The sequence below is a fragment of the Dryas octopetala genome, chromosome 6 (genome assembly GCF_963921425.1).
Source record: "Dryas octopetala chromosome 6, drDryOcto1.1, whole genome shotgun sequence".
NCBI classification, from domain to species: Eukaryota; Viridiplantae; Streptophyta; class Magnoliopsida; order Rosales; family Rosaceae; genus Dryas; species Dryas octopetala.
Window position 1 is genome coordinate 17,528,578 of NC_141371.1, and position 50,862 is coordinate 17,579,439.

At 36.5% G+C, this 50,862-nt stretch overlaps 4 protein-coding genes and 3 pseudogenes across 5 annotated transcripts; 2 read left to right on the top strand and 5 right to left on the bottom strand.

Annotated features, from left to right (window-relative positions):
- Nucleotides 1–5,794: 5,794 nt before the first annotated feature.
- Nucleotides 5,795–7,902, bottom strand: LOC147282943 (uncharacterized). Its single transcript, XM_086248316.1, has 4 exons — nt 7,663–7,902; nt 7,429–7,524; nt 6,720–7,038; nt 5,795–6,480 (listed from the first exon to the last, which is right to left on the bottom strand). Exons 1-4 carry the CDS (start codon nt 7,900–7,902, stop codon nt 5,795–5,797), a joined length of 1,341 nt encoding a protein of 446 aa, XP_086104442.1.
- Nucleotides 7,903–14,672: 6,770 nt separating this feature from the next.
- Nucleotides 14,673–15,608, bottom strand: LOC147282944 (serine/threonine-protein kinase ZRK1-like; annotated as a pseudogene).
- A 13,533-nt stretch (nt 15,609–29,141) lies between these two features.
- On the top strand, nt 29,142–32,488 carry LOC147282945 (phosphatidylglycerophosphate phosphatase PTPMT1-like). The gene is made up of 6 exons (XM_086248700.1): nt 29,142–29,922; nt 30,189–30,311; nt 30,694–30,787; nt 31,135–31,217; nt 31,289–31,378; nt 31,923–32,488. Exons 1-6 carry the CDS (start codon nt 29,716–29,718, stop codon nt 32,310–32,312), a joined length of 987 nt encoding a protein of 328 aa, XP_086104826.1. The 5' UTR covers nt 29,142–29,715; the 3' UTR covers nt 32,313–32,488.
- A 567-nt stretch (nt 32,489–33,055) lies between these two features.
- Nucleotides 33,056–36,098, bottom strand: LOC147282947 (uncharacterized; annotated as a pseudogene). Its single transcript, XR_015122927.1, has 6 exons — nt 35,966–36,098; nt 35,291–35,457; nt 35,133–35,171; nt 34,649–34,771; nt 34,425–34,517; nt 33,056–33,649 (listed from the first exon to the last, which is right to left on the bottom strand). The product of XR_015122927.1 is annotated as an uncharacterized LOC147282947 (transcript).
- Nucleotides 33,056–38,600, bottom strand: LOC147282946 (integrator complex subunit). The gene is made up of 5 exons (XM_086246957.1): nt 35,291–38,600; nt 35,133–35,171; nt 34,649–34,771; nt 34,425–34,517; nt 33,056–33,649 (listed from the first exon to the last, which is right to left on the bottom strand). The coding sequence occupies exon 1, from the start codon at nt 38,521–38,523 to the stop codon at nt 36,394–36,396; it is 2,130 nt and encodes a 709-aa protein (XP_086103083.1). The 5' UTR covers nt 38,524–38,600; the 3' UTR covers nt 33,056–33,649; nt 34,425–34,517; nt 34,649–34,771; nt 35,133–35,171; nt 35,291–36,393.
- Nucleotides 38,601–40,114: 1,514 nt separating this feature from the next.
- Nucleotides 40,115–42,017, top strand: LOC147282948 (blue copper protein 1a pseudogene; annotated as a pseudogene).
- Nucleotides 42,018–43,049: 1,032 nt separating this feature from the next.
- On the bottom strand, nt 43,050–45,677 carry LOC147282949 (uncharacterized). Its single transcript, XM_086248318.1, has 2 exons — nt 45,563–45,677; nt 43,050–43,402 (listed from the first exon to the last, which is right to left on the bottom strand). Exons 1-2 carry the CDS (start codon nt 45,675–45,677, stop codon nt 43,050–43,052), a joined length of 468 nt encoding a protein of 155 aa, XP_086104444.1.
- Between the last annotated feature and the right edge of the window lie 5,185 nt (nt 45,678–50,862).

Consider the following 50,862-nt stretch of genomic DNA (forward strand, 5'->3'; position numbering starts at 1 on the left):
AGAAAATGCAAGCAACTTAGCCTCTAACAACAAACAATACAAATGGTTTTACACTCATAGCCGCTAGCAGGCCAGTACTCTTACTGATCCATATGTATTTTGACATTATATTTTTAGGTTTGTGTTTAATGATGCTACCTCTTGGCCGGGGTTATCTTCTCCCCTTCTAGCTAGTTGGTGTTTTCTGTGGTGAGCTATGAATATAAATTAGCCACAAAATCCTGTCTTTTATAATGTTGCAATCATATTTCGTTAAACTTGGAGAAATTATTAGGACGATTAATAAACATATTTGCACAAATGTTCAGTTCTAGTGAATATAAAGATACACTCACTCTCAACTTCCTCATATTTAGTTTTGATAGTTGGAAAAAAAAAAAATTGAAATTTGGTACCTAAAATCAATAGACCTTTTTTTTGTCTAGCCTTTCATAGCTGCTCAATTGAGTGATTTTGCTTAATTATTTCAACACTGGGATCCAATGCAATAGCAAATGATCATTCATCCATCAAATTCATTAAATACGTCAACTAATTATTATCTTAATAATATTTCTGCTTGCAATATTGAAAAACTTGAAAGTTCAAATCTCCCTTCCTAAGTAATTTATTTTCTGTTCTTCTGGCAGAACAAATGTGGAGGATGTGGTTTCCCTGATTCAACCTCGGGTTACTAGATCTATAAATCATTGTCTTTTACAACCTTATTCCATAGATGAGATTGAATGAGCCTTAACGAGTATGCCTCCTTTGAAGGTGCATGCCTGGTGCTGATGGAATGCCTGCACTTTTTTATCAGAATTAATATGGAGTGTGGTTGGAAATTCGGTTGTGGATGGTTGTCTTGCAGTTCTGAATGATGGTGCTAGTGTTCGGGACCTTAATCATACAATAATTGCCCTTATTCCCAAAACTCCAAGCCCTGAGTTAGTTTCTCAATTCCGATTGATTGCGCTCTGCAATGTGATCTACAAAATAATTCAAAAGCAATGTGTCAATTGGCTTCATAATATTTTAGCTTCTATATATTATTTCTAAGGTGCAAAGTGCTTTTGTCCCTAAGCGTTTAATTCAGGACAATGTAATTGTTGCATTTGAGACTTGTCATGCCGGCCATGCGGGAGAGTATGAGTGTCAAAGCTTGTAAACCCTACACTACATCCACGATGCTTACTCCTACATTTGTTTTGTTCTTTGTTTATTGGATATATGTTTTTATAAGTATATATGAAGCACGGTATAAATGTAAACTTGGACGAGGATCGAGTAGAGCAGCATTGTAAGACTTGTCAACTTCTTGAATTCAATTAGTGATTTCATTTAATTTTTTCTCATGTTGGGAACATTTAAAATGATTTTTTCTCCATTGTTTGGAGATGGTTTTGAACTATCTACTTTGATATTACGTGTTGCATAGTTTTGGAACCTTTATTTTATTCTTGCTATGTATTTCGAATTTATTTAATTCTACATACGGCTTCCTCTCAAGGGACCCTGCTAGATTTGAAAATCACAAAACTTTTCTCAGTGTAAAACATAGTGGAAATAATTTTATGTCGGATCCTTAAATCATCAAAATAACTTCTTCAAACTTTTCCTTTTAAATCCTTCAAAACATTTATGACTCAGCTGTACATGATATAGTTATAAACATGCAAATTCATAACAAATCATTCATACATAATGGTCAATTCATATACAGTGCTACTACGGCTAGCCATAATCAAAACATACGGCTACGCAGGGGGGAGCTTTTGTCCTTGGCCAACTAGGCCAACCCCAATTCACACAAACTATTATCATTTACTTACAAAGAAACGATATTAGAAAGGACCTTGAAGGACCTTGGGAGGAGGACGAATCAGATTCGGACAATATTCAAATTTAATAGCAATTCTAAAGTAAAGCTTGAGGAGAACTTGAGAAAATCATTGGTTGTTGAGAAGCGGTGAGGTATTCTACCCTTTATTTGCACTTACATTAATTTATTACATATTTGTCTTTCGGTCTTATATCTTATATATGTATGTACGTGGTGTTTAAAAATCTTCTTCACATTTAAGTTGACCATGACAACAGCAAACTATGTTTATTCCAATGATTAATATAAGTAAACAAACACATTAATGTATACATTTGGGAATGTTTGGAGATGCGCGTACAATTACAGGGATGAAATGGTTATAAATGGTCTAATGTCTTTCAACCTATATGAATTTTGAGTTTGTTATACTTGCTTTTATTTAGGCCTTACTTGATTAATTTGTTGCACTTTCCTGGTAAAACAACTTCTGTAAGGATGAAACTCATAAAACAGATATGTGGAAGACATAGTGTTTCCAAAGGTAATTCTCATTATGAGATTTATAATTGCATATATAGATTTTGGTTTGTTTACATAGATTTGCTAAAGTGCATAAATACATATAGTCATTCATATTGTAATAACTATATATATTTACTAAATCTCCACTTTGATTCAATAGTAACATTGGTTGTTTTCAAGAAAAAAAAAAAAAAAAGGCAAGGAAGGAATATGGGAAGCATAAATCGAAGCATGCACCCATAGCTTACAATAGTCAAACCACAATGAATAAATTAAAGTTATGGAGTTTTGTGGAATTTGTTATGTTCTATACATGTTTTCTTAAGATTCTTGAAACTGTTACTTTTTGTTTCTTAAAGTTGGTCGGGTGTTGCAAACATGGAGGAATATTAAAAAAAGAATAATTAATGGTGCTTCCTGCCAGTTTGTGTCGAAGGGTTTGATTGTTGTAGCACGGACCACAGGTTACAACGTCTTTGTTGTAGCTAAGTTGACAATAACCCTCAAAAGCAAAGTTTTGTACAAGTCCAGAGGGTGATTTCGGATCAAGAAAAGGAGCTAATGTTTTTGGGCTTTTTGAGTGTGTACTTTTTAATTTGTACAGGCCTATAATTTTTAGTGCAGAGATTTTTTTATTTTTTTCCTTTATGTTGTCATGTCAAGCATGTGTATGTAAATCAAGGTGATGGCCATTTTTGATGTATAAAAAGGAGAGAGAGGAGGGGGGGGGGGAGAGAGAGAGAGAGAGAGAGAGAGAGAGAGAGAGAGAGAGAGAGAGAGAGAGAGAGACCAAATGCTCATAAACCAGCAAAACATAGCATGTGTATTGATGATGTAATTCTTCTCAGTTTCGTTGATATAAGTGTGTATGAGAGAATCTAATGATATATGCAATAGAACAATAATAATTAAGAGCCAAGTTAACATAATCTCTATATCTATACAATAATTTAAGCCCAAGATATCAAAACAATAATAAGAGCCAAGTGAAAATAGAGAAAAGGTGAAAGAAGATTCAAAGTAAAGCCAATATTTTTTCGTCTTTACACCATCATATTAATATCTCTCTTGAAGGCTTTTTTTTTTTTTTTTTTTTCTCTTTTGAAAAATTTCATAAAGAGATGTTAGGCGTGCTAAAATATTGAAAATAACGAAAAGCCTTTTCACAAGGAGAAGAGCGAGAGTACCAATTTTGAGAGATACTTAATTTGTCAAATGAATTCAACATATGCGCAATAAAAAAAAGCCAATTAACACTGAGAGACAAGTAGATAAGTTGATTAGTTGAGTCTGTTGAAATCTGCCCAAAGTGACAAAACCCCAGTTGAACAATTAAAAACATCAATTTAGTTCTTATAAAGAAAATCTTTAATATTCTTATATAAATAATAGAGCAATGAAAAAAAAAAAAAAAAAAACAGGTAGACAAGTTGATTAGTTGAGTCTGTTGAGATATGGATGACTGGTCTGATTTGAGTGTGGAACGCGTTTTGATTACAGGCATTAAATATGCTAAAAGTTACTTGCTCCACACACTGTAATGTTATTTGTAGTTGATGTTTTGTCTTTAACACTTCGAATGGACTAATTAAAGTGAGGTCGGTATGCCTATGAAGACATAAATAGAGCATCTATGAACTGTTATAGCTAGCTTAGGAAACTCGTTGGGAAGTACCTTGCCTTCTTCGCGTTCTCTCCGGCCACCCTACATTTATTTAATTTTTTTTAATATGAATTTTATATATCTTCCTACCTCCATTAATCCCATAAGAAAAATGCTAAATGTACCAACTCTTTCTCCCAACTTCTTGTTTTCCTATCTATGTATCACATGATTTCCACATGCAACGCATCTTTGGATTAATAAAAAAATGATGTTGTTGTTGTAGAGTGAACAGAAAAGGTTTAGGTTTAGGGTTTTCAATATGATTTCTGCTTAATTGAATAAGACCACAAAGTGTGGTTTATATACATGGGCCTATAACTAAAATACAGGAATTAATAAATCACCTAATTAATTCTAATAATTACACAATAATCACATGTGTTGACTCACACCAACACTTCCCCTCAAGTTGGTGCATATATATCGCACATGCCCAACTTGTCTAGTGAGTCCAAAAACACCCTATTTGCTACGGCCTTGGTCAACACATCTGCAAGCTGATCTTCGGACTTCACAAATGGAAAGTTAATAATCTTCGCTTCAAGTTTCTCTTTGATGAAGTGTCGATCAATCTCAATGTGCTTTGTTCTATCATGCTGAACAGGATTATGTGCTATATCAATAGCAGATTTGTTATCACAAAACAAGTCCATAGGTTTGGTAGGTGAACACCCTAAATCAGTCAATAAATGTCTCAACCACAAAAGTTCGACTACTCCAAGTGCCATACCTCTGTATTCAGCCTCTGCACTCGACCTAGATACAACTGATTGCTTCTTACTTCTCCAGGTCACCAAATTTCCTCCTACAAAGGTAAAGTAGCCTGAGGTAGACCTTCTATCATCTGCTGAACCACCCCAGTCTGCATCAGAAAAACCTTCAACATTTACATGACCATGATTAGCAAACAACAATCCTTTACCAGGTGCAGATTTTAAATACTGTAAAATTCGCTCCACAGCATCCATATGGGGTTTGCACGGGGCATGCATAAACTGGCTTACTACACTAACCGCATAAGCAATGTCAGGTCTAGTGTGAGACAAATATATCAATCTTCCAACAAGTCTCTGATATCGCCCCTTATCTGCAGGCAAGGCCCCCAAACACTCAAAAAGTCTATGATTTTGTTCCATAGGAGTGACAGCTGGCTTACACCCAAGCATACCAGTTTCAGACAACAAGTCTAAAACATATTTCCTTTGAGATAGGAATATGCCATGTTTAGACCGAGCCACTTCTATCCCAAGAAAGAACTTCAAGTCCCCCAGCTGTTTCATTTCAAACTCTTGAGACAAGTACCTCTGCAAATTAGATATTTCCTCATAATCATCTCCGGTCAGAACCATATCATCAACGTAAATGATAAGAGCAGTAATCTTCTTCCCCCGTTTCTTTAGGAACAAAGTATGATCAAAATTACTCTGCCGATAACCATAGTTCTTCATTGCACGGGTGAATCTCCCAAACCAGGCTCTCGGAGATTGTTTAAGACCATATAAAGACTTTTTCAGTTTACATACCAATCTTGTATTATCAAACTCTGGTATACCTGGAGGAGGATCCATGTATACTTCTTCAGTCAAATCACCATGGAGAAAGGCATTCTTTACATCAAACTGAAGGAGTGGCCAATCTTTGTTAGCAGCCAAAGACAACAGAACCCGTACTGTGTTTAACTTGGCCACTGGAGCAAACGTCTCCAAGTAGTCTATGCCATAAGACTGTGTATAACCCTTTGCTACCAACCTTGCCTTATACCTTTCAACTGACCCATCAGCTTTGTGTTTGACTGCAAACACTCATCTGCATCCAACTGTCTTCTTCCCCTTAGGTAGAGAGACCAACTCCCAGGTTGAATTCTTTTGTAATGCTGCCATTTCTTCAGCCATAGCTTTGGTCCATCTAGAATCTGTAAGAGTATCCTGCAATCTACTAGGAATAGAAATAGAAGATAATTGCAGAACATCCGATTCATATGACTTTGAAAGCCTAATAGACGACACATGATTATTAATTGAGTACCTAACTTTGGCATTTGGATCTGGCTCATATTTAGCTGGTGGTTGTCCTCGGTTAGACCGAGGAGGAAGTGTAAATTTAGAAACATTAGAAATAAGATCTGAACCAGAATGTGAATCAAGAGTATTGTCGGTTACCTCAATGGACGAAGAAGATTGATTCAATGGAGTAGGAGAGATAGCGGTACTATCATGGAGTGGTGATTCCTCAGGCTCAGAATTCGTGGGTTCTTGTCCTACCATATTCTCAGTATCATCTTCAGTAATTTCCGCATCCTCAGTATCATCGGCAGTAATTTCCGCAGTCTCAGTCTCATCCGCAGGCTCAGACACTGGGTCAGACACTGGGTGATCAGTAATCTGTTCTGACCCTTCCTCACTACTACTCTCATAACCAAACTGATCAAAGAACAACATATCATCTCGATTCTGCACTTCACTATTTTGCACTTCACTAGAAACCTCCCCTGAAGGGTAGAATCCAGTGGACGTGGAGAATAAAAAAGTTGATGTTCATGAAAAGTGACATCCATAGAAACATAGAAGCGCTGAGTAGAGGGATGATAGCACCGATACCCCTTCTGGGATGGACCATAACCAACAAATACACACTCTAAGGTCCGAGAAGCAAGCTTGGATTGCTGATGAGAATGTAAATGCACAAAAACAACACACCCAAAAACCCGGGGTTCCAAATGAAGGATACCTGGTAGAGAGACAAAATCCGAGAGAACATCCAGAGGTCGCCGAAAGTCAAGGACACTAGATGGGGTCCGATTAATTAGATAAACGGCAGAACTCAAGGCATCACCCCAGAACTGAGATGGCACGTGACCCCCCAGAAGAAGGGACCGAGTGACTTCCAATAAATGTCGATTTTTGCGTTCAGCAACTCCATTCTGTTGTGGAGAATGAGCGCAAGAAGTTTGATGAAGAATCCCCGTAGAAGCAAAATACTGAGTCAACTCTGTATTAACGAACTCACCGCCATTATCAGAGCGCAAAACTTTAATAGGACAGGCAAACTGGGTGAGGACCATATGATGAAAAAGACGAAAAACAGCACACACATCACTTTTATGTTTCAGAAGATAAACCCAAGTCATTCTAGTACAATCATCAATAAATGTCACAAACCATTTCATTCCTTTATGTGTACCACACGGGGTCGGACCCCAAACATCTGAGTGGACCAAAGCAAAAGGAACATCCATACGTGTAGCACTAGGAGGAAACACTGAACGATGACTTTTGGCCAACACACAAACTTCACAATTAAAATTGGAAATGTTCAATCCCAGAAATAAAGAGGGAAATAAGCGCCGAAGATAACTAAAGGACGGATGACCAAGTCGGCGATGCCACAACCAAATCTTCTTCTTATTTTCGGAGGAACCATCACTAACTAGACTCACAATGCCACGACCATCCGAAGCGGAAACCCCAATATCCAGATAGTACAATCCACCACTCATTCTACCACTGCCAATCTTCTCCTTGATACGAATATCCTGGAAAACACAATGGGTAGGAAAGAATGTGGCGACACAATTATGAGTTTTGGTTAGTTGACTAACAGAAATAAGGTTACAATTTAAGGAAGGAACAAACAACACATTATGTAGAGACAAATCAGATGAAAAGGATACCGTGCCGCCCCCTAGAACAGGAGATGACACACCATTGGCATTAACAATAAATGGTTTAGGACAGACAGATGAAAGATGACTGAAAACATAACGATCAGAAGTCATATGATCCGTAGCACCTGTATCAATTATCCATGCACCATTACCAGTACAAGCAGAAGTACTCAAAGCAGAGTTAGAGATACCTGACTTGACAACAAAGCTGGAGGAACTAACAGAGTTCACCCTGGAATGCAGCATTTTTTTTTTTTTTTCACTAAAAGCCTTTTTATTCAAAATAGCTCCATTAAGACCCTTAACATGGGTATTGACAAGCAACCCGTCCAAGCTGGTGAAAAATCAACCAAACTAGAATTAATAGAGCAGTGGAATAAAAACCATACTTGGGTCACCGAGAGAGAGAGAGAGAGAGAGAGAGAGAGAGAGAGAGAGAGAGAGAAGACGGTGCAGTGGGTCAGCGCACAAGGCGGAGGCGGGGCGTCTCTCGGTGCAGTGGGTCGGCGCACAGAGAAGCAGACGGCGTCCTCTCGGTGCAGTGGGTCGGCGCACGCGCGGCGTCTCTTGGTGCAGTGGGTCGGCGCACAAGGGATCGGTCGGCACACAGAGAAGCAGACGGCGTCAGCGTCGGCGTCGGCGTCGCTGTGGTGGGTCGATATCGCTGAGCAGCAGGGGAGCAGCGTTGGCGTCACAGGTTCAGGCGGAGGTGCTGCGTACGGTCAGCGCAAACGGTGTGGCAGAGGTGTGCGCCCAGTCGCCGGCGTGTTGAGAAGAGGTGTCGGCGTCGGGTCTGAAGGAGCAGAGGCGTCGGCGTCGGGTCTGAAGGAGCAGAGGTCGGCAAGGTTGGCAGGGGAGCAGAGATGTAGATGATGATGCCGAGATTAAGGTGCAGTGAAAAGCAACAATTTTATGGAAAACTTGTTACCCAAATTAATCACGTAGTGCAGCGGAACCCAACAATTTTGTGGAAAATTGTTAACCAAATTAATCCCGAACAATCTACAAGGCAGTCGGATAGAGAACCATGCTCTGATACCATGAACAGAAAAGGTTTAGGTTTAGGGTTTTCAATATGATTTCTGCTTAATTGAATAAGACCACAAAGTGTGGTTTATATACATGGGCCTATAACTAAAATACAGGAATTAATAAATCACCTAATTAATTCTAATAATTACACAATAATCACATGTGTTGACTCACACCAACATAGAGTCCAACGTAAGCATACGTTGGGAAAAAAACGTAAGCATGTGGTATTTTGAAACTAGTACTTGAACTAACAGAATGTTTTCTGCGATTTACCTTTAATGAAAGCTTCTCGGTTCCACAAAATGTGGCTTGGAAGGCTTTTCTTTGTCTGTTTGCTTGAATCTTTGTGGTACACTTATATACCTTAGATTGCAGCATGGTAGTTGGTTTGAATTGGGCTCATTGCGTGCAGAGTTTTTAACTTTTGGGTCTAATTAGGGTAACAGCAGCCTCCCTATTGCTTTTCCTTTCCTAATTTCTAATTTTCCTATCATTGATAGTCTGCTAATTTCTAATGTTGCTGTAATCCACAAGTTAGTAACATGCCCGAGTTCCTTCTGTTGAGGTTCTTGAGTATCTCCTTAGCCCTTAGGCATCCACACTTGTTCAGTGGCATAGCAGAGTTCACTGTTGGAATAAGCAAGTCAATACTCCATCACGTGGGTTCACATGAGTTGGTGGCTGTCTTCATTAAACAGCCCACAATTGCTTTTTACTTTGTCATGGTTTCATACTAGTTTGCATAGTATGTATTGGTGGCTGATTTTCTTCATCTGCCCCCCCTCTATGTTTTAGCTAGCTGCACCTAGATAGGCTAGATATGATAGCTCTACTTCTATTTATTGTGTTCAGTAGACTTTCTACAACTAGGATTAAGTATGACTTTTATGATGAAAGCTCCCTATATAAGGGATATGTGTTGTAAGTTTCGATCAAGGCAATCAGACTTGATCATTGAGTCTAGGTAATAAAATAATTTGTTCTCTCTCTCTTTTAGTATTTGTGAGAGTGTGTGAGAGGTGGATAAAGTTTGTAAACTTTTCACCCATATATCTTGGTATTACTTTGTAAAGTATATACCAACAAAGTGGTATCAGAGCCTTAATTGCTTAACAACAGTCTAGAGGCATGTCTTCTAACATGGCGCAGATGCAAGTCCCAATATTGAAGAAGGAGAACTACGAGAAATGGTGTATTCAATTCAAAGCTCTCTTTGGATCCCAAGATCTTTGGGAGATAGTCTGCAATGGTTATGTAGAACCTACTGTAGAGGAAGAAGTGACTTACACTGCCGAGCAAAGAAACACTCTCAGAGAACAAAGGAAGAAAGACAAGAAGGCTCTGTATCTAATCTATCAAGGATTAGACGATTCAACCTTCGAGAAAGTCACTGAAGCAACGACAAGAAAGGAAGTGTGGGAAATTCTCAAAAACATATTCAAAGGTGTTGATCGTGTTATGAGAATACGGCTTCAGTCATTAAGGGCTGACTTCGAATCTGCCCGTATGAATGAAGGAGAAGGTGTCTCCGACTACTATTCACGATTAATTTCAATTGTGAATCAAATGAAGCGGAATGGAGAGAAAGTTGATGATGTTCGTGTCATGGAGAAAATTCTCCGATCCCTCACACAAAACTTTGAGCATGTGGTGACGGCGATTGAAGAATCAAAAGACTTGGAGGAGATAAGTGCAGAGGAGCTGCTAGGCTCTCTTCGGGTCCATGAGCAACGCATGCAGAAACATGCAGGATCCACATCACTCAACCAAGCTTTGGAGTCAAAGCTAAATCTTGATAAACCACAAGGAAGTAGTGGTGCATCAAGTTCACACCGTGGAGGTTCTCGCGGACGAGGCAGAGGCCGAGGACGAGGGCGTGGTAACGCAGAGAGTCGTGAGGAAAGAAGAAAGAAAGTTAAGTGCTATAATTGCAGCCAATTTGGACATTATGCCTCAGAATGTCAAAAGGAGAAAAGGAAAGACCAAGTCAACCTTGCAGAGTCTTCCAACAATGATGATTCTACTCTCCTGTTGGTTCACAATGAAAGTGGTGGACAAGGAGATGCTTGGTACCTTGACTCAGGTGCTAGCAATCATATGTGTGGAAAAAGAGAATTTTTTGTTGAACTCAATGAAGGAGTTCGTGGTGATGTTAGCCTTGGAGATTCTTCAAAGCTATCTGTTGAAGGAAAGGGAAGAATAAAAATCTTCCAAAAAGATGGCAAAGAAGAATACATCTCCGATGTTTATTATATTCCAAGCATGAAAAGCAATATTCTCAGTATTGGACAGTTACTCCAAAAGGGGTATATTGTTATTATGGAGAATAATTCTCCCTTCCTCAAAAATGCAATTGGGAGACTAATTGCAAAGGTTCCAATGACGAGGAATCGCATGTTCCCGTTGAATCTGAATACTAAGAAGGAGAAATGCTTCCTTGGGCTCATTGAAAACGAGTCATGGAAATGGCATTTTCGCTTTGGCCATCTTCATTTCAATGGTCTAAAGCTCTTATCGACGGGTGAAATGGTGCATGGTCTACCACAAATTGAGGCACCTAATCATGTTTGTGAAGGATGTGTGCTAGGAAAGCAATCAAGGATTTCTTTTCCTAGTGGCAAGGCATGGAGAGCAAAGGAACCACTACAGTTGGTGCACACAGATATTTGTGGACCATTGGAGCCTATCTCATTTGGTGGAAATAGGTATTTTATTACCTTCATAGATGATTACAGTAGAAAGGTGTGGGTATATTTTCTCAAAGAAAAATCTTCAGCTTTTACTGTATTCAAGAATTTTAAAGCTCGCACTGAAGTTGAGAGTAAGTGCAAGTTGGTGACTATCAGATCGGATCGAGGGGGTGAGTACACCTCAAATGCATTTCAAGAATTTTGCAGACAAAATGGTATAAAGCATCAACTGACAGCAGCTTATACCCCACAACAAAATGGGATAGCCGAAAGAAAAAATCGCACTATCCTTGAAATGACAAGATCTATGCTTAAAGAGAAAGAATTGCCCAAGCAATTCTGGGCAGAGGCCGTAGCATGTTTAGTGTATTTGCTGAATAGATGTCCAACCAAGAGTGTCAAGAACATGACACCTCAAGAAGCTTGGAGTGGGTACAAACCCAATGTTGCACATCTACGGATTTTTGGGTGTGTAGCATATGCTCAAATTCCAGAAGCAAAAAGAAGGAAGCTTGATGATCGTGGAGAAAAATGTATCTTTTTGGGATACAGTGAGGAGTCAAAGGCGTACAAGCTCTATAATCCAGTAACAAAGAAGTTGGTGGTTAGTAGAGATGTTATCTTCAGTGAGGAAGAAACATGGAACTGGAACAACAAGGAGGAGGCGAACACTGAAGTACAAGTTGAAGATGAAGTTCAAGAAACTCCAGAACCAATTAATCAAATTGCACAACCAAGCGATCGGTCTACTCCTCTGTCTTCGCGTTTGAGTTCTGGCTCTGGTTCTACAACTCCTCCGAATCCGTCATCTTCAACCCATTCTTCATCATCCAGTCACAACAGCAACTCTTTAACCCCCATTAGGATGAGAAGTCTCACAGAAATCTATGAGCAAGAAGGAGGAGATATAAATCTCTTCTGTTTGTATGCATATCATGAGCCATTAAGTTATCAAGAAGCTGAGAAAGAAGATTGTTGGAAGTTAGCAATGGAAGAAGAAATCCATGCAATTCAGAAGAATGATACATGGATGCTCACTACTTTGCCACCAAAACAGAAGGCTATTGGTGTCAAATGGGTGTACAAAATCAAACGCACTGCAGATGGTAGTGTTGATCGGTACAAGGCAAGGCTTGTAGCTAAAGGCTACAAACAGAAATATGGAATAGACTATGAAGAAGTCTTTGCACCTGTCGCTCGACTTGATACAGTGGGGTTGTTGATCTCACTTGCAGCTCATCATAGTTGGAAGATTTACCAACTTGATGTCAAGTCAGCTTTCCTCAATGGTGTTCTTGAGGAGGAAGTCTATGTTGAGCAACCTGAATGTTTTAAAAGAAAAGGTGAAGAACACAAGGTGTATCGTTTGAAGAAGGCTTTGTACGGCCTAAAACAAGCCTCAAGAGCCTGGAATTCACGTATTGATGGCTATCTTCAAGAAAATGGATTTATTCAATGTCCATATGAGTATTCAGTCTACATGAAGATTTGTGATAAAGGAGAAATTTTAATCCTTTGTCTTTACGTAGATGATTTGATATTTACTGGTAGTAGTGAAACCATGTTTGAAGAATTCAAGCAGTCCATGTTCAAAGAATTTGAAATGACTGACAATGGTTTGATGTCCTATTTTCTTGGCATAGAGGTGAAGCAAGAAAGCGATGGAATTTTCATTTCTCAAAAGAAGTACATGAGAGAGATCCTTGAGAAATTCCAGATGGACAGTTGTAATTCTGTCAATACTCCAGTTGCTACGGGTCTCAAGCTATCAAAAGAAGGAGAAGGAAAATTGGTGGACTCTACCTTGTTTAAGAGTCTAGTTGGAAGCTTGAGATACTTGACTATGACAAGACCTGACATTGTTTATGGAGTTGGGCTCGTGAGCAGGTATATGGAGACACCCAAAGAATCACATTGGCTAGCCGCAAAGAGGATTCTAAGGTATATTAAAGGTACTCTCAATTTTGGCCTTTTTTATGCTTATGGTGAAGATGCAAATTTAATTGGCTATTCAGATAGTGATTGGGGAGGTGATAGAGATGAAGGAAAAAGCACTACAGGGTATGTGTTTTATCTTGGTTCAACAGCTTTCTCTTGGACATCCAAGAAGCAGGCAATTGTAGCATTGTCATCATGTGAGGCCGAGTATGTGGCCGCTTCCTCAACAGTTTGTGAGGGAATTTGGTTGAGAAATCTGTTGAAGTCATTAAATCACCTACAAGAAGAATCCACTGTAATTCATGTGGACAACAAATCTGCAATCAAACTTGCCAAGAATCCAGTACAACATGGAAGGACCAAACATATTGATATCAGATTCCATTTTCTTAGGGACCACGTGAAGCAGAAAACATTTGAGCTGATGTATTGTCACACCACAGAACAGGTGGCTGACATCTTCACAAAACCACTTCCATTCGAATCATTCAGAAGGCCACGTGAAATGCTTGGAATGAAGGATTATTGATTTGAGGGGGTGAATGTTGGAATAAGCAAGTCAATACTCCATCACGTGGGTTCACATGAGTTGGTGGCTGTCTTCATTAAACAGCCCACAATTGCTTTTTACTTTGTCATGGTTTCATACTAGTTTGCATAGTATGTATTGGTGGCTGATTTTCTTCATCTGCCCCTCCTCTATGTTTTAGCTAGCTGCACCTAGATAGGCTAGATATGATAGCTCTACTTCTATTTATTGTGTTCAGTAGACTTTCTACAACTAGCATTAAGTATGACTTTTGTGATGAAAGCTCCCTATATAAGGGATATGTGTTGTAAGTTTCGATCAAGGCAATCAGACTTGATCATTGAGTCTAGGTAATAAAATAATTTGTTCTCTCTCTCTTTTAGTATTTGTGAGAGTGTGTGAGAGGTGGATAAAGTTTGTAAACTTTTCACCCATATATCTTGGTATTACTTTGTAAAGTATATACCAACATTCACTGCTACGCAGTATGACCAATGACTTGGCAGCGATTTAGAATCCAAGAGTGATCTATTATCAACTAAATGTACTCTCCATTTCCAGTTACAACAAGAATTGGTGCAGCCAATTTTTGAGCAGCATCTACTTCACCATTAAATGCACTTACATAAATGCATTTATGCATACATACACCCACTCATTGATTCTGGAATTGTATTTCCAACAACATATTACCACTGAAATAGAACAATAATAGATTTCTCATAATCAAGGGAAAGGCCAAAGAGAGGGATGAGAGAGAGAGATATCAGGTGATTGGTGACTCTTGGAAGACAACAATAATAGTTTTATAATTTGAACATTAATCATGATAATATCAGATGCTTTAATTTGATCAATCTGAGTGATTGTGCTACCTCTATCATGATGGGCCTGTCATCTGGATTTATTTTGAGACACCTCTCTACAAGCTTGGCACATTCCACTACTTGCTTTTTGTTTTCTTTTTCCAAGATAGTGGTCTCCAAGTAGGTTTTACAAAGATCTGCTACATCTTTACCCTCTAATTTATCAGAAATCAACATATCCCAAATTCGTACATCAGTCAATTTCCTTCCTCCAAAGAGTTCAAGTAATAGGATTCCAAAGTTATGAACATCACTCTTTTCTGAAGCACGTCCCAATTGAAAATATTCAGGGACAAGGCATCCATGAGTCCCAGTCATTTCTTCAACATCTACATGAGTTTTGCCCAAAGGAATTGGTAAAGAGGTTTGGAACTCCGACAGCTTGGCGACATAGTCTTGGTAAAGAAGTTCGAATCCTCATATGTCATTCCATACCAGTTGTAGTCATTTGTTGCCTTCTTGAGCTCTTTTTCGGAGTAGATCTGAATTGGATTACAATTCCCATTAAAGGAATGTATGAGCTGTTCCAAAAAGGCAGCTCCATTCCTCAGGAAGAAGCCCTCCTCTGGCTGGTTTTGCAAATTGTTCTATTTTTTTTTTTTTTTAATGATGTAGTGTATGTACCATGCTAACTGTAGTAATAACTTCTTCACCAATATTTCATGGTCTTCATGGACTCCTTTGTACAATCGAAAGTTCCAATCCTCATGCGTGACTCGATCCCAATGATAGCTGTTTGTTGCCTTGTTGAGCTCTTCTATGGAGTAGATACGATCGAATTGGATTACAATTCCCATTAAAAGAATGTACCAACTGTTCTAACATGGCTCCATTCTTTAGCAAGAAACCCTCCTCTTTTTTGTTGTATTTGTGGTTTCTGAAGCATGATAACATAGATTGGAAGATTGATTTTCAGTTGGTAACAATACAGCTCTAGCTGTGACTATAATTTTGGTTCCTCTGTAGAAATTCAACTAGATGCCTAGCAACTGTGAATGGATGATTGAAACTCTTAAAAAATATATATATAGAAATTTGTGTTATTTGTTCAACAAATTTTCATATCTAGCAACAATTTATAACATGTGTTTCCGTTTTGTTTGAAATGGTTGGCTTTATTGTTTAGCAATGCATGTTGTGTTAATGTCACACTTTTCAAATATTTTGTCATTTCATTAAATTTTTTTAATCTTCAACTGTATTAATTGGATGAAAATAAGAAAACAAATTCAACATTGTACAATAGGAAAAGGCCTATTGAAAACAATGCTAAAATTTCAATATTTTCACAATAGGAGAACCTCACTCGGAGAAGTTATTTATTATTAGGTAAAAATAAAATAATATTTTAATTCTTAATTTACCTTTAAATAAAACAGTTAATTACAAAAAAGTTCATTTTTAGAGCTATTTGTACAAAAAAAAAAAAACCTACCTAAAAAGTTGAATGACAAATAAGTCCATTTTGTACAAATAAGTCCACGTTATTTTTTTTTTTAAAAAAAAACTAAGCAAATTGTCACAGTAACAATGATTGTTACTGCCAAATAGTAGCAATTAATAGTGTATTTTTGCAATTTAAATAGTTAATGTTTCACAGTAATAATGATTGCTACTGCCAAACAGTAGCAATTAATAGTGTATTTTTTCAATTTAAATAGTTACTGTTAGACAGTAACTCAAAAATACTATAGCGCGTTATAGTAGCACATTACAATAACACCGCTACAGTATATACTTGATTTTTAAAAAGTGGGTAAGTTGGGAATTGGGCTTCCGCATTTGTATTTTTTAAAAGAATTAATTATCCTAGGCTACCTTTTACTTATTACTTTTACTCTCCAGTGCACCAATTAATTTTATTTAACAACAAAGTAAGTTGCAGCTACCTGACTTATCTTGAAATCTGATCAATTGCCATTTTATTTCTTTTTTGTTTTTCTCTTTCTTCTCTCTCCCCCCGTTATGTCTCTCTTCTCTTTCCTCTTCATCATCTTTTTGTTATTCTTGTTCTTCTTCTTCGCAGAGCAAGCACCTCCGGGACGAACACCACCACCACGAGCAGCACTGCTGTCAACGGCCTTGAAAATCTCAACGTTGACCAAGAAGTAATGGATCTGCTCCAAGCTCGATCGAAGCCTTTTGGATCTACTCTGACCACTCCGGCTTCTCCTCGATTGGGCATGATCACAGCTCATAGTAGACTCCTACTTTGATTTCTTATCAGTAGAAGGTTCTTGATTTTTTTTTTTTTTTTAAGCTCAGTTTCTGAAACTGCATTGGAACGTTGTAAGTGAACTGAAACTCTAGTTTATTGGAGTTGCAGTTTCTGAAATTGCAGCTTATGGGAGTTGCAAGCTTGCAGTTGCAGTTACTAATTGCAAGTGAAACTGCAATTTATTGCAGACTTGCAGTTGCAGTTGCAGTTTCTGAAACTGTAGTTTATTGGAATTGTAAGCTTGCAGTTGCAGTTACTAATTGCAAGTGAAACTGCAATTTATTGGAGTTGCAGACTTGCAGTTGCAGTTACTAACTGCAGTTTCAGAAACTACAGTTTATTGAAGTTTCAAACTTGCAGTTGCAGTTACAATAGATGGAATTGTAGAGGTTGAACCTCTTTTTTTCGTTGTTGCTGTAGCAATTGCAGAAGGATGCTTGAGAGTGAAGATAAACAATTGTCGATTTGGTAAAGTTGAAGAAAGAAATCGATTTGGCTAAGAAAAGAAGGTGTCCGCATGTTATGTTTTTGGGCTGGTGGAAAGTGTCCGCATGTTAATAGAAATGGATTGGGTGTTTTTAGTTAATGTTTTGCTTTGTTAGTACTTTATAATTAATGGACTCTTTTTAAAAACTATTTTTGCCCAAATGGACTTATTAAAAAAACACCCTAAATAAAATAACAAAAATTTTATTAAAAAAACACGGAATATCTCCAACCCGATCTACACCAACCCCACATCTCCCCCTCTGATCTCTCCAGACTCCAGCAGACCCTACCCCGTCTTCTTAAACTCTTGTCAATAGGTTTTCCTTCTTAATCACACATATATGCATTTGATTTTATTTTATAACATATATATGTATATATATATATACAAATTAGTTTTGAAATTACATTGTGCAGTGGGCCCAATAGGGTGGTTAGTTTTGTATTAACTTACGAACTAGTTAGTTTTAGAGCATTCTTGTACATGAGGAGTGCTCTAAAGCTAACTAGTTAGCAAGTTAATACGAAGCTAACTAGTTAGCAAGTTAATACGAAGCTAACCATGCTTTTGGGCTCACCACATCACTAATCTCGTAATCCGAACCATGAATTATTTAGGCCCTACTTCAAAGATCATCATTGCAAAAAATCAACTAAATCGAAAATCATGTAGTCATCTAATTAAGATCAAATAAATAGACGATCAGTATTTTCGATAAAAGCATAGAAATAGTTGTTATTATAATCAAATGGCTAAATGACTTCTGATTTTGAATATTTTTTACAGGAATGATCTTTGAAGTAGGGCCTAAAAAATAAATGGTTCGGATTTTGAAATTACATTGTGCAGTGGGCCCAATAGGGTGGTTAGTTTTGTATTAACTTACTAACTAACTAGTTTTAGAGCATTCTTATATATAAATATATACACATCTTAGTATCTTACTGAAAATCAGGCTCAATTTTATCCGTCTTTAATTAAGATGTGATGGTTAAGAGTTGCATCGATTTTTCTTTTTACTTAAAAACTCTAATAAAGTATGTCATTTGTTACTTAAAATCTTGTATTAATTTTCAAATTTGAGTGCATCAATGACGAAATGCAATCTCAAGTCATCCAAAAGAAGTGTGACCAAGGTGGGTATTGATTACTCAAGCAGGGTATTGATTAAAATTTGTGATGTGCAGCCAGGATCTTTTGTTTGATGTTAGTGAAATGGGAATGTGCAATGGATGAAACGTCTCATAGGCCCAGAGAATTCCACCATAAAGGTACATAAAGTTATCTAACTTATGTTCTACATTTCTTTTTGTGGTTTTGCTGGTTAAATATTCTATATTTCTTTTTATGGTCTTCCAGCATACAGGTGAAGTGAGAATTCCAAATTTAATGACTTTCAATTTGTCTGTAATTAAATAGGGATCCATACAGCTCATTAATTAAAATGAAAAGTTTGATGCTTTTACAGGTTACAATCAAGGAGTAAAATTTCAGTTTCGAAAAAATTTTCGATGGAAATTTCGATTAAAATTAAACAAAAACGACGGAAATTGCTATCAAAATACGAAAATTTTAAATAAAACTTGACCATATATTTATTTAACATATTATTTACTACATTAATAAAAAAACATTGAAGAAACCAAATTATATAGAAACTTTTATGTAATATAAGGCGAATATAATGCACACTGGAGACAAATACTGTTAAATAAAAATGGTTCACTAATTAATAATTATATAAAAATGACCTCTTTTTAAAGGATATTTAATCATTTTGAATCCAATATATTGTCTTTAAAAGTTAAAACATATGTGGACAAATAAGAAAATGACATGTATTATTATTTTCTAAACTTCTTAACCCAATAACCAAGCACAATCCAAATAGATTGTGAGATTTTGGAAAGTTAGTTTATAATTTATTTTGGAATAAATAGTGATTTATTAATTATATTTTTAATTTGGAGATATTAGAATGTTTCCGAGGAAATTTGGAAGGCAATAAATGAATTTGAAGTTGTAGAAAATAAGATTTATCGAGACGAGTTCACATGATTTTACAAAACGTTTTTCGGACCTTGAAGTTAATTTTGGCGAGTTATTTAGATTTTAAGTGATTTTGGCAAACCATCGAGAAACAATAAAAACTAGGAAATGCCTAGTCTTGATTTTAGTCTTGTTGGAAAGGTCTTGGGTCAACATGCCTGTAGATGCAAACGAAACGTGTTTTGGAGTTACAATTTGAGAGTTATGGACAAACGAAGGTTGAAGGGTATTTTATTCTTTTCACCAACTAGGGTTTAGTATAAAAGAAACTCAAACCCATTTTCTATTTCATTCTCTCTTCTAAGTCCCACCCCTCCCTTTATTTATTGTTTTCGTAGTATCAAATTATCAATATCGATCTATTTATATATAATTTGTGGGGAATGAAATTCAAGAAGAGGAGGGAGTAGCTGTGTAGCAAGTAAAAGAAATACTTGCCAAAGCAAATCTAGGAAGTGGTAAAAGGACAATGGCCATTCATGCATTGACCAACTAAATGGTAGATGCATTATTTAAGAGGAGGCAAGTACATACAAGTATACAACTATACAAGTTCTAAGTTCTAGCCCTTTCTCTCTCCCCGACCTCATCTCTTTCTCTCTCTCCTCTTTCCAGCCACCACAGACCAGACACACCAAACATCTCTCTCATCTCTTTCTTTTCTCTCTCCCTGACCTCATCTCTCTCTCTCTCTCCCCAACCTCATCTCTCTCTCCTCTTCCAGCCGCCACACCAAACATCTCTCTCATCTCTTTCTCTCTCCCCAACCCATCTCTCTCTCTTCCTAACCTTATCTCTCTTTCTCTCTCTCCAGATCTGAGTCACAACGAAATTTTGATGAAATTGGAGAAATTTTACAAAATAATGTGTGCAAGGTGTTCGAAATTTCGGCCAAAATTTAAACAAATTTTGGCAAAATTTTTGAAATTTTGCCAAAATAATTACGAACAATAATGGATACATGATAAAATTTCGGGACAAATAAAAAATGAAAATTTGGCAAAATTCCTTGGTTAGAATAAAGCTAAAGACTTCATTAACTAGTCATCCGTCCAATCAACAAAAAAGGTGCACAAAACTTCATTAATTAAATCGTAGATTAGGAAAACCACCTTCAAACTCATATTTATTCAATTAAAACCTATATCTTTTTTTTTTTTTTCATGTGTTGTTAGACCCAAGGAGTAAAATTTCGGTTTTGAAGAAATTTTCGATGGAAACTTCGACGGAAATTTTCGCGGAAATTTCGATTAAAGTTTTGATTTCGACAAAATTAGACAAAAACGATGAAAATTACTATCAAAATACGGAAATTTTAAATGAAACTTGACCATATGTTTATTTAACATATTATCTACTACATTGAAAAAAAACATTGAAGAAACCAAATTATATAGTAGGTTTCATATGATATAAGATGAATATAATGAGTGCTGGAGGCAAATATTGTTAAAAAAATGGGTTACTAATTAATAATTAATCTCTATATACCTTAATTCTATATTGTTTAGGATATGATATAGGATATTAGGGTTTAGGGTATTTTTAATTATTTTTTATATAAAAATGTATTTAGGTTTAAAAACAACTAAACGAAACACCAAAACGGTCAAACCAAACCTCAAACAAAACCCCAAACTCTCCCTCCGACGACGGCGGCTCTATCTCTTCATTCCTGATCTCTTCTCTCCCTCCGGCGATGGTGCTTTGCCTCTTCCTCCCCTCTCTACCTCCGGTCTTTGCCTCCTTTCTCTCCCTCCGGCTCTACCATCGAAAATTTTGAGGATTTCGGGGAAATTTTTCGAAATTAATTTGGTATGGTGTTAAAATTTTCATACTCCTAAAAAACGAAATTTAATTTCACCGAAAATTTCAAAATTTTACTCCTTGGTTAGACCCTTTGACTAGTTTTTTTTTTGTACAAGAGGGGCCGAAGCCAAAAAAACCTAAACAACTACAGCTCTAGGACAAGGAGTACCAAGAGCATCAGCAGAAAGTAAAGAGCAGACCTCAGGAGGGGGGAAACAAACCAATGAACACCCAAAGCCCTCCCTACACTTAAGGAGGCTAAACGATCAGCACAAAAATTTTGCTCATGATATACATGCCTCACCAAGCAATTAGCAAACCCACCAAAAAGTAGCCTGCAGCTATTAGCAAGAGTAAACAGAGGATGAGCAACATCAATCTCTTTAGATATAAGGGAGACAACCAAGGAGGAATCACTTTCCACTTCAAGCATAACAACACCTTGATCACGAGCAAGGGAAAGACCCCAAAACAAACCCCACAATTCAGCCTCAAGGACAGAACCAACACCAAGATTAGCAGTGAAGCCTTTAATCCACTCCCCAACATGATTCTGCAATAAACCACCAGCACCAATGATCTCAGAAGAAGGATTTCTGCAACCATCAATATTAAGCTTCACACAACCCTCAACAGGAGGCCACCAATGAAGATCAATCACCTGCCTAATAGGTTTAGAGGAACTAACCTTATTTGCACTATACCAATCCCAAGCACATTGAAAGATCATGCAGTGGGGATTAATAGGCAAAGTAAAGTGAGGATAAAAAACAGAGCAGCACCTCCACTACATGTTTTCTTCATTGTTTGACTATTTATTTATGAAAATTGTTATTATTGTTCCTTAAATTTTGGTGCTTTTAATGTTGATAATAGTGATCCTCAAATAATAAATAACCACAATAATTATTCTAGAAACAAATGGCCTTAAAAAATAAAAAATGATTTATTTATAGGTGGTGGTCGAATAGAAACAAATCCAAATAATTTATCTATAAATACTAACGTATATAAAATAGACTAATAAAAAACCTACACAAGTAAATTAGAAATATGTAATAAGGAACTTACAAGTTACAACCAATTGAATTATAAATATGTAATAAGGAACCTACAATTACAAATATACTACATATGTACTTTGTCTTTATAAGAATTCAAATATATATATATATATGTACAGGCTTTTTCTGTTGAGGTATACCTCAACTTATTTATGTTGAGGTATGACCTTGTTAGGGCCCACACGAGTCGTTTTGTGTCGATCCGAACCGTTCAATTTTTACATCTTCATTGATAGATCATCCTTGCAAAAAATTAGCCAAATCCGAAATCATTTGCCTATCTAACTTTGATAAAACAAATTGACCGTTTCATCGAAAATATTTGGTTCGTCCATTTATTCGATCAAAGTTAGGTAGGCAAATGATTTTTGATTTGGCTAATTTTTTGCAAGGATGATCTATCTATGGAGATGTAAAAATTGAACGGTTCGGATCGACACAAAACGACTCGTGTGGGCCTCAATAGGGTATACCTCAACATAAATAAGTTGAGGTATACCTCAACAGAAGGAGCCTGTATATATGTATATATAGTAAACCTACAGTATAATGAACCTACATATATTCTTACAATCAAATAAATAATCTATAACAATTAAAGAACCTACATGAATCAAACCACCTACAATAACAAATAATATAAGGAACCTACATATATTCATTCTTCTTCTTTTTTTTTTTTTTTTTTTTTTAATTAGGGGGACGACCTACATACAATTCTCGGTTGTAGGTTCTTTATTTGACCTACTTATTCATGGTCTCTGGAGAAGATATAAATATATATATATCACACTATAAAAGGTGTCTTAGAATAAGTGTTTTAATGAATCCATTAAATTCATGGTTTTTTTTTCTAATGGGAGAATAACGGCATCTAAAGAATTTAATAAATGATACAATTTAAAAACTAACATTAATTATATAATGCCACAATTTGTAAATTAGTAAGGAATTAATGGAAAATTGTTATCCTACGTGGACTAGGATTTTAAATATGGGCTTAGCTATTAAAAAAAGGTAATATTGTTAGACTCTTAAAAAAATAATTTAATGGGCTAATATCTAAATGACCCTTAATTAAAAACTATAGCACCAGTCAGCCATCTAATCAACAAAAAAGAGTGCATAAAACAAAATTAATTAAAACTGCAGCACTAGTCAGCCATCAATTCTACAAAAACAGCTACTGGAGTGGACCATCGAGGCTGGGTGCCTTCAGTATTACCGCTGCTACCAGATTTGGCACTCATACCGGAGTTTGATAAGAAGATCCACCAAAGTTTCCGGAGGAGGCCACATCCACAATTACCGGAGCCTGCTGCATTCAGGGGACCTATGCACAGTATCTTCATATTCTACCCACAACCTGCCACTTCTCTGCAGTGATATTCAACTTCAAAATGGTTACTATGAGGGTCGTTGGAGTTCGTTGGTATTTTGCTCGGATTAGTGTGTTTGGGAGGCTCGTTTATAGGAGATTTGTACGCGGAAGAACCATACTTGGGAGAATCATGTGCTGGAGATTCGTCCCCTGGGGACACCGCCGAAGAGTTCTCTTCTTACACTGCCGCCCCCACCGCCTTCGCCGCCTTCTCCAAGATTCAGGTTCTATCCTAGAGCATAATGTGGTTGCCTAGACTTCAGGTCATGTTTAGTGCAGAATATGGTTGCCCAGGATGCAGTTTCTGTCCTAGCGCAGGATGTTAGTATGCGGGAGCGTATGTAGAGAACTCTTTGATATGGTATCAAAGCCAAACCTCATTTCTCTTTTACGATTATAGAATTATGGTTTATGTTTTAGGTTTTCGAGTTTGCTCCTTATATTTGGTCTTTAATTTTTCCATAAAATTTGTGGTTCCTGTGATTTCTGTTGTTGCTACTATACTACTGCTTCTACAAAGTTATTACGAACAGAATAAAAATTATTAAGTTTGTAATAAAAATTATTACAGCTTCTGTTTGAAAAAGTGCCTTGGGCTGAAACCTTAACATGCAGTACAAAAACTTGTTCTGTGTTCATATATCCATACATCATGGCTTATTAATTATGTGATTATGGAATTTCTCGCATGATTTTGGCTTAATTCTTGGCAGTCTCCTCAAATTATGTGCTCATGATTTCTATGTTATTCCTCTATATGTTTTGATTTGATCTCATACCTTAAATGGCCTAAAGGTTTCAAAAGACTATATATATAGTGGTCATGTTGAGTATTGCAAGGTTAGATTTGTCAAAAAAAATAATAATGATAACTATCAAACTTCTTCACAAAAATTTCATGGTTTACATGGACTCCTTTGTACATTCGAAAGTTCCAATATCCTCATGCGTGACTCAGTTCCAGTGTTAGTAGTTTGTTGCCTTGTTGAGCTCTTCTATGGAGTAGATCCGAATTGGATTACAATTCCCATTAAAATAATGTATATACCAGATGTTCTAACATGACGGCTTCATTCTTCAGCAAGTAACCCACCTCTTTTTTCTTGTATTTATGGTTTCTCAAGCATGATAACATATTGGAAGATTGATTTTCAGTTGGCAACAATACAACTCTAGCTATGGACTATAATTTTGGTTCCTCATCAAAAAGTCAACTTGAAAGAATCCTTGTCTGTTTGAGCTGTCATGTTACCAACTGAAAACCAATCTTCCAATATGCTATCACGCTTCATAAACCACAAATACAAGACAAAAGAGGAAGGCTTCTTCTTGAGCAATGAAGCACCATGTTAGAACAGCTCATACAATACTTCAAGCCCCCTCGTTAGAAATCTGCGTATCCCAAACTAGTAAATCTATCAACTTCTTTCCTGCACTCTTTTGGTCTTTTTATAGAAAGTCAACTTGGAGACTACTACTTTCTCCACACCTCCTATAATGTTATCTTTAGTTCAGGTTTTGTCTTCAATGCTTAGAAAAGACTCGAATTAAAAGAGTGATATGGTTTATTGTGCGTTAATCCCCAAGTTTACTTTGATCTACAAAGATCCAAAAAGAGGGAGCTATTATATATGTGAGTCTACAACTAGCTAGAGTTGTATTGTTCAATTGTTACCAACTGAAAACCCATCTTCCAATATGTACGTTATCACGCTTCAGAAACCACAAATACAAGACAAAAGATGAGGGCTTTTTCTCGAAGAATGGAGCTGCCAGGTTAGAACAGCTCATACATTTAATGGGAATTGTAGTCCAATTCGGATCTACTCCAAAAAAGAGCTCAAGAAGGTAAAAAACGACTATCACAGGGATAGAATCACGCATCAGGGTTGGAACTTTCAATTGTACAAAGGAGTCCATGAGTCCATGAGTCCATAAAGACCCTTAAATTTTGGTGCAAAAGTTTGAAGGAGGCTCAAACAGTAACATGGATCTTGTAGAAGTGATTACAAATGAAGTTGTAATTGCTTCAAACACGAGCAAGCACAAGAATGTGTTGAAGCTCTTGGGCTGCTGCCTTGAGACTGAGCTGCCCACATTGGTCTATGAGTTCCCAACAAAAGGAAATCTCTACCATCACATCAATACGCAATCACTTCAATAGTAGACCAAGTTAAAAGATTGCGACTATTGAACCAAGTAGCAAATGCAGTTGAAAAATGGACTATTGAACCAAGACTCCATAAATTTTTTGTCAGTCATTGATAGAAATGATAACAATTCACAAAGATGACCATAAGTGCTTTCCTCAAATAAATATTGGGTGAGGTCCCAAGTTCAAAAATAAAAGTGCTTTCCTCAAATAAATACTGATTTAACCATCTCATGTAGTAATGTATTATAGAAACCATAAAAAAATGTATTACAAAGAGATTCACATGTCGAAGATTTGTAAAATTATTTTAAACTTCTTAGAACAGAGATAATTGGTACTTAATACTACTGCATTTATAATACGTGTGTTGCGACGGAACTAGTACTCTTCATTTAAACTTACATCCTTCTCTTAAATCTAACCTTGTAATACTAAAATCCTTCTCTTAGATTTCCTTGATTGTAATAATAAAGGAACAGCAAAAGGAAATCTAACCTTGTAATACTAAAATCCTTATCTTAAATCATTGCATCCAAATAGAGATTTAAAGAAGACTACAAAACCAAACCTTAAACCTTAAAAAATCCAACACAACTCCAAACATAGGATAACATTTAGTCCAGCTTACTCCAGTCCAACACAATCCAGCATAATCTATAAGAATAGTCCAGTCCAACACAGTCCAGCATATCAAACGTGGCCATAAGTTGGTATGATTAATTTTCTATTGTATCTTAATATTTAAATTATTATATATTAGATCATGGCCGAAAAAAAAAATGAGAATAAATTAGATGATAAGTTGTTATGGTTAATATCTTGGTATTTTTTATATGTTTAATTTAAGTTCTATCACATACAAGGATATCAAGGAAGTTAAAGAGTTGGTAATTAAAAAAGAAAAAGAAAATCCCATAACACAAACTATAATTTTTAAGGGTTTTTTAATTCTAGAACCAAGAGAACAACCCGGCCTGGTTGCAAAAAACCGGTACCAAGCCGGTCCTCCTGCCAAAATCTCGATGGCCTTGCAACAGAGGAAAACGTCGAGGAGCTTGTGAATCCAGGCGATCGAGTAAATGGGGTCGGAGGGGAAGCCATCGGGTGGAGAGAGGAGGTTGGAGAAGCGGTTGGACACGTGCTTTTGGAAGTGCTCGAGGTCCTGGTTCCTCCTGGTTCCTGGCCTTCCAAGGCCACCACCTGGTTCCTCCTAGTCGCCTCGCCTCGCCCTCGAAGCTCTCTGAACTTTTGGCAGTGGGATATCCACCTCTATAATGATTAAATTATAGGGAAAAAGGATATCCACCTCTATCTCTATCTCAATTTTCTTTTTCTAATATCTTCTATTTGTAGTCATTTTCAACTTTTACCCTATGAGAAGTTGATTGGCAGTGGTAATTAATTATTAATTGCTACTGTTTGGAAATGACAATCATTGTTACTGTGGGACAGTAATTATTTAAATTGTAAAAATACTCTATTAATTGTCACTGTTTGGCAGCGGCAAACATTGTTACTGTCACACAGTGACAATTATTGCCGGCAGCATGGCCGGACAGTGTGACAGTGGCAATTTGCATAGTTTCAAAAAAAAATTCATAAAAAAAACATAAAGTGGACTTATTTGTACAAAGTATGGACGTTATTTATACAAAATGGACCTATTTATCATTTCAACTTTTAGGTGGGTTTTTTTTTTTTTTTTTTTTTTGGTACAAAGGGCTCTAAAATGGACTTTTTAGCAATTTACTTAATTTTTAATTGCCCATTATATTGTAGGTCTTTGTTTCTTCAATGTTCAATATTCGAATTTGAGGTTTAAGATCGAATTAAGGTCTAATATTTGGGTTCATAATTTTTTTGTCTTGATTTAGAGTGAGAGATTCAACCTTAGCTCTAGAAGAAGGGTAAAAAGCAACTAAAATTAACTTTACCAACTTCAATTATTTTTTGGGTTTGATTTGAATTTAACCAACTACATTGATAACATGAGATTGAACAAATAAAATTAGAAGAAGTAAAAATAAAATAGAATTTTACCATATATGCTATATTTTGTATCGGGGGAAATGAGTCGGGTCGAGACTATATCGGCCAAACAACTGACCCACCTGACCAATCGACCTTAGTGAATTTTTATAGTGGGTCGGTTGATAGTTGGGCATCCAACTTTGTCGATTGGTGCAACCGACAACCGACCCAATATTTTTTTTTCCCCACAATCCCACATTCCTAATAAAGGCTAAAGCTTGACTCCAATCTCTCCACCTCAGTCTGCCCACCTCCAATCCTTCTCCTCCACCTCCACCTCCACCTCCACCTCCAATCTATTTTCATGTAGAAGATATGTGCTTGACTACTTAACAACCATCTTCAATGTGTACAAGAGTAACTGAACCTATAAGTTCTTGCAAGCAATTCATCATTTAGACTCCCTAAAGCTCTGAAATTTTGCAAACACATAAAACCCATTTGGGTAAACTCAACCACAAGTTCCACACAATTCTCTAATTCCAATGCAAGCACCATCTAAGCCTCCGGCGACGGCATTCTCTTGGCTTTCTTCTTCTTCTCCAACACCGCCTTGGCGAAAGCCTCCACAATTCGCTGCTATGACTCCAAAATCATCTCGATCCACTTCATCTACATCTCTATACGCATGGTCTCGATCTCCATAGCCATCTCCATCTTCATCTGCTCCATCCTCGCAAACCCATCTCCCAAAACCTTTATGGCCGACACCATCTACGCTGCTATTGCCAATTCCATTGCTACCTCCATCAACATTGAGTTTTAACAGTAAGTTTCATTTTCTGTTTTGCTTAATTTGACTCACCGAGAACTCAAGCCAGAACGCACACACACAAGCACACAACCCAAACTCTCTCTCACACACACACCCCAAGCTACCCAAAGGCCCAAAATAATTCCCAGTCGGGTCGGTTGTCCGCATTTCACCTATTTTCAAAACTGACAACCGAACCGACTTCACCGAGTTGAGTGAGAACAATTGAACCAATTTTTGTGGGTCGGTTGTCGGTTGCAACCAACTGAAATTCGGGTTGGTTTTGGGTCCATAGTCAGGTAAAAACCGACCCATTCCCAGCATATTATTTTGTTTTTATTTTTGATAAGTTATCATAAGATGGCAAACCCGAATCCATCATATCGCAACACGTGGCACTCTTTAACGCCGATTTTCAAACTCCCTCACCGATCTGTATCGTGACTCTATCCCTTCCCTCCATCCCAACTACCTCCACACACTCTCTCTCTCTCTCTCTCTCTCTCTCTCTCTCTCTCTCTCTCTCTCTCTCTATTTTTGCGTCCGTCCGCTTTCAGAGTTTGTTGAGCGAAAGGTGGAGTGGAACCTTAGCCTATCATCTCATTCAAGCAATTTCTAGGGTTAGGGTTTCCCAATATTCCCTGCAATTCCCAAATCCCATTTGATCCCCCCGATTTCAACGATCGTCGGCCAGTCAGGCTCCTCGATCGCACCCGCATCGTCCTCGGCTCTTTCTCACCGTCCGATCGAGCCCCTTTTAGCAAAATATGGTCGCGATTTCTCCCGGGATTTTCATGTACTCTTTCCTCAAATCAAATTTGCTCCCGATCCTTCATTTTTCTTTCAGTTTCAGAAATTATAGGTGTTCTCGCAGGATTTTGTAAATTTTTTCTGTAAATAAGGGAAAATTGGGGGTTTTTTTTATTTTTTTTTTTCATATGGTTTTTGTTGTGTGATGGTTGTTTGTATGTAAATATTTGGGAAAATTAGGGTTTGTGTTGAATTTGTGGTGTAATTGTGATTAATTTCGTACGAGTTTAAATTGAGGCTATGTATATTGAGGAATTGAAAGAAGGGGAACAAGGGAATTTATGCCCTGGAAATAGCGATTTTGTGAGCAGGAGCATCGTTGGTTTGGATGCGAAACGGGTGTTGATCGGTGCAGGGGCTCGTGCGCTGTTTTACCCGACTCTGCTTTACAATGTAATTAGGAATAAGCTTCAGGCTGAGTTTCGGTGGTGGGATAAGGTCGACGAGGTACAATATATAATCTTTTAGTGCTCGCTTCTGTTTGTATTTATTTATTTGCCATATATATCTAAATTGTATACTGGATTAATTTTTTAGGTGTTGGTTTCATTTTCGATTTATGATTTTGAAGGGATAACATGTGGGAACTTATGTCTTAATGTTATTTATGAATGGGGTTTATTTCTGATCTGCCCTTTTCTCTTGTGTGGTTGTTTTTCCTTTTGCTGCAATTGTGAATTCATTTGCAAAACTTCTAATAATTCTGTTTTCAGTTTGTATTGTTAGGTGCAGTTCCATTCCCTACTGATGTGCCCCGCTTAAAGGAGGTCGGAGTTCGTGGAGTCATCACACTTAATGAGCCATATGAGACTTTGGTTCCAACATCGCTTTATCATGTTAGTGTTTTCCCCTCGAGGTCCCATTGCACCACAGTATGCTTGTTGAATTTTGCATAGTGAAAGTTCACTTGCTTTGGAGATTAGTTGATGCATTTTTCTTTGGATGAAATGTTATTGCTGCTCTGTAATAATCTTCTTTGCGCAACATGTGTAGTACTCTACAGGGTTAGGGGTTGATGTCTTACTGCACTTTTGTTTGTATTTATATGTGAGCTGTGGGGATTAAACTGACTCGGTTCATGTCTGTACTTGACTAGTACGATTTGGAATTTTGTTATGTTCTTTTCAGTTTCATTTATTTCTTGGGTTCCACTCTATTTTCCAGGTGGTTGTTTAGGTACCCATATATATATATGACGTACTATTAAATTTTTGGCAGTCTCATGGCATCAACCATCTGGTGATCCCTACAAGAGACTACTGCTTTGCACCATCACTGGGTGATACGTGTCAAGCTGTTGACTTCATTCTTGGTAAGCATTCTTGCAACTTCATTTGATTATATTTGGGGGGGGATTAGTGTTGTCATGATATTTCTACTTATGTTTACTGGGATGCAAACTTTGTTAGTTTTCTTTGAAGGTCTAATTCTAATTTCCAAGATGTTTTCCTCCACAGAAGACAATTAATCGATGATATGATTTTTCTTTATTGGGGGGGGGGGGGGGGGGGGGGGATTAGTGTTGTCATGATATTTCTACTTATGTTTACTGGGATGCAAACTTTGTTAGTTTTCTTTGAAGGTCTAATTCTAATTTCCAAGATGTTTTCCTCCACAGAAGACAATTAATCGATGATATGATTTTTCTTTATTGTGTAGAAAATGCATTAAGTGGACAAACAACATATGTTCACTGTAAAGCTGGACGGGGGCGTAGTACTACCATTGTTATTTGTTACCTGGTTAGTGCTAGACTCAGAAAATAACAAATTACTTGAAGATTGGCAGCTTTTCTAATCTATCCTTTATATAGGTCCAACACAAGCAGATGACACCTGATTCTGCCTATGATTATTTGAAGTCAATTCGGCCAAGGGTGCTTTTAGCCTCTGCTCAGTGGCAGGTAACTTTTACAACTTATCTGGAATTTGCGCCCACATTGTGGGCTCAATCTCCCTGCTGTTTGGTGTTTGGAACTCTGGAAGTTGTGCGTTCATTTTTCTTTTGTAGGACTGCTTAGTGATTTCTTGTGTAGTTGGTATTTTGGGTGGTCGTAATTGAACGCTACAATTTGATCAGTGAACCTGCAAATTTTTTGTTAAAACTTTAAAGTTTAATTAGAAATGGTATTATAAATTTTTATTGTTATTGGTGTAGTGAGCAAAACATATGGTGTGAATGGAACTACCCTTTCTTTTTTAGCTGTGTTTTATTTTACATTGTAGTTCCATTTCTGCTCCTGTGCTCCATGTTCATCAAGATTGTTAGGTGAATGATAGATAAAGTGATGGCTAGAATAATCTTAGTAGCCTCTGTTGTTCATCTTGGGAGATATTATGCTGTAGAACGATTTGCCTAAGATTTACATTGATTAGAAGGATGATCTAATCCTACCATTAATTTGACTTTTACTTTTCTTTCTAAGCTCTTCTTTGATGGTTTTGCAGGCTGTCCAGGAGTACTACTATTTTAAGGTGAAGAAAGCTGTTGTTCACAGCCACATGACCCGTCTAATGATGAAGTCCCTGCATTCTGCTGCATCACATGATCTTGTTCCATTTGATGAGGGCTCCATAGTAGTGGTAACAGAATCAGATCTTGAAGGATATGATGCGAATGGCCAATCAGGTGCTCTGAGAAGTAACATATGGACAGACTTAAGCGTGGTCTATCAAGTTCGAGTAGCTGGTCAGGCAGCTCTGGAAAGATTATCATGCCTGTGGCTCCGCTGCCAGGCCCACCAGAAGATTTCAGGAGAGAAGTTGGGCAGGGAAAGCAGCTGCTCGATCAGGGCCGATCATCTGGGAGGCATTAGTGTGGACATACAAGTGTACTGAGGAAAACCTCGGAAAATGTATATAAGATGTTTGCCAAGTGTTGCTTTATATTTCTTTCTCGTACATAAAATGGCAAATAATGTTCCATTTGGCTGCACTAAACTGTGTTTTTCTTTTCCCCTGTAAATTGAGTCGTTGCGTTATTGTGAATCAAAATGGAAGAGAGTTGAGCTTTATTGTCCAGAGTACATATAGTTTCGTAATTTTGGTGTGAGATGTTAGGGAAGGACCTTCAAAAGCACTCAGAAAGCTACATAATACTTGTGTTATGACCACCATATCTTATTTAGATGCTTAACCAGATGTTTCTACAAATGGTTGTCGCAATCCTCTGGTCTTCTGAGAGTGAATGGTGCATATACAAAGTCAAGGTTGTTATGGGCACTGAATTATATCTTTGCCATTTTAAGAACAAAGTGACAGCTTTCCACAATGCTCTCCCACCAAGAACAAGTTTCGTGTGTACATGGATATGATCATCATGCAGCATCACAATTGATCTTGCAACTTTATTCTCATTTCTATAAATAGTCGGTATATTTCTACCGGTACGCAAACAACTATGCATAAAAAGTGTTAAGATGTAAGGCATGAGGTAGTCACTATCAGGATTGTTTTAGATTTCCATTCAATTATCATTCCAGTATAAAGCATAAACATTAAATGGTAAATACAAAAAACTTTACCATAAACCTCAAAACTACGTTATTTTACGTACAAGCATAATATCAACACTCAAAACATAAGCAGCAAATTCTATTTCATATATTAAATGATAATTCTTTTAGGGCCAATCGTGCCTAGTATTCATCATTATTGTCTGAGATATGTCCTTGCACTTTTGATGTATATATCCATGAATATTAGTATAACTACATATGGCAGGGCTCCAGTGACTGAGGGGCAAAGAATATATAGCAATTACTGTACACACAGAGCATCCCACCAATCATAACCTAATGTTTTAATCTGTATCAATCATGAGGCACTGACTTGTTCTCTGTGAGCCCAAGAAGTTCACTGAAGAAACTCTTGACCTGTAAGGGCCACCTGTATGATGATGACCCTTCTAGCACAACTTCAATTGATGCTTTCTCATCAAATTGAGGCACTACTTCTACTTTCTTCACATTGCTTCCCACAACTCCATCTTCAACTCCACTCACCTCCTTGTTTCCATTCTTTGTTGGTGCTGAGTCATTCAAGCAAGGCACCACATGCTTCTTCATATCGCTCTCGGAGATTCCACGATGACTTCCTGGAACACTGATGTACTTGACGCTGCCAGCTTCATCCAAGGTTCTCAAACCATTCCAGTCCTCAGTGTAGAGATTGGTCTGCATAAAAATAAGTGAAAACTAAGATGGATTTATGCTTAAAGCACTAAAGCAAACTTTGTGATACATCAAACTTGAATGTACTGATAAGTGGCTAATTATGAGGGTGTTGTATGGCCTTGACTTAAATTGCTGAACTGCAACAAACATTTTTAAAATCAGGAAGGGTAACATGATGATTTTTTTTTCTAAAAAAAATTCAAGAGAATAATCAACAAAGACAAATTGAGATATCTCCATGCCCATATCAAATAGTTTCCACTGATTTCACCAAAAAAAAAAAAAAAAAGTTTCCACTGAGGAAATATGTGCTAGCGGGACCATGACATTTGATCTTGATAGTCATAATCTACAATCTTTCTAAATTGTTTCTAAGGCTTCAGATTATTCTTAATTGGTTGTCCACCTCTAGACTCAATGCAATGACTAGAAACAATCTGATGGTTATTTTCTTTCACATTCTCAATTATGCTCAGGATATGTTCAATCTCAAACAAGAGCTTTCACTGGGAGCTTCAAGAAAATTTTCTATGAGCAGCATATTGTCTCACTGATGGTTATCACGAAAGTCCCAAAATAGAATGTCACTGTGGAACAGAGGTTTCAGCTATCATTTTTCAGAAAATAAAAGCGAGTACATCAGAAATTGTAGTGCTTTTTTTTTTTTTTTTTTTTTTTTTTTTTTTTAAAGTTAAATAACTATGTCCCTTAAAGATGTGAATCAGCACCTTGATCAGATATTCAGGTTGATACCACCAGAAATTAGTAGTATTACCTGTTGTGGACGTAAAATTGATTTGAAGGCATCATCGTTGTAATATCCAAACCACTACGTTTCCTTAGGTATTAAAACAGCGTCCTACTCAAACTGTAGAAAATACAAAATTAAGATGGACATAAGCAAGTATGCTTTATTAGCTAAACTAAATTATTCTCCTGGAATCTAAAAAGAGATTTTAAGTAATGTTACTGCAGAGAAAGATATCTTTTCCAACTTACCATGATAGGCACCGGGTTCTGTAAGCTACTAAACCTTTCCTTGTAAGTGGGGTTTCTCTCATTAGGGAGTTCATTGTTGAGTTTTGGAAGAAACTTGCATTTCCCTAAATAGTCAGACAAAGTCTGGAAACGAATTGATGATCCGGATGCTTAGTTTTACAGCTATTATAACCAAACAGAGATATAATCATTGGTGAAAAATTATGAATGCATACATGACTTTGGTTATAGGACAAATGGAAATAGAGCGCATGAAAGCTACTTCATATGGTGAAATTCATCCCAAGTATAACCCAGTGAACACAAACAACCTTTTAACATTTGGTTAACACAAAGATGAAAAGGAAGAAAACAAAGCAGCAGACTTTTGATTTCAGTGAACTTATGATTACAATGTTAGTTGAATGTATTGATAGCATAAGAATATGAAGTGAAAAAAGGCTCATTAAATGTCTCTAATGCTCCAACACAGTTAGGCACTCACATTTGGTAATTTAAGATAACCGCTGGGAGCCAAGTGAGCCTGTGATTCCAAAAATCAAGATTCAAATGGTCAGGCCTCATGAGAAATATACCAAGGAGAATGGAAATTGACACAACAAAAGAGGCAAGTAGAAAGAATCGGCAGAAATAGATGCATACTTGGATATAGTCAGTAAAATCTCTGATTTCATCATCTTTGGTAAAATCAAGTCCACCGCGGAGACATTCATAAACTGCTCTACCATAATTCTTAGCAGATAAACCCAATTTTGAGTAGCTTGTTTGCAAGAATGCAAAATATACCAGACTGTAGAGGCACAAAAGCCCTTCAGCAACATCATCATATCTCAAAATAGGTCACCGAGTATTTTTAATCAGAAATTAGGTGTTCGTCACCAGGTTTTCTTATGGGCAATAATTATCTATTCTATGACCATTATTATATGAGATATATTGATATTAGCATTAAAGTTCTGCAAAATCTCACAAATACATACATAATACTTCAGGAACCAGCATTACCTACAAAGTGAAAATGCTTCAACCCATAAGGGAAACAGTCTCAAAATAGGTGGGAAACCCCTACAACAATGGGATCTTTGTATTGGAGGTGCCACTCTTAAGTGGACTATCATACAACATGTTTTCAAATTATTCCTAACTTCTGTGAATGAATGAATAATGTAGAAAATGCTGCTCACTGTTAGATGCTTCTGGCCTGTATCAATAATCCAGAATCACAAGGCCATATCTCTGCCTAATGGTGCTTACTGTTTTGTATATATACTTCAAGCACTGTTGGCCTCTGATATGGACATGGCTGGGCACAGTTACATGCAATTTTAAGGAACAGAATGGTCTCATCATCAAATCCTTGCCCAATCAAATATTTACCAATGGCATCATTGAGAATAAAAGAGCTACTACTTGAAACTTGATTAATCCATTCAACCAAAGTCTTGTGCATGACTGTTGCAAGAACTAGTACTGATAGGTTCCTTTCCTGTTATTAGCTCAAGAAGCAATCCATAGTTATGCACATTCTTCCTCACAAAATCTGACTCCCAGACTCCTCTAACAGCCCTGAACCAGTGTCATTACTTAATTTGGGTACACAAACATTACTCTTCCACGATTTGATGTAATTGTGTCTCCAAAGTTGGATAATTGAGTTAAACCAATCTTCTATTCTTTTCTCCCCACTTTCGAAACAAAGGGTTTGTTAATTTTCACTTTCTAGAATACTCAATCAGAAATGTGTTCTAAATGCCATCTAGAACACTACCAACAGCTTGAAAAATAATGTAAGCTAAATTTTCATCAGCAGCAGTGATAACAGTGCTGGCTTCTCTGACTTCAATCAGGGCTTGGTTAGGCTCATGGATATGTAGTACAGGAGCATTTTCTGATTCAGAACCACTTGTCGCTTCTCTAAGAGTCCCCTTGATGCCCCTGTTTGATAACACAGTCAAAAGCCTTTCCAAATCAGGTGAACCCCAGTGTACCAGCGGTCTACTCACTGATGACTCGTGCACATTTCCAGAGAATAACCATTGTTTGCCATGCTCTATCAAGAGCTCTCCCTTTAACCTTGTCATGTTAATGTTTTCCTGTTTCAACTTCCTCCAATCGAACTGGGAAGCCAAGTCTGTTGCAATCTCTAGTTCTGAATTGTCCTTCAAGCTTGGTATAAGTAATGTTTCATTAACGCAGTAGTGAAAGGTGGAAAATGAATCTGATTTTGAAGAGCTAATCTGCTTCAAATCCTTGGGGAATACCAGACCAACTTTTGGTTGCAATATATTCAGCAACGGTTCAATTTTCTGCAACCTTATCCCAGAGAGAAATGAACATTGAAGAACCTTCATTGCCATTGGCTTGAAAGGCAGGAGAGCCAGTTCAACATCCAGTCCTCCATTCTCAAGAATGAGTAGTGAGTTGTGATCCCCACACCAGCGACGGAGCAAATGAACAGCAGGACCAAGCCGCAGACTCCAGTGAGGAGAGAAAACTACGCATGGCTCCTGCCAGTTCAGTAATAATTTAGGTGAATGAACTGCCGGAAACACATGAAGCTTCTTCTCATTTATGAGCTCGACATGGGCAAACAATGACTGACCAGAAAACAGCTTTTCTTGCCGCTGTTTGCATAGCCATTCAGGTATGATGTTGGTGAAAGCCAATAATTCTTCAGCTACTGAAGAAATAATATATATAGGAACCTTCAAATTCGAAACGTCTAGTGAAGCTGATATCTGTTCTAACAGCTGCAGAACAATTCCAAGTTGACTAATGGGAATAAGGACTGAGCCTCCAGTTTTCACAGAATCAATGACACAGGAGCATATGAAAGCTAGTTTGTCCTGTTCCTCCAAACTCTCATCAACATTAAGGAAAGACTTGGCCAACTCTTGACTATTATTTTCACAATTTCTGAGCGATGACAAATTATGAGTAGCTGGAACGGAGCTATTGTAATCATTCTCAACATCTTCCGTAGCATCCAAGAGTGAGAAATCTGAATATATTATAACATCATTCCCTTGAAGAGCAAGGTAATCAAAATTCATTGCATGAGCAGAAACAAAGATGGAACTTGTAACAAATGCAACGCCTCCCATTGGACCATTTATTGTCCAATTACAAGTGCCTATTTCTAAACCCGAACTGAATGCTTTTATGATCAATGTGCTGTTGTAGCAAATTTCCTCAGCATATTTAAGTCTTAGAACCTTGTGCATGCAATCCTTCACATCAGCTGCACTGTACAAGGGCATCCAACCACCCAGCTCTCCCCCATCTTTGCCTAAAGCTACCTCTCTCAGCGAAGACGGAAGAAGCTTAAGCTCTTCCCACTTCATCCATTGAGGAAAACACGACTCCTCCCCATGGGGTCCATAAAACTGCCTGATTTCCATATGCATTGAAACAAGGTCCTCCATCAAAAGCTGTCCAAGTCTCGCTGTCGCTTCAGTCACATATATCTTAGCAGAAAAACCCTTCATTCTAGTAAGAAATGGCAATCCTAGCATACCCATTGGACTTGATATCAATACCACATCAATAAAAGAAGCATTCCATAGGTGCAAGTTCTTGACAGTTTTGTACCAGGGCTCTGCAAAAATTAAATCATCGGCATCAAGGGGCTTTTCAACTTTTGGTCTCTTCCAAACCAAAAGCTCCTCCATATCTAAAGAAGCATTATGGTTTGGGGTACTGGGATTCCCTTTATCTAAGGAACTAGCTTTTGAACTAGATGGAACAGGGGAGAAGATTGTAAGAGCTGAAAGGTCCAATGGGCAATCCAGTAAAATCCGAAAGCCACATACATTGAGTATATGACATGGTGGGAAATGGTAACCCCCACCTTTGCTCAAACATGTAAACTTCATACGCACCAAGAAAAGAAAAGACTGGAGCGTCGGCCGAAATGTCGCTTTTTGGAGATAAATATCGGAAATCCCCGATATTGTACTTCAGAGGAAAAAATTGAAAAAAAAAAAAAGGGGGGGGGGGGGGGGGGGGGGGCGCGAAGAATGAGAAACTAAGCCAAATTAACTAATTATCCATACCCATCTACTAATTCAGAAACCTACTTCAACCCCAAACTAAAACTCTCTATAAATTGGACTAATTTATGATAATTTCGGCACCCAAACTTAGAGCAGGAACCTTCAATCAGCAGCTGTGAGCTTGTGACTGTGAGTCTTCTCCTCTTTCCTCTCGCCCTTTTGCTTTGATTAAGTCGGTTTGATTCCTCTCTCTCATCTCTCTCTTCTCTCTCTCTCTCTCTCTCTCATATGGTGTTTGGGCAAAATAGAAGACAACGACAGAGAGATACGCAGAGTTGAAGAAGACTACATGGGTTTGGAGTTTGGACTTCCCTTAGGTTTTTGATTAAATGATTAATAAAGTGTTGGGCCTCATAATAGGTTCTGATTTAGTGGGTTGAGCTCAAACTTCTATTACAAATAGTGGGTTAACCTAAACACATTAAATTTGGGCTTTTTTACTAGTTTTTTTAGGACGTTTTTTACTAATTAAATATCTCAATTCTACATTCTCATTTAATAGGGAAGGACATTTTAATACTAATAAATAAAAAAACTTTATATGGAAATAGTTTTTTATTTATTTAATAATACTTTCTATTTATATAGTTTACTGTTTTTTATAATATTTATGTTACACCTTTTGATGCAAGATATTCTCAACACTCCTCTTCACATGTGACGTCACTTAAGCCAAATACGCAAACAATTTTGAGTTACATAAGAGCACGTGTGGGTATTGGGGCTAACACATGAATTGCTTATCCTCTTATACGTACCATGTAGAAATTAATTTGATGGCAGGAGTGTGGATATTTGACACGTGGCTATTAGGCAACCAAAGGCATCCAACTATCATATGGCAAGTCAGAAAATTTCAAGTAGTTATTGGAGCATTTAACCCGCTCAAACCAATTGTCAATAAGTGAAAAAGCCCAAAATCTTCCAAAACCTTATTTAGTTTTTCGTAAGTCCTCATATTTTTAATGTGAGATAGAACACTCTGATTTTATGATCCATGGAAGCATATTATAAAATAGGGAGTATTCAATAACTTTTAATTTTGCTTGGAATCTAGGGATTTTCCCATTAAAACACATACAATGAACCAACAAAACATCATTTTCCCATCTCTTTGTGTTCATTCTCCAAATTTAATAATAGTCAAATATAATATGGTCAAGCCGATGGACCATATTCCATATGTAGAGCTATTAGCAGCATAGTGTTATAAGCCGACCATAGACGGTCTTCAAGTTTGTCTTTAGTTCGAGGCTTTCGATGGATTTTCCAACAAAATATGTTATAAATAGATCCTTGATCCCTCAATGTTATATATTCTCAGACAGATTAGTATACCCACTGAGAACTAATATAAAGATTTATTAACTTCATAATTATTAATTAATCAAATAATTAATAATTAGCTCCAATGGGTTCGAATACATTTATCACTCTCATTACCATTTTTATGATTCTTCTTCCCACAATCGCAATGGCAAAAGATATCGTCGTTGGAGATGATAGTGGTTGGAAAACTAATTTTGATTACCAAGATTGGGCTAAAGACAAAGTATTTCGTGTTGGTGGTACACTAGGTATATATATCCATTACTTTTATGTTTATTCTTATTTTATTGAATTTTTGTACATTGAGATATGTTTGCTTATTCTAAATAACTTGCTCACCATTTGGACTAACTCCCCCAAGGGATTTCAATTTCTTTTATAGTACCCAGTTTTGTTTTTCTTTTATTTTCCACCACTGTAGACCATTAGAATTTTATTTCTAATTTATTGTATTTCTTTTCATATTTATAAACTTATAAATTAAGCTTATTAGGAGTTATCAGAATATATTAAAATTTAGTCTAATATAAAGGCCAGGTTTCAACTTATTTATTTTAGAGTGTAAAATTATTGTTTAAGAGTTATGATTAGCGTTTAACGCTCAAACCCTAAACCATAAGTAATGAATAAGATTCTAAGAGAATAAAAATAAAAATACAATATATTTTAGAGATGTAATTATATATATACAGGCTCCTTCTGTTGAGGTATACCTCAACTTATTTATGTTGAGGTATACCCTGTTGGGGCCCACACGAGCCGTTTTGTGTCGATCCGAACCGTTCAATTTTTACATCTCCATAGATAGATCATCCTTGCAAAAAATTAGCCAAATCGGAAATCATTTGTCTATCTAACTTTGATCAAAAAAATGGACGAACCAAGTATTTTCGATGAAACCGTCCATTTGTTTTATCAAAGTTAGATAGGCAAATGATTTCTGATTTGGCTAATTTTTTGGAAGGATGATCTATTAATGAAGATGATCCTTGCGAACGGTTTAGATCGATACAAAATGACTCATGTGGGCCCCAACAAGGTCATACCTCAACATAAATAAGTTGAGGTACACCTCAACAGAAGGAGCCTGATATACAGGCTCCTTCTGTTGAGGTATACCTCAACTTATTTATGTTGAGGTATACCCTGTTGGGGCCCACACGAGCCGTTTTGTGTCGATCCGAACCGTTCAATTTTTACATCTCCATAGATAGATCATCCTTGCAAAAAATTAGCCAAATCGGAAATCATTTGTCTATCTAACTTTGATCAAAAAAATGGACGAACCAAGTATTTTCGATGAAACCGTCCATTTGTTTTATCAAAGTTAGATAGGCAAATGATTTCTGATTTGGCTAATTTTTTGGAAGGATGATCTATTAATGAAGATGATCCTTGCGAACGGTTTAGATCGATACAAAATGACTCATGTGGGCCCCAACAAGGTCATACCTCAACATAAATAAGTTGAGGTACACCTCAACAGAAGGAGCCTGTATATATATATATCACAATTTGTATATGTAATAGTATTATAGTAACACAGTTACAATTGAATTGTAACAATTTGCATAATGGGTTAGCCCATATAAGAGAATTTAGGGTTATATGAAACATGCAACAACCAATTTTAACAGATGTGAGTGGTTGTACATTTGACAGTGCATGTTCAAGTACAAAAGCTGGAAACCACAATGTGTTCAAAGGTGGATGGAACTGGGTTCAAGGAATGCACTAAACCAGCAGGAAACGAAGCACCACTTACATCTGGAAACGACAACGACAAGATAGAGTTAAAAACGGCAGGAAATAAATGGTACATTTGTGGAGTTAAAAACCATTGTGCAGATTTGGGTCAGAAACTTGCCATTACCGTTGTGGCCGATGAATCATCCTCTGCAGTTCCTGCAGGAATCGTATCCTCCTCTGGATACCAAGTCTTCATCATGGCCGCCATCATTGCAGTCATAGCACTTGTAGCCTGATCCAAATTACAGTTATATACACTCTTTGTGTATATCTTTCTCATCATGTGATATGACACGTGATGAGAGAGATAAATACAATAATGTATACACTTGAAAGGCTGGAAGTCTTTCTCCAAATGGATACACCAAATTGCATTTTTATTATTATCTTTAATTATTTTAGTTTCTTAATTTTTATTTAGTCCAGTAATAGTTATTATTAATTGCATTACTTTACTGATCACTGATCAGCAGCATTGATGTAATTGGCTTTCAGAAGCTGCTTTTTATTATGCATGATTATTTATTTCAATTTAATGACACTTGTCATTGGAATTTAATATAATAATTGGTTTTCAGAATTATTATTCCATTCCAATGCAAATTACAATAGTAGCTAAATGGCCGGCGATTAGATATATTGGAACCATGAAGGTTGGTTTGGTTCTCGAATTTGAGGTTTGGTGAGATTTCATTCCTATATTTGTTAACTACAATATTCAGTTACATTTTACATTTAATTACTTGGGAAACCCTAGATCCCTTTGGATTTGTTAATCCAATCACTTGGGAAAATATTTATTGTGGGTTCTCATTTTCCACATTAACTCCACTAAAAAATAAGAATATTATTTTAAACATAATAAATGAGAGTATTATTAGAAAATAACTTTTGATTCCAATTACTACACAAACCAAATATGGTCGAGAACCATAATAATTTATTGGTTACTATTTGTATTTTCAAACTCTACGTACAAGGGAGATTATTAATTTATAAATTCTTAATTATCCCTTAAAAAACTTATTTGCGAATTAAATAGTGCCTAAGAGGCTAAGATTAAGGACATAATCGCGTTTAAAACTACTAAAAAGACATAGAAAATGGACAACTCAAATAAAGTTTAAATATTTGAACATATATTAGATAGAATACAAGTTGAAATAACAACTCAGAGTGATATATACAAAGGCTCGATCCATTTTCCTATCAACAAACAATACAAGAGTTTCAGTTATCAACAACATATATGGGTAGATAGCAAATAATTATATATATTTGGAAGCTACATAACCTCCAACAGCCACTCCCACAACAACAGCTGTTGCAATTCTCAGGATTGCCCTTTTTCTGATTTTCAGCCAGAGACACAAACTTTTGGTCACAGATGGATCATATGCATTACAGCCATATGAATAAGCCTCTCTTTTTGGTAGTCTTATAGAAAGAACACCATTTTCAAACTTTGCATTTATAGCCTTTGTATTATAAACATCACAATTAACTTTGTATTCTTGGCGGAAGCGGCTCAATCTATTTCCAGCCAGTGCACGCTCGCCTGCAATCTTTATCACATTTTTCTTGTCGTTCAGAAACACCCGGAATTCTTTATTATTGAAACCTACCAATACATATTAATTGAAAAACCAAAATTAATTTCCACAAAAACAATTATAACTTAATTTGTCCAGGGAGAGGGAAAGGTTATCAATCCTGCATTTCTGCCAAGGTAATTTCAATAATTAATACATTAATTTGTATGAATATACACATCTGGAATTTCTACTTATAGATGCATAATTAGACTTTCCTAACTACTTGTATACATATTAAGTGTTTTTGTTTTTCAATTTTGGTACCTGAACATTGGACTTTCTCCCAATTAAGTACCTAAACTATTATTTATCCCAATTTCATACGTAAATTTTTATTTTGTCCCAAATTGTTATACAATGTGACATTTGTTACAAAATACTAACAAAATTTGGTCATGTGTGTTACACATATCTTATATCTAGCGTTAATTTGATCTATTCATGATCCTATATTGACTTAAATGCCCCTAATTTTAATGTATTATTTTTTTTTTAAATCACCTTATATACTAAATTGGGAGAAAATAAAAAATTAGATATGAAATTAGAACAAATAATAGTTTAGGTACTTAGTTGGGAAAAGATCTAAAGTTCAGGTACCAAAATTGAAAAAAACTCAACTATTAATTAACACATTTTCAAGAAATTTTAACAGACCAAATATTAATTTCTCTATTTTCTCAAAAAATAAAAGAAAACATATACATACACACATATATATATTAGGGAAATCTTACCAAACTAAATTTAAAGAATAGACATGGTTTTTTTTTTTAAGGGTCCATTAACTTTAAGGTACTCATAGCCCAAAAAGTTAACCAAAAGCATCTAATCTCACAAATTTAATTTTAAAGTAACATCAACCCACCCACAACCATAAATTTAATTTTATGATAACATCAACACACCCAGAACCACAAATTTAATTTTCAGATAACATAAACTCACCCACAACCCAAAACAGTTTCAGCACTATGCAAACAAATTTAATCGTAAACCGTTTCAATTTTCACTGCAGTTTCAGTTTTCAATGCAGTTTCAGTTTTCACTCGCAGTTTCAATTATAAGGAACACTCTTATAAATTCGCAGTTTTAGTTGTCTGACATAGTTAACAAACTCAAAAAGTCGTAGTTTCAGTTTGTATTTTCATTTTGCAATTTCAGTTCATAATTTCAATACTTTTTTAGATCTGAGTTTCAAATCTTTTGACAAAAAGAAAAAGAGTTTCAGATCTAAAAACATGGCCCAGGAGGCAGAGGAGCAGAGTGCTAAGAGGAGGAGGAGCCTATGAGGAGAGACGGTGGCGAGAACGTTGGATCAAATCTGCCCAAAAATAGATATGTCCTCTGCCTCATCGCAATCTCCCAATTTTGAAAGATGTTGTATGGGTGCTTACTTCTTACGTTGACTATAAGGAAAACAACAACAAGTGTGTGTAAATGTAAGCACCCACAATTGCAGAGTTTGAATGATATGATGGAATTGTGATATTGATTGATATGATGAAATGAGTGATATATGCAGGAGGAACGTATATAGAGAAGAGAGATTGATGTTGATGATGGATCAAGAAAGTAGTAATAGCAGCAGCAATCTTGTTTAGGTGACCTGATTATTAATAAAAGGCAAAACTAAGAGAAAGAGAAGTGACTTGATTATTAAAAAACTAACCTAATTATTATATTTTACTAATAAGGGTATTACACGTTGAAAATAATAAATAAAAGGTAGCCTAGAGTAATTAATTCTTTTTTTAATGATTTTTTGTCATTTTTTATTCCATTCTTGACAGTTTCAATATTTTAAGGTATAAATTGCCCAAAATTAGAGGATTAAAATATAAAATATAACCAATAAACGGAAACCTAAAAATGGAGAGTTAAAACTTGAATTTTAACTAAGAAATGAGAGTTAAAATTTAAAATATAACTAAAGAACGAGTCTCAAACGACGATTTTATCCATAGATTACCCAATTGCAAAAGTATAGCTCTACCAACTGAGCTATATCCACTGAGCCAAGTGCAGCAAATGAGATCGAAAAGTAGAAAAAAAAAAAAAAAAACATATAAAAGTCCGCGTATGTTCATTAATTAAATAAGCGGTGTGCTGCAAAAAAAAAAATATATATATATATATTTATTACTTTGGGTGATTAACTAAAGAGATAAGTTTTAATACAATACCATGGAGAAAAATCTGATAACTGTCGTATTGTTCCTCATAATTTTTTTGAAACTTGCAATAAGGGATAAAATCCTCACAATAGCGCATAACGTCCACTTCACCGCTCGAATCCATGGGAAGCTGCTTTTCTTTTCTTAGTTTAGGATATTTTTTAACAAATACCTATGAATTGGAAGGCATATCTCCTTCTCTTTAATTTATATAGCCTATGTATTAATGTGTACCTTTGAATTATGGTATTAATTACAGGTTTCTTGTAGGTTTTGTCTACAAAAAGAATTGTTCTTTATTTTGTTTAATATCAAGGCATATATGTGAGATTCTCGCTACCTTTGCATATATATCTTGCTTTCTCGATCTTTCTTTGCATTTCTTTATAACCAGGCATGTTAAAGATTCTAGCTACCTAGGTGATGCTTTTCCAACACAATAGTTACATATAAGTGTATTCAGATTTCAGCTTGAAGGGATTACTAATGGTTGGGTATAACCCACTAGCTAGCTACTTGCACATGTGGTAAATAATATAGAAATTTCTTGTTTTTGCTTTCTTCGGTCAATCCAAACTTCTACCCACAAGAGTCACTTGACCCACATTCTCAACCAAAGGGCGAAGGTGATGAGAAGGAGACTCCATGACCCGAGAACGCTAACACAAACTGAGACCAACTTGGCTAAAGTAGCAAATTTTAATGATTTAATGATCCATATGTCTAGTTAGCTTCAAAATTTTAGTAATAAAAGAAATCACTAATAAGTTGGTAATAAATCAATATAATCAATTAGAATTTTAAATGATTTTAATGAAGTTTATAAGTTTTGTGGTATTAAATCTAGACTTTTAAAGAATTTATAAAAGTTTGATGGTATTCAATCTATACTTTTTAAAAGTTTATAAAAGTCTAATAGTATTCAATGCAAACTTTTAGAGAGTCTATAAAAGTTCTGTAGTATTCAAAAAGTCATTGACTTATAAGGAATTTATAAAATGATAGACTTTCATGGACTTTGGAGTGTAAGTTATGTTATATTAAAGTCAATAATTCTCCATCTTTCTCCTTGCGGATTTCAAAGGATTTCAAATATATAAAATTTTTTTTTAATAACTTGCTATTTGGGTATTTTATTTCATCTCATTGTAAAATACCAGCATAATTTTAGGAGGGGTTTAGTGTATATAGATTTATAAAGACTTTTGTAGACATTTTTTAAGTGATAGACTTTTGCAGAATTTACAGATTTTCACAGAGTTCTACTGAGTCTATAGATATCCTTAAAAATTCGCAAGAGAGATGTTAGATTTATAATGACTTTGAAATACACATAAAAGTCTTTCAAAGTCATTACAAATCTATCATTAAATGAATTCCATAAAAGTCAATGACTTTTTAAATACACTAAGACTTTTACAGACTTTTTAAAAGCCTTTAAATTAAAGTCTTAATTGAATACCACATGATTTTTATTCTCCTTAAAAAAAGAGAGACTTTTATACTATTTGTGCAGGGGTGGGTTGTGGGGGAAGAGAGAACAGAGAGAGAGAAAAAAGAATTTGCGAAAAGAGAAAAGGGTTGCTGATTTTATAAATTAAAATGTTGGGGTTCTAAAATTACTCAAATGGGCCTCTCTAGAAAAATCCCCACACTTCCTACCACAAATTTTCAATTAAAACCCCGTTTTAAAATTAATATTAAGTTAACTTGGGCTTAGGTCGTTACGGAAACTCACCATCCTAGATTAATTGTTAACTTCGCTAAGCTCAAGATCGAAAAAGAAGATGATCCGCGGATTGAATTCATCACAGTGGTGTGAGAATATGAAGATGTATTTTTTAGATGATTTGCTCGGATTATCCCCTAAAAGAGAAATAGAGTTCACCATAGAAGTTTATTCAGGCACATCACCTATCTCCATACCTCCACATCGAATGGCACCGACAGAGCTTAAGGAGTTGAAGACTTAACTTTAGGAATTGCAAGATAAATGATTCATTCGTCCCAGCACATCACTATGGGGTGCACTAGCTCTTTTCGTGAAGAAGAAAGACGGATCTCTCAGGATGTGTACCGACTACCGCCAACTGAATAGAGTCACGGTGAAGAACAAATACCCACTGCCTCTAATAGACGATTTATTTGATCAACTGAGAGGATCTTGTTTCTTCTCCAAGATAGACCTTCGAACTCGATACGGGCATTATGAATTCTTGGTGATGTCATTCGGTTTAACGAACGCACTAGCAACTTTCATGGATATGATGAACCAAATTTTTCGACCTTACCTGGATCGATTTGTGATCGTATTCATCGATGACATCCTTGTCTATTCCTCATCTAAAGAAGAGCATGAGCCACACTTGCATTACGTCTTACAAACGTTGAGAAAACACAAAGTTATATGCCAAGTTTAGCAAATGTGAGTTTTGGCTACAAAGGTAAAATTTTTAAGGCATGTGATTTCTAAAGAAGGTATATATAGCAGTAGATTCTTCCAAAGTTGATGCAGTTCTGAAGTGGCCAGAATCAACCGAAAAATGTTACTGAAATACGAAGTTTCCTTGGGCTAGTCGGTTACTACAGAAGATTCATAAAAGATTTCTCTCAACTAGCCGCCCCAATGACAAAGTTGACACGTAAGGGGGCAAAGTTCGAATGGAACGAGGAGTGCGGAAATTCATTCCAGGAACTGTAAATGCGATTAACCACTGCTCCGGTACTAATCATTCCTGAATGAGGTGTAGGTTGTATAGTATACATTAATGCTTCCTTACAAGGATTGGGAGGTATCTTAATGCAATCTAACAAGGTCATAGCCTATACCTCCCGACAACTAAAGTCACATGAAAAGAATTACCCTGCACACGATTTGGAGCTTGCAACAATTATTCATGCTTTGAAGGTATAGCGATATTACTTATATGGAGAACGCTTTGAACTCTATTCCGATCACAAGAGTTTGAAGTACCTTTTCTCTTAAAAGGAGCTTACTTGAGACAACAAAGATGGATGGAGTATTTAGAAGACTATGATTTTTGGACTACATTATCACCCAGGAAGGCTAACGTAGTCGCATACGCATTGAGTAGGAAATCTCAAGGAATGGTGGGAAGCTTACAGATTTAGAAGAGGAAGGTTGTGGAAGCTATTTGTGAGTATGATCTATACGTTGACATCAATAACAATGATGATTATCTTTACAATTTAATTGCTCAACCCAGTTTAAAGGAAAAAGTGATTAAAAAGCAACAAGAAGATGTATTTTGCAAATCCATATGTGAAAAGCTCACCACAGAAGATGAAAATGAAGAATGGACTCTTCAGAATGATGGTGAATTGAAATACATGGGAAGGATATACGTGCCCGAAGTCCTAGAATTGCGAGATGAAGTTCTGCATAAAGCTCATTTTCCTGCCTACACTATCCATCCAGGTAGCACTAAAATGTATCATGATCTTTGGCGACAATATTGGTGGAAGGGCATGAAAAAGGAAATAGCAACATATGTTGTAAAGTATCTCACGTGCCAACAGGTGAAAGCAGAACACCAGAAACTAGCAAGGATGCTCCAACTACTACATGTAGATGAATGCAAATGAGATAATATCACAATGGACTTCGTGGCGGGTCTACCGCGATCGCCAAAGGAACGAGATGTTATATGGGTTATTGTAGATTGTTCAACCAAATCCGTGCATTTTCTACCCGTCAAACTACTGATTCCATCGAAACACTGGGAAAGCTATACATTAGGGAGATAGTAAGATTATACGGAATCCCAATTTCGATCGTTTCAGACAGAGATTCTAAATTCACTTCTCGATTATGGGGAAGTTTACAACATGCACTTGGAACGAAACTGAACCGTGATAGCGCCTTTCATCCCCAAACTTATGGACAGTCTAAGAGAACTATCCAAATTTTGGAAGACATGTTGAGGGCATGCATTCTAGATTTTCAAGGAAATTGGGAAGACCACCTACCACTAGCTGAATTTGCCTATAACAACAGTTACCAGTCTAGTATAGGGATGGCACCCTACGAAGCACTCTATGGAAGACCTTGTAGATCACCTTTGTGTTGGGCTGAAGTGGGAGAAGATATTTTGTTAGGGCCGGACTTGGTTCAAGATGCCACGAAGAAGATAAAAATTATCTGACAACGCTTGCTTACTGCATATAGTCGGCAAAAGAATTATGCAAACAGATGAACACTAGAATACAACGTGGGCGATCATGTTTTTCTCAAGGTCTCGCCACGATGCAGAGTCAAAAGGTTTGAGAAATCTGGGAAATCTGGGAAACTAGCTCCAAGATTTCTCAGACCATTTGAAATTCTCAAACGGATTGGAGAGGTAGCATATAGATTGGCATTACCTCCTCAACTCTCTAGTATCCATAATGTTTTTCATGTATCTATGCTTCGGAAATATGAATTGGATCCAACACACATCTTGGATTGGGGAGAACTCAGCGTCAATGAACAAGTATCTTTTGAAGATCGACCAATTCAGATACTTGATCACAAAGAACAAGCTTTTGAAGACCATTCCATTAGTCAAGGTTTTGTGGAAATATGGGAATGTAGAAGAAGCTGCATGGGAATTAGAATTTGACATGTGCAAGAAATATCCATAGATGTTTCTTGACATAGGTACGTCTAAATTTCGAGGACGAAATTTTTTTGAGGTGCGTAGATTGAAATGTTCAAAAAATAATAATAATAATAATAATAAGTGTAAACTATTCAAAACCCCCTAATTAGAGCTTAGTTATTTCAAAACCTCCACCCTTATTAAAACTAATTCAAAACCCCCTATTAGTCACTTAAACTCTCCCAAAACCCTCTGGTCAATTAACATCCACCTGTGTTTGACCCACATTTTTTTAAATATTCCTATTATAACCCTATTATTCAAAATCTTTTTTTTTTTAATTTTCTCATCCTTACGCTCTCTCTCTCTCTCTCTCTCTCTCATTCCCGCACCTTCTATGTTCTCTCTCCTCCGCGCATGGCTGTTGTCAGCACGTGTGGCGTCGTCGGACAACGGTTGCTAGCAAGACGACCACCATCAGCTTCGTCCTTCTCTCCTCTTCTTCCCTCTGTCATCACTCGCCCCGAATCAAGCCCAAACAGTCCAGATCGCCGCGACTACGATCGGTGGTGCTCTCCAGCGATCTGCCTTTTTCGGCAAAGTTGGAATGTCGGACCACCCAAGTCTTCTTCCTCTCGACGTCCTGAGCACGATGGTATGCTCGGATTCTCCATCCGATCAGCCACGGCGGCAGATCGATGCCACAAA

Coding starts and splice junctions, on each gene's coding strand:
- LOC147282946 (XM_086246957.1), bottom strand. CDS start 38,523: ATGAAGTTTACATGTTTGAGCAAAGGTGGGGGTTACCATTTCCCACCA.
- LOC147282949 (XM_086248318.1), bottom strand. CDS start 45,677: ATGGATTCGAGCGGTGAAGTGGACGTTATGCGCTATTGTGAGGATTTT. Junction 43,403..45,562: donor TTATCAGATTTTTCTCCATG/GTATTGTATTAA, acceptor ATGTATTGGTAG/GTTTCAATAATAAAGAATTC.
- LOC147282943 (XM_086248316.1), bottom strand. CDS start 7,902: ATGCTGCATTCCAGGGTGAACTCTGTTAGTTCCTCCAGCTTTGTTGTC. Junction 7,525..7,662: donor CTGTTCTAGGGGGCGGCACG/GTATCCTTTTCA, acceptor TGTGTTTTCCAG/GATATTCGTATCAAGGAGAA. Junction 7,039..7,428: donor CTTCGGATGGTCGTGGCATT/GTGAGTCTAGTT, acceptor GTCCTCACCCAG/TTTGCCTGTCCTATTAAAGT.
- LOC147282945 (XM_086248700.1), top strand. CDS start 29,716: ATGTATATTGAGGAATTGAAAGAAGGGGAACAAGGGAATTTATGCCCT. Junction 31,218..31,288: donor CCATTGTTATTTGTTACCTG/GTTAGTGCTAGA, acceptor TCCTTTATATAG/GTCCAACACAAGCAGATGAC. Junction 31,379..31,922: donor TAGCCTCTGCTCAGTGGCAG/GTAACTTTTACA, acceptor ATGGTTTTGCAG/GCTGTCCAGGAGTACTACTA.